Here is a 72,089-nt window from a genome sequence, read left to right as displayed (position 1 = left end):
CGATTATCGTGAGTGCTTTTTACCACGATAAACGATAAAATCGCTTATCGTCCCATCCCTACTCTATACTAGTCCTGTCCTCGCGGGTACTATGCACACTCACAGTATATGAGGGATTAAATGTAGGAGTCTCAGAAGTAATGTCGGAGAACCCAGACCGATGCCTGTTGGGCAGAAGAGTCACCATTGTCCTCCAGTTGTGCAATACCCGTTGTAGCAGTCTGTGATGTCAGTACTATGGAGTCAGACTGAGTATGACGTCAGCATGCAGACAGACAGCCATGGTGGTGACACTGTTTATTATCAATGATGTCAGCACGCTCATCTCCAAATTTGGGCATTGTTACAGCATGCGGCTGTTACCATGGTGGCGACACTGTTTAGTATCAGCGATGTTAGCAAACTCATCTCCAAATTTGGCCATTGTTTCAGCAAGCAGCTGTTACCATGGAGGTATGGTGGAAAAACTCACAAAGGACTAGACAACTCAAAACAAGTTAAAGTATCAAACAGAGAGGGCTTTAATTTCAACTGTTCAGGAACAGGGTCAGAGTATGAAAATGGCAAAGACATCTGATGCAGGGTGCAACAGCTTAATATACTTTTTCTCAGGTATGGGAATCATTGGGAGAGGAAGGGAGTCTCAGACAGCATTGACAGATTTCTGCGGGGTCGAGAAGGTTCACATGGGTACCAGCCGGGATGTGAAATTACTACATTTAATAATTAAGTTACGGTATATGACCCTGAGACAGGGCTGCCCATGTGGGGGTGTCAGGAAAGATAGTTAAGGCAGACATAGATTAGATACTGTACTACAGTGGCTCTTTGTCTTAGTCTGTGAGAAAGAGATAAGGTTTTAAATGAAAAAATATGTTTTTCTGTTTTGGAGAGAACTCAGATTGACCTATGAGAGGAAAGGACAAATAAGGCCATTTCCGTTGTCCTGTTTCTAAAGCAATGTGTCCAATGTGTCAGTCATAGGACTGTAGCTGAACCTTTTTACTGATCATTTTATATTGATGGGTATGTTCTGTGTACATGCATGACACTCAAGATTATATTTTGCAGAGGATGTCAGCATGCTGATCTCCAAATTTGGGCATTGTTTCAGCATGCAGCTGTTACCATGGTGGCGACACTGTTTAGTATCAGTGATGTCAGCATGCAGACAGACGGTCAGACGCCGGATAGACAGACATTCGCTAAATTAATTGCGACCGAGTAGTTAGATGGTTAACTTAGCGTTAACGGTTATTATGTCAACTTGGGAGTTTGGTGTGGCTTCAAAAAACCCTATAGTATGTGATCCACTTCTTTCTGTAAACTTCTACTTCCAAATTCAATCCAAAGAGCAATTCAAGTTTGTAGATCTACAGGTTTTCGCTTTTATTTCACATATGCTTAAACAAGACACTCAATTCTTACATTCTTTTTCGCCTTCACCTGTTGATTCTTCACGCTCTTCTCTGTCACATTCTCTCTTTTGCTGCACATTGCTGATCATCTTGTCTGGAGGCCCTGTCAGAAGGACAGGTCAATCCTGGGGCCCCAAGTTGTCCTGGCAGATCCCCACAACTCTCTTCTGCCCCCTGGAGGATCTGTCGGGCGGCCTGTAAGTGTCTTCGCTGGCTCTGGTGGACTATGAGAGGAGAACAACAAAGAGTAAAGTTAAAAGCAGGAGTCTCAGTAATGAAATAAATAAATACATTAATTCATTTAATTGCATTTTTTTATTTGTTTAAGTATATATTGTGTTTCTTATTTCTTTCATTGTCGATGTTATTTATTTCATTGTGGTATTTCTTCTTTACATTTTTGGAACAATGGACTGCACAACCATTCGTTATTTGAACATTCTGTGTTTTGATAATAGGATGATAATAGGTTGATAAAACAGAAATGTTGCCCAGACCTCTTTGCCTGACAGTGATCTTCTGGATTTCTGGGATCAGGAAGCTATACACCAGCTCAGACACAATCTCCTCCGACTGAAGGCTGTTGCAACTATTAAGACACACACACGCATGCACGCACGCACTCACACACAAACACGCACGCACGCGCACACACACACACACACACACACACACACACACACACACACACACACACACACACACACACACACACACACACACACACACACACACACACACACACACACACACACACACACACACACACACACACACACACACACACAAAGGGCCTTTTGGTGAAAATATCAAAAATAGCACACCTCCAAGCCACCACGTCGCAGTGCGACGTGGTGTGAGCTTGGAGGTCGGCTATTTTCGGTGCTTGATAATACACTGAACTAAGCATAATCAAGTCAATACTGGAGATGTGGCGTAACGGCATGGATTTCTACACAGAGAGGGCAAATTCTTTCAACCAAATATGCAAAGTTCAGGAGAGTTTGAACAAGGTCATTCTCTTGAACGCTGCCTTCAGGTATGGCATGGAAAGAGGGCATTTGCATTTCTTTCACCATAGTAAAAACGGCAAGGGAGCCAGATCCACAGAAAGACAGACAGAAAGACAGACAGACAGATGGATCAAACATAAAGGTGAACATGCTGGATGAGACCTGGACAGAGTGTAAAGCACCAGGGTGTCGTCTACCTTTCCTCCATGGCATATGCAACGTTGTTGACCTCTCTGGCCATCCTGCGGACCTCCTCTCTGGCCTGCTGGTCAGCTGTTTGCTCCATGGCGTCCAAGACCATGTCCTCCAGATACAGGTCCACAGTATCCTGGTGCACCTTCACCACCTGCAGCGCAGCAAGGCGTTCGTGTGGGAAATGTGACGGGAAAATATGCTATCGATAGATTTGTCATACCACAAATATGTCCAATATTGTTTTATAAAAACTGCTTCTAGAACGTTGCGTTGCATTCACCCATCCACACACCGACGCCGGTGGAGGCAACCATGCAAGGAACCACCCTTGTCAGGGAAGTTTGTTGTTCAGTGTCTTGCTCAAGGACACTTTGACAAAAAGTCAGGGAGAGCCGGGGATTACACACGCACATACGGACGGACGCCCACACACACACACACCTGTCTGAAGATCTCGTCTTCCTCCCTGCGTCGGCGCTCCTCCACCTGTCTCCTCCCGCTCTCTTCGGCCTCGCGCACGCGGCGCTCTCTCTCTGCTAGCAGCATCATTGCGTGGATCCTGCGCTCCTCCTGCAGGCGGACCAGCTCCTTGGACAGCGTGTCCAATATGTCCACTAGCTCCGCCCCCACCACACCAGCCTGGTGCGTCTCCTCCACGGCGAGCTGGGGAGTGGACCACGAGGGAGGGTCACAGTTTAGGGTCCTTTGACAGGTATGTTCGGCCCTGTAACGCGTCCACCTCAGTGCCCACCCTTTAAAGAACATTGCTTCCATCGCCTCCCGAACTTCTCTGTACACCCCCTGTGGGACTGTACCACCCCCGTTGAGAAACATTATTGTAGATCCTCTATTTTTGGCTTCAGGGTTAGGGTTAAAAATTATTTATTTTTAAACTGACACATCGCTTGAGGATGCAGGAAGAACACATGGAAAAATTGACAATACACAAGAACTCTAACAGAGACAGGGAGTGGGAAAGACACATGAAACAAGGAAAGAGCCTAGGTTGATTGCCAAGGAATGAATGTAAACTCAGAATGAACAGTTGTCTTATTGTGTTTTTTTTTTGTTTGTAAAAATGACATACATAAAATTGTCCTCCTAATACGTTGAAGTCCTCACAACACAAGTATAGAAATGCAAACGTGTGTGCACTCACTGTCTCACAGTACCTTGTGTGTGTGCTGGTCCCTCTGGTTGTGCTGGGCCTGTGTGAGCTCTGCATCAGCTCTGAGGAGCTCCTGCTCCTCCCTCTGCAGGGCGTGGGTGGTCCTCACCTCTCGGATCAGCTCCAGATGCCTCTCCTTGCCCTCAAACATCTGTCTCACACAGACACACACACACACACACACACACACACACACACACACACACACACACACACACACACACGTGCGTTCTACACTTAATTACTTTGTGTAGAACAGCATCTACAAGCTCACAACATGCTGAGCCCCAGAATAGGAATGCTTGGGTTCAATATTAACTTTCAGGATTTTACTGTGCGCTTGCAACACACACACACACACACACACACACACACACACACACACACACACACACACACACACACACACACACACACACACACACACACACACACACACACACACCTGCTTCTGAATGCTCCTTCCTCTCAGTAGTTTCTGCAGGTGAATGACTGCCAGGTCTCTCTCCTCATCCCCCTGGTGAAGGGCACATCAACATGACTAATATATCGTCACTGTCGCCGGGGCAGAAACCTTGTATCTCCAAGTTTCACATTTTAGTTTTAATAGTAAAGTAAAGCCCAGCTTCATCATACAAGCCTGTCGCCCAAGACAGGCGAATAGCAGATCTACAAGCACACAACGCCTCGCAGCACAATTTTTAAATCATTTTAAAAATGATAAATACAAAAACAAACGGTTTTGGACATACAAGGTTTCCACCCGACAACAACGAGGAGTGTATGAAGAAGCAGATCTGTGGCCACAGGCTACTACAATATCTGAAGCCACCATGTGAAACATCAGACAGGTGGGCTTACCTCCGGGGGCTCCTCCACCCTAGGTGTGAGCGGACGGGGAACAGGTTTTTCTTTCTTGACGAGGAAACGGAGAGGCTTCTCTTGCACCACTCTCTCCTTATCTTCCTTCAGGGCCTGTTGGATGTGCAGGAGATTCATCTAAGATGTAGGCGGGGTACCCAACAAAAGGAACTATATCCCACTTTCGACACGGTTGATGTTCAGTTCAGTGGACAGAAATCTTTTACACGATCTGTCTGTTTCAGAAGTTCACTGTTGATTGATGAACCATTGCACACCTTTGGTCTTTGGCCGCTGTTATGACCCTATAGACAAATCCACAGAGTGGAAATCATAATTGCTGTGTCAAGCGGCACTGACTTGCACTGCGACACCGCAACTACACGGCAGCCCTCTGTACTATATAGGGTCATATGTGTAGTTCCTTGCACGTTGTCTTCCCATGTGCATGTCCCTCGACCCCTCCTCATTGTGTGTGTGTGATTGAGTTGTGATGAATGGCTGATTGACCAGAATGACAGTTTCCAGCCCAAGCACAACTTAAAACCAGCCCAAATTGGCCAAAACCATGTGAAACTGCAAAATCGAGTTTCAAACGCAATACATAGGCCTACAGATACAATATAACAACCAGTAACCATACACGATAAAACGTTTTCCTCCCACGTTGGCATTAAGCAGGTGACAGTGACACTCTACGACGTGCAGCTATGCCCCCATTGGACACCCCGCTCCCGCTCTATATGTACTCGTACTCACAACATGGATGTTATTGGATCAAATAAATGTCCGGTCTAGAGTGGATACGGAAACAGTGCATGCATGTATGTGGGTTAAGGACTGAATACAGTGGGTAAGTGTGTTCTACGCCGGATCAGAGCACTGAACAGTAGAAAGAAACCAGGCTTTACCCAGTGTACTGCAATCTTTTCCAGCCCAATGACTTTTAAAATAGCCCAATTGGGCGGAAAACCACCCAATCTGGCAACACTGCTACCAGCTGGTGTTGAGTGGTGACTGAGTGGTGTCTGAATGTGAGTGGTTGGCTACTAGGTGGAACCTGCTGGTGATTGGCTCATAAGACCAGGCATTTTGATGGCTTCGTGCCGATCAGCCTCCAACCTCACTAGTTTTGTGTCTGGCAGCTTGGGGCCCTTCTTTTAGTTTGTTTGCTTATAGATAAGATTTTCTTTCTTGATGAGGATCCTATGTTTAGAGGTAATTTATCTATGTTTGTTAATTCTACATTAAATCACTGTATTTGGATTTTAAAACTTGTGTTGGCTGGTTGTGTTTGGGGACTGGGAAGGAGGTCCATTTTTGTGTTACACCTGGAGTGGAGACCCCCAGGCCAGATTGTAACACCACCATTACGTCAATCTGATTCATGTTTTCTGAAGTCAATATCACAATAGTACCATGATGAACACAGCTAACAATGTGAATGTGTCACTGAGGGTGGAGACTAAAAAACAGGAAGTAATGCTAGTTTCCATTTTCACAGATGTTCCAAGATAATCCCGATGTTGTCTCTAAATTAAAAAATCAGACTGTAGTCCCTTAGATTCATGTCCTACACAGATTTACGAACCCTGCTTCAGTGCTAAAATGTTTACTATTGAGCAGAGCTCAGCTAGATATCCTGGTTTGGGCAGGCTAGAAAATATTTTCCTTGAGTTTTATGCAATACCTCTTATTAACCAGTAGGTGTCCTACCAACCACAGAATTTTGTTTCAATAGAGCAGGGAGACCACAACCACAACTGATGTGCTACAACTAGTTTTATCAATATAATGGCTTTCTCTATAATAGAGATTTGTTAAAATCACAAAAAAAAGCTTTAATTTGGCTGTCTCTGTAAATACCTGGTAGGTCTTCATCAGATCCATCTCTCTGCGTTCAGAGCGCTTCATGAAGCCCTGACTGACTATGGGTTTGGGCGCCTTCACGCACGGCTCAAGAACAGAGGTGGCCAGTCCTGCCTCCAACTCCAGCAGTCCTGTGGGTTTGACCTCACCACAGTAAGGCTCAGGGGCGTCACAAGGGGGGGGGGAGTGGGACTGAGTCACTAGGGCCCAAGGTGGAGGGGTCTTAATTATTTTATGCTTTAGCTATAAAAAAAATTAGCAGATATACAAGCTCACAGGCCTACTGCAAGCTTGTAGATCTGCTATTTTTGAAAACCCATGAAAATGTGTGCAAATCTTAGAATATATGTATTCTCAAATCTTGCTTCTGGGGGTTCCCTGGAATAAAATATTTTGAGATGGGGGTCCGTGGCCAAATACATATCATTTTGGGGGTCCTTCACATGAGACAAATTTTCAAAATTTTTCAAAAATAGCAGATCTACAAGCTCGCAGCGCAGCACTCGTGCCGCGCTGTGAGCTTGTATATCTGCTATTTTTCAATAGTTAAAGCACAAAATAATGCATAATAATGCGTTCCCAGTCTAAATGGGTTAAACCCCCTCCCCCTATGAAGAACATTCATGGGGGGCCCGCAGTGAATCCTTGTACCCAGGGCCCAGAATTTGGCGCAACACCCCTGGTAAGGCTACCAAAGCAATGTTTCTGATACAAATCTGTAAAAATGCACTCGATCGTTTTTGTGCCCACAAGCATTCACAGTCAAACCTTGATGAGTGTTGAGGAAGCGGCTTTTGGCCACAGTGTTTTGTGCACTCTGGTCTGGGAAACCACCATTGCGAGTCAAAGGAGCATATATCACAGACGAGTAGTCAGCGTAGTCTTTGACAATGCTGCAGCGTTCCAGCCTGCCTTCCACTTTCCTTCTCTTATCCTCCAATTTCCTCAGTGCTACAGAGGTCGCATCATGGGAAAGAGTGAGATGCCACAAGTGAGAGACATGGGACACTCATCTGAATTTCTGAAATGAACAGATCGTAATGGAAGCACATATCTCGAAGGACTCTAGCGGATGTCTTACCTCTTATGTAGTCACTGTGAATCTTGTGCAGCCTGGTCTCCTTGTCTCTCTCAAGCTGAGAATGTTTCAGTTTTACTCTCTCTGCCATGGCCTCGTGCTGGGCTTCTTGTCTTTGTCTCAGGAGGTCCCTCAGCACAGTGAGACGGGCCTCTTTGAGCCTGGTCCCCATCCATGGTGAAAGGGAAACATAGGTACGGAGCTGGGTGTGTGTTTGTTGTGTGTGGATGTAACAAGAAGAGCCAAAGTGCTTTCCCCGTAGCTATTGTATGACCACGCTTCTTTCGACAGCTAGAAACGGCAGCACAGATGTGACTCACTTGTGGATTTCGCCCTCTCTGAAGGCCCACTCGCTGACCTCCATCTCCTCCATCATGCGTCTCCGCTTGTCCAGTTGGCTCAGGTCACTCAGAGGAGGCAGGGTGGCCTCCCAGGCACGCTTGGCACGTGCCCGCTCTATCAGTTCAACTTCTGCCAGGCCTGCAGGCAGACCATGACCTGGGTGGCACGATCACCAGGAGAAGAGAGAGGATCGGGTCAGAGTGGGAAGAGAGACAATGACGGGGCATGGAAGTTGGTTGTACTAGGCTAGGGCAGGGCTGTGTGAGGCATTGTTTTCCAAAGTGGGGTCTGTGGACCCCAGGGGTCCTTGAGGGAGTCCTCAGCTAAATTATATTTAGGAACCAAATGGACCCATATGGGTCTGTAACTCTGAGACTGAGAGTGTACAATTGGAACGGGTCCATTTAATTCCAGTTGTACACTCTGAATTAAATTTACAATATAAATTTGAGTTTCAGAGATAGAAATGCCATTAAATGGGGGTCCGGTCCATATCCTAATGCATGTCAAACTGGTGGTCCTGGAGATTAAAATGGTTGAGAATCACTGCTAGAGCCGTACAAATCTCTCATGGGGGTCATTGGCATCTTTTAAAATGGGGGTCTGAGGGCTATTAAGGGGGTCTTTGGGGGTCTTTGACACGAAAAAGTTTGAGAGCAGGCTAATCTAACCGCAGCCCTTCCTTTTGCTACAGTAGGTCAAAGATTGTATTAGTCTCCAGGGGGAGACTATAATAAGTATGACATCAGAACAAAATGTGACTATGGTCACTAAGTGTTGCTCTTTTACCCCAAGTCAGTGTTGCCAGCGTCAGGAGCTCAGAGGGGGTCGTCCCAGGTCGGACCACATAGTCAGGGCTGTAAGGGTCTGTCTGTACTTCACTGTCCCTGTAGTCTGTTTGGACTCCCACTGTGCGCTGGAATGGGGTGGGCTTTCGCTCATCCATCTTCCCACCAGTGGGGACAGCCAAGTTTCCCCTGAGAGGAGAAAAAGGGGGGCACATTTCTATTGTTGTAAACTAGTCCTTACCCGTTCAAAGATATGAGCTCTGAAATGATGTGCAGTGTGTGGGTTATGGGATGCACTGTGCACACAGTATATGAGGGATGGAAAGTAACTTTAACTGGTGCTTGCATGATAATATGTAGGAGCATCAATGTAAGAAATACCCGTTTCGGTAATGGCTATAGAGATACTGTGTACCGATCTGCATGATTTTTGGACAACATCTGTAACAGCCCCCCCCCCCCCCCCCCCCCCCCCCCCCCCCACACACACACACACACACACACACACACACACACACACACACACACACACACACACACACACACACATACACACACACACACACACACACACACACACACAGAGCTGGTTAAACATGTTGCCTCATGCTAGATGCAGATTAGATATGCCTCATGCTAGATGCAGAATAGATATAGATACACCATAAAAATGCTAATATACAGCATATGATTTGTGAAAGTGACAAACGGGCTTCACAGTTATGTCAGGTGTGTTCATATGCTAATGGTGATGCGATTTCAGATCAATTGCTCCAGCCACTGAGGAGAAACGCTGTGACAGACACTCACTCACTCACTCACTCACTCACTCACTCACTCAGACAGACATTCGGAAAATTATAGTGTAAAATGTACAGTACTACAGAAATAACAGTCAGATGTTATGTTCTGTGTTGTTGACAAAGAAAATTTACCTCTGGGGATTAAATGTATAATCACCAATTAACGTTAATTAAGGTTACCAGTTTTGAACTCACTTTGCCAAAGCGAAGACCACATCAGGGGGGACTTGCTGGGCAAAGGGACTCAGGGGACTGAAACAAAGGGGATGGCATACACAATCTGAGAATACAATAGTATGGCGATTAACAGACACTAAGGCTAAAGGGCAATTAACTTCAACTAATTTTCGATTTCAATGCAAAGGCTTGTATACAGACAATACTGGAATGTATTGGAAATGCCTCCTCTCAGCAAAATTCACAGTGCAGGCCAATCAAACCGTTTATAGAATTTCCAGCCATCAGCTCCAGTCACATGGTACTCTTTTGCTCCGTGCGATGACTGAACACCCACTCTAAAGAAGACAATTAGAGACATCAAAAAGCAGAGTAATGAATATGTAGTTGTTGGGATGTTTGCCACAATTAAGACCTGAGGCAGATGGTACAAATGCCTTCTAATAAGTCAGTAGTTCTCACTTTCAAGATTTTTCAAAAATAGCAGATGAACAAGCTCGTAGTGCAGCGAGAAGTGGTGCGCTGTGAGCTTGTAGACCTGACGTAAAAATGACAAATGCTTTGTCGTTTTTAATGGGTTAATGGGGGTGGAATTATAATTGTGTGTGTGTCTCTTACCCAGTCAGATGCTGCAGTGCCTCCTTGCGTTGCTCCATATGACCACGCCAGCGCCGGTCTATAAAGGAGGGTACTGGGTCTGTGGCCTCCAGCTTAAGGGCATACCGTGGGTAGTGTGGCAGATTACTGAACATAGACCGAAACTCTGGCACTTTCCTCTGAAGGCAGAGAGAGAGTCTCAGTGAGTGATTTCATATCAAACGCAAAATACGGTTATGGTAAGAAGGACCCAGATGGAATTGGCCTGGTGCAGTATATTGGTCCTAGGATGCTTGCTACAAGTGGAGAATCTTTCCAGATTTGTATTTGTTACATCCCTTGTACAGGTGTACAAGATTATTGAGTTTTGGCTCCTCCTCATTGCACAACACAAAATAGCAACAAATGGCAGTAGTAGTAATAATAGTAAATAGAAATAACTAAAATATAACAGGTAACAGACATATGTGTACAGACAATAATATACGCTCCTTGCCCTTTGTATCCTGTCTCTATACTGATCTATCTGAAATAACGCATCAAAATGCCAAAATCAAACACGAAACACCAACAACAACAACCAACCATATAAGAATATAATAGTTCTACGGTGTGAGGTGTAGTAACAACTACTGTGAGGGGCCTTTCCAAGGTGCTCTGTGCATGGGTCCTACCTCTAAATACTGTATATTACAAATACTGTACAAGCTGTTCCATTTAGTTTTGTCGATTCTACATTTATGCAGAGTAAACATAATTGGGTGTGTGCGTATGGTTGTCTGCCTCTTATCTGTAGATGCAGAACACCAGTCATCACTGTAACACTGCTTACTCAGTGTGATTATGACGTGTCAATGTGAGATGTTAACTGACTTGAGGCCAACGCAGGCATTTGGCATAGCGTGGGGTTTCCATTTACATGCTGTATCTAAGGAAGTGGTTGCATTAAGGCCTAATATATGTGATATATGTGATATGTGATGAACCACATCTTGCTACTTGAAAAGTACGTAAAAAGTATAATAAGTGTGTGTGTGTGTGTGTGTGTGTGTGTGTGTGTGTGTGTGTGTGTGTGTGTGTGTGTGTGTGTGTGTGTGTGTGTGTGTGTGTGTGTGTGTGTGTGTGTGTGTGTGTGTGTGTGTGTGTGTGTGTGTGCGTAGAAATGTATATATAAATAAAATATGCATATGTAATGTGTGTGTAGAATGTAGAGATATTTGACTGGCCCACCAGCTTAATGTCCTCGGAGTCACGCATCCAACAAGCTTTAAACTGAGCAGATTGGACCTTGCGTTCCAGAGATAATGGCCAAAACATCTTGAAAGCGGCCATTGAAAGTGCCAATTTTCGTGGATTTCTTTTCTTTTTTTTTACCAGTGGCTCTGCCACAATAGAGTAGCATACCCATCATTCTGTCATTGACAGAATATAAATGGAATTCCAAGCCATAAAATAATGCACATTGCACTTGTCTTAAAGGAGCTATAGTCAACTTTTTCTTGAAAAACGGATGCTAAAATAAAAATAATGTTTCGAAAATATTTTATAAAAAAATAAGCTTCATATATGTGTTTCTATTCAAAAATGACCACAAAAAGCGAAAAATAATGATAAAATAATCATTTTGGCCATTGTCAGACCGACACTTTGTTTACATTCTAGTCTATAGACTAGGATGTAAACAAAGTGTCGGCCCTACAATGAAAAAGTTGACTATAGCTCCTTTAAGTTATGTGGAAATAAAACAAATAAAAGAGATAAGTTATCAAGTAATGACATTTTATCAACTGGCCTGTGGCCCCTTGACATTTTTGTAATGTGTATCCCTGCTGTAGGCCATTGGTTCTCAAAGTGGGGTCCGGGGACCCCCAGGGGTCCTTGAGGGAGTTCCAGGGATCAGGGGGTCCTCAGCTAAATGATCGTTGGGAAGCAAATGGACCCTTATGGGTATGTAACTCAGAGAGAGTACAGGTCCTTTTGGTTCCATTTGTACACTGAGTTAAATGAACATGGATAGAAATGCAATTACATGGGGGCCCGCCGTAGCCAAATGCATGTCAAGCTGGGGGTCCTTGACATGAAAAAGTTTGAGAACCACTGCTGTAGGCTACCTGTAGGCGCTATATGAGGCTATTAAGCAAACCTACCACCCTGTCCATAGAAGCATAGGCCTTGAGTCTGGACCTGGCATGGTCCACTTCTCCTGACACCGTGTACACAGGATCTGTGAGGCATGATAAATCAAATTGTCACAACAGCAGCTGCACAATTATTGTTTTTGTTACAGTAGCAAGGCAAACTAAACATTTTAAACTCTAGCCTTATATAGCTAAGTGACATAGCCTAAATGTTACTCACCATACAAGTAGTCATGGACACGGTGTGGTCTAAAGTCTTTTTTGTTTTCATTTTGCCTCGGCCTATTTAGTGTGCGAGTGACAGATACGCTCATGTTGCCTCTCTTTTACACAAAGACAACAGTGTTAACAGCTGCTGAATCGCGTTAACAAGCTTTGAACTCCATCTTTATCAACAGCAGTCTGTCTCTGTCCTGCTGTAAGCCTGTAACCATGGAGATTGTAAACTTAAATTAAACTGCAGTTAGCATGACATCCGACAGGGGGCAGGCCAGCGCAGAATGTTCCCAGAAATAACAATTTGTTCAGCTGTCTGTAGTGTACAAGTTAAACAGTGGTTCTCAACCTGTGGGTCGGGACCCCCAGGTGGGTCCCCAGATGATTAGCTTAATGTGCAACATTGTTTTCTCACTCAACAGTAAACAAAACCAACATAATTAAAGTTTAAGTTTATAGAGGGTATGTGCACATTTCTAAAGTGACAATTTATGGACTTTTTAATACCTCAAATAAATAATAATGACAAATAAAACATTGGTCAAATTGTCAAATATTAGAGGCAGAAATTGTGAAAATAGCAGATCTACATGCTCACAACGCCTCGCAACACGAGGCGTTGTGAGCATGTAGATCTGCTAGTTTCACAATAGAACTGTGTTATACAAAATGTAATTCCTTAGTGCTTGTCAGGGTGGGGGTCCCCAATTAAGATATGATTATTTTGGGGGTCACGGTCTGAAAAGGTTGAGAACCACTGGTGTACAATAACATAATTTAGTCATCAATAATAATTTATCATCTAATTCGATTAGATGATAGAAAAATGATAGCAATAATTATATTTAATAATTAGTTGTATTTAGTATTCTTCTTTGGCAAGTTTTCACAGAAATTCGAGAGCAAACTTTTAATGACAATAGATCGACTGACTTCAACAGGAAACCTTGGCCACAACATTATCGAGGGGAAACAGTGTGGGTGGCACTGGGCTCACGCGCGCAGCCGCGCACATGCACGCACAAGCAGCAAGTACACACCACTTCAAGTGTGACTAACAATGGTGAACTAGTTTCATCATAGCCATGCAGGCCTATATTTAAGAACCGAACTTTTAACCCTTTATTTTAACCTATTCACTATAGGTTATGGCTAGGCCTACTTGTGTTTTTTGGAGCTATTTCTATGCATTTAATGTATTAATGTTTATGTATTGATATTACCATGTGCTGTCCTTATTGTAAATCAATCTGGAATATGGATTAAGAGTGTCTGTTAAATGTCTATAATTGTAAATGATATACTACTAGTGGCAGTAACAAAACTAGATAGAACTGTAGACCATGTAGGCCTATGGCCATAATGGCCTACTTGTGCACCAGCAGAGAGCGAGGTGCGCTCACCACTGGCGATGCCACTGACATCACCACTGGCATCACCAGGAATGCTGGTCCCTCTTTGGGCTTCAGGCTTAAACACCCAGCTACATACCCTATACCTACATACGCAGCCGAACGCAGTAGGCTACTTGCGCAAGTAAAAATGTTTAAAATGGGACATATCCAGACAAGTCTTCTAGCTTGCCAAAAGAAATTAGGCCTTTTTTTTGTAAATACACTTTTATTGCTCCTAGTATTGATGATCTCTGGTAGCCTATATAATATTGTATGTCTTATACACAGGACCACAATGGAAACAAGCCCCATGGGCTTTTTAGCAATATTGTATAACTGTACTGTAACACTGTAAAACATATTAGAATCGCATAACAGGTTTTGCAACACTAGCTACAGTAGTTCCTCTGTACAGAGGATGCCAGCTCACACTCAGCTGATTCAACACACACTAATATTAGACCACTGAAAAAGGAGAAGATACAAACTGATTTGTCACAATATTATTGTCAAGTATTTGCATTCTAGAAACTACACAATTCCTTATGGCTGGTAATAGCTCGACATACACACGGCCACACAGAAGTTTTAAAAGGTTTTCCTAATTTAAAACAGGCTATTTATAATTAAGCTGTGTACTGTATAGGCAAGTCTAGATCAGTGGTTGTCAAAGTGGCCAGGGGTCCTTAACTACTTTAACCTTTATACTTTGGGCTATATTAGAAAGTGGCTGATGTCACAAAATGTTGTATTGCGGTAAGTTGAGGGCTTTTAGGTCTGCTATTTTCATAATATTATTGAAAATTCACAAAAACACAAATCTTCTCTTATGCAGAACCCTGTCAAAATCCTTTCAGATGGGTATCATACATATCAATAATTTGTGAGTCCTTGACATGAAGGCCAGAGGCCTTCTACTATGCAAAATAACAGCACAATCTTACACCTTTTTTTCTGCAAGATGCAAGTTGCAAGTTGCAAGAGATGTGCTTCTATCGCATATATTAGGCTCTAATAACCACATCCTTTAAGATACAACTTGCAAATGAAAACCGCACAGTGTCAGTTAACGTCTCACATTAACACTTCATAATCACTATGTGTATGCAGTATTACAATGCATGACTGTGACACCATTTGCATCTAGGCCTACAGATAGGAGGCCACCTACGGTATGCACCATATTATGTTTAGTCAGCATATACGTAAGGCTATACTACTGTAAATCTGGGTAACTGCTCAAACAGCTATGGAACCATGTCAAGTAAGATTATGGTTTTCACATTTTCTGAATAACCTTTTGACATGGAAAGCAAAGGCCTTTTTTGTTAATGTGTAGTGCAGTGTGAAACAGACACCTGCTACATTTTGTAGTTTTGAGTTTTTGATCCTTATATGAGAGCACGATCATGTGACACACAAGAAGGGAAACTGCATGGCATCTGCGTTGTCAGACGTCATCCTGTGTGCTATTTCGTTGTGTAGGAGATAAGGCAAACGGGGGGTGGAAGTTGTTTGGAGAGGGCAAGAGAAAGACGAGGATGAGCGGAGAGTGGGAGGCATGTAGGGAGGGATTAGTTAGTCAGGCGTCTTGTATATTACTGAAACTTGAAGAGTGGCAGAATATTATTCAGCTCATCGGCAGAGGGATTTGAACACACTTTCTTCTAGAAAGAGTGCTTGCGTGTAGCCTATGTAGGTCAAGAGAAGCACCTCAGGAGAACCCGGCGAGATACAATTGTATGATTTCATTGTGGGAGTCTTAGTGAAATCAAGGACTCAGCACTCAGAAGCATGGTGCACTCAGGATTTTAGACATACTGTAAGGCTCGAGTTATTCGGTTAATTATATTTTCTTTAGTTTTGAGATTGTTTTCTGAATGTCACTGGTATTGTTCCAACTCAGTGACATTTTGGTGGAATCATGAAACAACTGGAGCTGACGGGAATCATGTGGATTTTAGGAGTGGTCACCCTCCTCATGGCATCGGAAACATGGAGTTATAATCCAGGTTTGAGCATCTTCTTCAGCATGAGCTTGAGCTTGTCCTTAAAAAATGATTTTTGCTCCCATCGTGGGAAATGACATTCCCATAATGCAGTTATGTGGCATGAATATTTTAAGGCTCTACACTTATTGTGAAAACCTCTTCAGATTTGATTTGGTTCTATGAACTGACGGAATACAGTATGTATTAACAAGTTACACAAATCCCATGCCTAGTTATCAACCCATTATTGGATTTACAGAAAATGTGGGGCACAACTGTAAATCAAAGTAGCGGGCACATTAAGATTTTCCATTATAACGTCTGAAATGATGATCATGGAGGTGGGCTTATTACTGTCCTCAGCAATGGAAGAAAAATGTACCAAAACAGATACTGTATGTGAGGTTTAATTTTCGTTATGAACAAACACACAGTCCCCATGTCTCTGCAGTGGAACTTGTGACTTCTATATTTAGGGATGACATGATGATACAGCTTTTCTCCATTGTGGGGTTGCTGAAAGGTGGAAATAACATTTGTGTCAGCTCTATATGGAGGGTCCTGTGGTTTTACTTAGCGACCACATGCTTGTTTATTAAACCTCAAAACAAACAAGCGCACAGTATACATATTCCAAATAGTACACTGTAGATACTGTAAACATCAGTTACAATAGCCTCCCATGATAACATTATTAAAATATATATATATATACACTGTATATTCCTGAGTGGAAATTCTGACATCTCAGGTGCAGATTTCATAATGATTGTACTATCAAGGTTATTTAACAGTAGATACTTATATTCTTTTTTTCCCCAACAATAATTTAATTATTAATATAAATATATACGCATAGCAAATTGGAAACAATTGCAAATAACACAATCATGTTGCTTCTGGGCAGAATTGTTTAATATTTGTGACTGATTGTTGAATTGATTTGTTCAGTTGTCATACCACTTGGAATGCTGGTCTGATTTAACATACTAACAAAATTGTTAACTGCTGTTGCTGCTACTGATAATTAATATGATATTTTGCCCACGTTCTGCTAACTTGCTCTTCCATCTCTCTCAGGTACTAACCATAACAACAATTCTAACTCTACCCCTCCTAACTCTACCCCTCCTAATGGTAAATGTATGAGATTATTTTAAATAGAAACATTAAGAAGATATACTGTAGAATAGATTAATAATTTAGAGTTAGACCAAACAAATTGAAACGGATACATCTAGGAAAAATGTAAATAATTTGCTTAAAGGCTAGAGCAATCCTATGTGGACTGATTTTGTTCTATTTTCTTTTTTGTTTTGTTTTTAACAAGTCTTAAATTAGCCCGTTTCCTGAAAATTGAAGATGTAGCTGGTGAAAATATAACAAAAGCCAAAGTTTTGTGTTAACTAGTATACTTTTGAAGAAGTCATCACCTTTTTTAATATTGAATATGTTTTTGAGCTGGCTTGTGATTAAGATGCTCAATATGCTTTGTATCAGGATATACAGTAATAATAATAATAATAATAAACCTTTATTTCTATAGCACCTTTCAAAATCAAGTTACAAAGTGCTTTACAAGAGGAACATAGAACATCAAAGGACAAAAAACAAAAAACAAAACATACACACAAGAGGTTATAAGGATTAAAAACAATGCAGAAAATTAATGCATGGAAATAATTACAAAGCTTGCGTAAGGTAGGATACAAATACATAAAAGTGGAATTAGGGATTAAAAGCTAGTCTATAAAAATGTGTTTTAAGGAGAGATTTAAAACGGGGGACTGACTCAGCGAGGCGAATCTCGAGGGGCAGGGCATTCCAAAGGGAGGGGGCTCTAAAAACAAAGGCCATATGTCCTTTGGTGGTATAATGACCTGTAGGAGTGTCCAGGAGTGCTTTATTAGCGGATCTTAGTGAACGTGAGGGCACGTAATCCGTCACAAGATCTGAAATATATGCTGGGGTAAGGCCCATCCTGGCCTTACAAGTAATAAGGAGGATTTTAAAATTGATTCTGAACTCAACTGGGAGCCAATGCAGAGATGCTAGAATGGGTGTAATGTGATCATATTTTCTGGTACCAGTTAAAAGACGGGCTGCTGCATTTTGAACTAATTGGAGACTATGGATAGATTTTTTTGAAAGACATGTATATAATGAGTTACAGTAATCGAGACGGGAGAAAATGAAGGCATGGACTACTTTTGACAGATCGGAAGGGGTTAGGCCTACCATTGTTCATATCTAATTATATTGTTTCAGTGACCTTATATTTTAAATAAATATCTTTGTGTTAACATTTTTTTTGTTGTTACACAGTCTACAGAAATGAAACCAGAAAACAGGGGAGTACTGTTGAACTGACATGCGCCAATAAGACATGGAGGGAGATGCTTTACACTATCTGGACAATAGACCTGAGGAAGAAGCAGTGTAGTATAAGCCAAAGCGATGATGGACGTAGTAACAACTCTTGCAAAGATGGGAAGACTCTCCACAACATATCTACTGGTGAATCATACTTGTTCATCCCAAACATATTAAACAGCGATGAGGGGGTCTACAAATGTGAGTCTGCATACAAAGGAGGAAGTGACATTATATTCTATACGCTATCTGTCACAGGTAAGTCCGTAATTCTCATTGGGCATAATTATGTTACTGTCAAGAACTAACTTTGCTGTCATGTGTGTGTTGGCTGACCTATTCATTGAGACTTTCTGTCCTGTCCAGTCCCTCCTGAAATGTCAGCCACGGTGAAGATGCAGGACGGCAAGAGGGTGGCTGTGTGTTTAGCTGAAAGGGGGAAACCTGCTGCCTCCATTGTCTGGAGTTACATGGGAAATTACACACCTGCAACTTCAGTGGACACCCAGCTTCAAGATGGACTCTACACGGTGAAAAGCCAGCTAGATCTCCAAGAGGGAGCAGCCACAGATAACCTGACCTGTGCTATTCACCACCCATTTTGGGTGACAGAGCAAATCTTCAAGCCAGAAGACTCCTCAGGTAGAAAATCTGTCAATTTCCAGTCTAAATGACTTTGAGTAAAAGTGCTATATATATCCTATGTATTATTATTACTAATAATTTGCAGCACCATTGGAATATCCTAAGATGGCTACATGTCATAACTCATCATTATCTGTTCTGCTTTAGCCTCCGTGTCAGATGGGTCGGTTCCCTGGGGAGAGCTTCTGATCTCTTTGCTGGCAGTCAGTATAATTGGGACTTTACTTGGACTTTTGTACTTCACACACAGACACCTAATTGTGATTAGGTATGACAAACAATTAGCAATTTCAGATAGTTATGATCATGAGCGGGAAATATTGCATGAGCGTTGGTGGCACAGTGATGGATTATGTGTCTACTGTCGTTGTCAGGCGTTGTTGGAAGTCCAATACCACTACACCATCTGAGGCCAAATCTCCACCGGTAGGGCATTCTTGCAACATATTGTACAATTAATTTGGTAGTTATGTTCACTGATCACTGTTCTCAACAAGGGTTTCAGGGACCCCTCCAGGATTCCTTCACAGGGTTCCAGAAGGTCCTCAGCTAAAAATGGTCCAAATGGTCTTTTATGGATTTGTAACAATGAAAGTGTACTGTACAGTTGTATTAAGAGCCTGTGTTCTAATAATGCACATCAAACTCGGGTTCCTTGGAATTAAAAGGGTTGAGAACCACTCATAGTTGATGTATGTATGTATGTTGGTGTGTTTTCTTTACAATCAATCTTGTGCTTTTTCAGATAGAGGAGGTGGAAGAAGTGGAGCCATATGCCAGCTACGTTCAACGTGTGAACTCTATCTACAACTCATCTGCAGATCTGTTCGCATGATAGTCTCTTTGTCTGTCTCTTCATCTCTCTCTCACACGCACACGCGCGCGCACACACACACACACACACACACACACACACACACACACACGCACACACGCACGCACACACGCACACACACACACACACACAAAAGACACTCACACGCCTCTGCTGATGAAACTGAGAGGAATGGTAGTAAAGTGGGTGGGTTTTTTATCATAAAAGACTTGAGCTGAGAGACGGAAGCTGCAGAAGGCAATTCTCACCGAATGACTCATGATGGAACAGGGATTCACCTACAGCCTACACAGCTATACACACCTACAGTAATAGCCTACTCTGTCAGACTGGCTTACCTGTGCACAGCACATGCAATCCGCATCAACTCACCATACAGACACGTGTGTGTGGTGTTGTTGTTGTTGTTCAATGAAGTCACCTGTAGGTACCTCACAGCAAGACTGATAGATTGTAATGGATTTGTGTGCACCTTATGAGCTTTTAGAAGACTCACAAGAAGATCCAAATTATCACATGGATAAAAGTGCAATTGTTACAATCTCAGATCTGAAAAATCTGTATACTTCTGTATATTGATGTTTATGCAATATGTATGTAATGTATTATGTATTTCTATAAATAATAAATGTGTATTTCTAATGATAGCTATTCAGATTTTGCTTAACATTCCCAAGAGCAGGTACAGTATTCAGCAGGAAATTCTGATGAGACAATTAAGTGGCCATCTGAGGAACTGGGAACAGGCAGATTGTGGAGTATGTTAGTATAGTGTAACGCGGGAACAACTGACAGCCTATTACCTGTCCCTGTATTACAACAGCCTATTGTGTGGGGGGTTACTCAGAGTAATGTGTCCTCATTGGCTCCCAGGTAGAGCGGGCTGTATTGTGTGTGTGTTCTCCCTCCATGAGTTCAGTTGTGTTCCGGATTCCAAAAGGTAAAGACGTCTGAGTGTATCTCCGCTTTTACCAGGGAATTACGGACAGACTCACCGACCACCAGAGACTGTATTAGAGCCAGTAAGAAACTAGATTCTAGGAGTTCGAGATCATACCTGTATGTCGTTGCTGCCTGCTGTTATTGCCTGTTGTAATCCTGACATTGTGACAAGTAAACGGAGTTCTGGAAAGTCCTTGTTGTGGCATCCTTTTACCCACTGTGCCTCCACCATATCACCAGAACGTAAGTCCACCAAGCCCACAACAATAGTTCATTGTATAAACTTATGCAGGTCTTTATTTTATTGGTTTTCTAGCAGATTATAGGAAGGTTATAGGAAGCACTGCTCTGCCATCTGCTGGTATAGTGACTGGAAGAATAGGGGCATTTTCACCTTCTTCCTCTAGTCTCAGCCAATGTTTCTCTAATTTTTCTTTTGCCCCCTATCCAATTTTTTTTCTATTTAAAAATATGTATGTATGGGGGGTGCCCGTTGGCCTGGTGGTCAAGGTGCATACCACATACTAGGCTATGATGCCTGCTGGCGTCGCCGGTTCGATTCCCAATCCGGACGACCTTTGCCACATGTCATTCCCCATCTCTCTCCCCATTTCCTGTCAGCCTACTGTCCTATCAAATAAAGGCATAAAAAAGCCCAAAAAAGAAAATCGTAAAAAAAAAAAAAAAGTGTATGTATATATGTTACAGTATGTTTGGGTAACTCAGGACGGTAAGAGTAAGAGCGCTTGTTTTGTCGTTCACCACACACTAATCACCACCAGATGGCGACGACAGCCCATAGACAGCCATTCACTAGTGCAGGCGCTGACGTCACTCGTTTGCGACTCTCTTTCTTTATTTACTAGCCTAGCTGGGCGGTGTTTAGCCATTAGCTTAGCCATTAGCTTACTATGAGCGTTTATCGTGGGCTTGCCCAGGCCTTACGGCCTGGGCATAAATATAACGATTGCATTCACCACGGCTTCGTAACTCGCGCGGCGCTCCGCCGGCCGCGCGGCCCTGGCCCGCTCTTCGCGGCCACTCGCGCCTGCGGCGCTCCGCCGGCCGCGGAGCGCCGCTTGCAATGTCGCGCCGCTTGCAATGTCGCGCCGCTTGCAATGTCGCTTGCAATGTCGTGGACAATCGAGCGGCTCTGCCTGGAGGACGTTGTTGTGGGCGACCGCTTGTTCCGCCCCGTGCGGCACCACGAGTGCTCCGTTTCTCGACCGTCCTGTTTCTCTAACAAACCGTGACATATATATATATATGTGTGTGTGTGTGTGTGTGTGTGTGTGTGTGTGTGTTTGTGTGTGTGTGTGTGTGTGTGTGTGTGTGTGCACGTGCGTTTGTGCGTGTGTGTATGTACTGTATATATACGTATACTGTATATACATTTGGTTTACCTAGGTATCGAGACACTAGCATACCGGTATACTGTCTATGCATTTGAGGTATACATGTTTGAGGTATACATACCTTGCTTACTGTGAGTCGGTCTGGATAAAGTGTCTACTAAATTACTAAATTGTAAATTGTATCATGATCAGTATCATGGTCAGCACCTGGCAGCCTGTAGTTGATACACAGTAACACAGCCCAGTCCGAAACATTATGTTTTTCCGTCTCCGTATCCACAATAAGTTATTGGCATCAACAGCTACCGGTATGAGTGTGAGGCTACACTCTTATCGTCATTAGTATCATGTTCAGTATCATGTCAGTATCATGGTCATCTGGAAACATCACTTTTTTCGTCAAGCAATACATCATACAATGAAGTATAAACTGGATCATGATCCAGTTTTCTGTGTTTTCATACGGTACACTCAGTATTAGCATCAAAGGATGGATCTTCCCTGTGAGAAATGAACACCTTCGATATGGGTGAATGATAAACCATAGTCACATTGGAAATAATGTGTCATTTAATTAAAAAAACACAACAATACAAAGGTAAAATAATCAAATAATAACACTAAAGAAACCATTAAAAAAATGTGCCAGCGCTACTGGAGGCTGAGCCTTTCGTTCTACATTTCAAGGAAAGAATATATCACCACAAGCTCCACGTTGATTCTTCTGTGTGGGGTGGGTTTCCTCTGTAAACAGGTCAGACAACATCATCTGTGTCATCTGCACAGTTTCAAGTGATGAACCACCATGGCAGCTGTGTTCTAGTCTGACTGGGGTTGCCTCAGAGTTGAAAGGAAACTGGTCGATGATAGATCAGTGGTTTTCAAACTGTTGGTGACCAAATACACCAATGGGGCAAGTCAGAATCCAAAGCTCACAATGCACCACAATATGACGCATTTGGAGCTTGTAGATTGGCTTTTTTATTTGTGAAATTTGCCCAAAATGGGGGTGGCAGGTGGCATGAAGGTGGTTAAAATATATATACAAAAAATGTATGGTATATAATTGCCTCTGTTAAGTGGACTTGTCTGAATGGACACCAGTGTGGCTCGGAGTCGGCACACAGTTTGGGAACAGATCATGTATCCTGATCCTCTATGATCCTGTATGAACTAGTACACATTCAATTTGTCAGTTTTGCCTTCAAGATTGAGATCAGATTAAATCACTAGAAAACCTTCACAAGGCTCTGTGTCACATGTATCGTGTGTAATGTATTAGCTACTTCCCCCTGTCTTGTCTGTGTCCATGGAGCCCTTTGTAACTGCATTACTCCATCAGAACATAATCATCTCCACAGTCTTCTGCGGTAGAGGTTTTGGTTTCAGAGCTGGAGTTTCGTTTGGTGGGAATAACTATTGCATAGTCACAGTCAGCCTGGGAGTCCCTGATGACTGCTGGTGCGTTGCTGTTGCCGTGGTCGATGGTGGTGTACGTCACATCCTCTGCAGACGACCTTTCGTCCTGTCACAAAATGGGAATCGACATTTGAGCTGGTCTTGCAAGTTGCAACTAGTCCTAAGCACATCCATGTCTCTCTCATTTATATTTAGTGCCATTGCACGTGTGCACACGCACACACACACGCGCGCACACACACACACACACACACACACACACACACATACACACACACACACACACACACACACACACACACACACACACACACACACACACACACACACACACACACACACACACAGAATGCAAATCTAGAACATCAGTTATCACAACCTTACTATATATAGCTCTGTACAATGTTTCCATATTCCTGTCATGGCTGACTAAACTAAATGCTTGTCTATCTGTCGTCCAGGAACAGTACTTACAGTATAGGCCACTTGAGTAAAAGTATCAGTACCAAAATGTATAAATACTCTGTTACAAGTAAATGTCTGGTATTCAGAATAGAATAGAAGAGTAAAAGTACAAAAGCATTGGCATCAAAATATACTTAAAGTACTCATTATGCAAAATGTCCCATTTCAAGTATTCAAAATGTATATAAACTCTTTTGAAAATTGCCAAAATATGTATAGAACACACACACACACACACACACACACGCACACGCACACGCACACACGGACGGACGGACGGACGGACGGACGGACGGACGGACGGACGGACCCTTAAAGAACCCTTAACATCTAAAATGTAGATAGCCAGGATCCGTCTGTCAGTCCATCAGCACGACATTAGTATTTAGATTCTAAATGTTTTGCTGACTGTGTTCAAAAGCAGACTCTATGCTTTGAGGACAGAGGTTTGACTGACAGGTCTATATACTCTTATATACTGTACCTTCTCATCTATGTCATTTTCAGCTTGCCCCTTATTCCCTGCATGGAGGAAAAATAACAACTAAATTAATAAATGATATCAAGCAACGTATAAATATCCAGGCTAATAATAGCTTACATAATGCAACATACCTTGAACTTTTGTCTTTTTCCTATAAAAAGCCAAAGGGGAAAATCACAATGATGAGATCATAGCATCAGTATTCATCCAGTCCAAATAACATAGCATTGCTGTCTGGCAGAAAACTTGGATCTCCACATTTCAACGTATTTGTTTTTTGTAAAAGAAACACTACCAACACGCCATGATGTTTAGGGTGAAGTGGTTAAGCGTGTCTGTGCATGGGTTTTATTAATATTTAACCACTGAAAAGTAAATTGAAAAAAATGAAATAATAACCGTTACATGTTGATCTTTCCATTTCCTGAAGAAAAAGGGGGGTTTGGGCAAAGAGGGTTTCTGTCTGACAGCAACTGTAGGCATTGAAAGGCATGGTCTTACTATTTCCATTATTCATAGTAGCATGGTTAATCATTAAAGTGATGTCTTCTGCATAGGAAATGAACATAAAGGTGTGATTTAGATGTGATGCATCCTACATCCCCCACGGCTGTGTTTCCTCCACAACCCACCAAGAGGACGTTGTTCTGCTGCTACCGGAAGGTATTTAGATATGCATAAAACCACTACTTCTCTGTGCCTAAACAGCAGTGATGGCACAGTTCAAATGAGGAACCACAATTCCTGTACAGTAATAGTGCTGCAAAGGCAGTAAATGTGGCCCCAAAACACAACATCCAAGAACCAAAGATGTATGGGAACACTCACCAGCTTGAAAAATTAAAGGCAGGGACAGTGCCTCAATTTCACCAATTTGTTTAGCCCCTTGTGCATGGCTTTTGAAACGAATTAATTGGGCATTAGAATAGTAGCCATATTCTCACTTTGTAGCTGGCTGTACAGTACACATCAGCCTCACATCATATCCACACTGTTGATATTCTGCACATACTGTATATATATCCATTTTCTAGTTTTAGATTGTCCATGATACTCATGCCTATGTTTATATTTATGACATGATACTATGTACTAAGATATACTGTGCCTATATTCACGTCTATAAATGGTTCATCCTTTTGCTATGCCTACTGCTTTGACACCTGAATTTCACTCAGGGGGATCAATAAACGTGTGTGTACGTACACATACACAGTAAATGTTGATGATGACTTACCATGCTCCTGAAATGCAGTTTCCCATGGTGTTGCAGGCGGCTCTGGATGACTCAGTTTGCAGGCGTGTATGTCAGACAGTGCCAGGTAGCACCAGTTGGCAGAGCCCAGTGCTCGGGTGGTGTTGCCGACCCCAGAGGCAGAGTTTCAGAGCCACTGTCTGCCTGACACTGTTCTCTGAGCTGTCTCTAGAAACATGCTATAGTGTTAGAAACAGGACACATCTGACTGTGACCAGTGAGAGGGTGAGAGAGAGAGAGAGAGAGAGAGAGAGGTGGGGTGGGGGGGACACAACGGTCTGTTTGTGTGATGTTTGATTTCCTGAGCAGTTCATGCTCTGCTCTGCTCACATACAAACACAAATGCATACAAGCAAACAAACCTGTCATGTAAACAGGCATTTGTTATTTTCACTACCGTCTGATTTGCATGACGTGCAGTGATGAGGAAGTAAATTGCATTTAAATGTCCCCCCCACAGATGATTACTTCACTCTTCACCTTCAGTGGAAATTCTAAAGTATTTCATTAACTTTTTTGTGTCAAGCATAAAGGTCAGCTGTGGTTGGTTGACCATAGTATAATAAGGCATTGCATTAATGTTGCAAGCACATGAACAGGCACAAACCGTAAGGTGTTTTCCAACCTTTTTTCTGCCAGGGCACACGTTTCATAACTACTTTCAAAATGTTTGCCTCTTTCTTATATTATTTTACAATTTGGCCAATGTTTTACCAGTTTTTAAATAGTTTGTTGATTACTTTTCTAACGCGCCCAGTGAACATCTGCCCTTTTCTTTAAGTTCCTGCCTTATTTCCAGTTGTACATTAACACACACATGAATACACCACACCCCACTCGTCCATACACTGCAGACACTACTGACCCTTAACATTTAAACCACACAGCATTGTTGTTTATATTCATTCCTATTTAGTTTATTGGATTTCAGTTTTAATATATTTTTTGCCATTTTACATATGTGTGGAGTCTAAGACTAAGCTCAAGTATACAGGAAAGAAAGAGGGGAACCAGGAACAGAGTCAGCTGTTTAATATGCAGGGTCTTAGAAGGATAGAGTATATTATGCCTACACCTGACTGAATCTATCAGCCAGGACTCTCACAAACTCTGTGCCTATGGAAACCCCTAGAGATAATGTGGCCGTGACTGAGAACTAGAGTTCTCAACGGGCCTGAAAATTAAGGCCCGGCTAACTGGCCCGACTAATTATCAGATATTTTAGGCCCTACTCTGCCCGAAAACATCATGGAGTGTCGGGTTCGGGAAGAATTTGAGAACGCTATCACAGAGTAAAAGTAATTCTGTTTTCATTCAGCCCGAGGCCCGGCCCAGCCCTAATTAGAATACATTTTAGGCCCTAGCCTACTCTAAATGTCGGGTCGGGTTTGTGTAGGGTCGGGTTCGGGCAGAATTTGAGAACTCTACTGAGAACTTAGCTGAGTGCAATACAAGCATGTAACTGCATTAAAATGCTGACACTAAAGGAACTTGGTTCATTCAAATATATTTTAAACACCAGGGGGTACTGTTATCACAGTTACTGAACTTAAACCATTTTCAACCTAGCTTTCCTCCTTGGTAGAAAGTCTGGTGATGCGAGGTACTTTTCAACCTATTACCTTCAAATGCCTCCTTGCTTGGTATGGTTCTCAGCATCAAAGGTTGGCTGTCAAGTCCCTGTGACATACTGTACATACAGTACAGCATCATGTCCAGGGGGTGTACTTAAACTCTGCATCAAGCCAAGGTGCCTCATGCTCTGGTAACAGGAGTCCATCAGTCACATGGCCCGTGGACCGCTGCTTCCGGCTAAGTATGTACATGGCCTACTAGACCAATAACATGGAATTAAAGCTGAGCTTTAAGCTTGAAATCGATCACCTCTACAGTGACATTCAATGTCATTAAATATCACAGTACCATTCTTGGCCTGTGGCGATCTTGAGTGACATTGAATGTGAAGTTGATGCCGTGTTGAACCGGCAGCTTGTGAAGAGCCGGCTGCTTGTGAAGAGCTGTGAGGAAGGTGTGGCCCATACCATTGCAACGCTATGAATTCTTCTGACAAGAAGACCACTCAGGCTCCTCAGATCATGCAGGTGTAGAATGTACCTTTTCTACTTTGTGACACTTCTGTTTTGACAACTATTATCACATTCACAACATGCAAACAACACGTGTTCATTATTTTGTTCGAGGTAAGGCCAAAGTTTGCATATGTATATGAAACTGTTATTTCAACATCAGTAAAGTAAAAGAAGAAGAACCGTCAGGCTGGTCTGTGGTTGGTACAGTATGTGGGAGGACAGGATGTGGAAACCATGCAGCGAGTAGCAGAGTGGGGTGCAGGTGGGGGGTTATTGTACAAGTGTCACATGCAGTAAGTACAGTATGAGCTGATGTGTAAGGTGTCACTCACATGTGCTACAGCACAGTACAGTATGTCCACCCTGATGGATACATCGTTGTCTGGCTGTGTCATCCTCGCACTATGGATCCTGTCACCTGTGTTTATCCATGGAAAACATCATGGTAAGAACTCTACAGTCTAGACCAGACCCTGGCCTATAGGAAATTATATTGTGTAAAAATCAGTTTAAATTTTGTGTGTTAAATTATACAAATATTGATAACAATTGTGTATAGATTAATTAGCATTCCATATTCTTTTTAATAATAAATGTGAATCATACTCCATACTGTTATTTACCTCGGAGAGTGTACAAAATGGAACCACATGAACCATTTAAGCGGTTCCATTTGTACACGTTGAGTTAAATGAACACATATGATTTAATTGTGACGTAAAAATGTTTTGACTAAACACTGTCAATTTTCTCTGATGTTTTAATAGTGTTTACATCATTATTCCCAATCGGTATTTCAAGACAACATTCACTTTGTCATTAGACCATAATTGAGATGCTCTTGATTCACAGGCCCCATCCCATGTGAAGTTGACGTTATAAATGTCAGGAGAGGCACGCTGTTGAAAGCTGTCCCACAACATCACCTGACTGTCAACTGCACTGTGAAAACCTGTGGGGATTCTTTAAAAATCACCTGGTGTAAGGTCCTGGACCACCTGCATTTATGTAAACAGATTAATAATACTGAGAACATAAAAATGAAACAAGTCCACGGCGCTTTAACAGGCACACTGACTTCATTGTTAGAATTCAAATGGATTTCCATGCGTGACGATGGCCTGTACAGATGTAAATCAACAGGATCCAAAAATAATACTTCAGTCATCAGCCATTCAGTCAATATTTCTGTGTCAGGTGGGTAGCTTTGCATTGTAAGACTTATTTAATTTTCTTTAAATTAAAAGAATACAAGGTTGAAAATGTGGTTATTACCTCTGCATGATGTGTCCTATATCATTCTATATAGACAAATACCAGCTTGAAAACACCAACACAAGTAAGAGCACATTTTTTTTAAAGATAAATGCCATTATAACTTGCTATACAGTATACTTTTACAGTTTAATTTTATTTTCATGGACACAAAGTGGTACATTTTATTTCTTTATTAATTCACAGGCGATTCTCCAAACAATGAGGAACCTGCAACTCTGCCCTGGTTACCCTACATGTCCATCTGCATTAGCATTGTTCTTCTGGTCTTCACAGTGACAATGCTCACCCTGTTGAGTTTTAAACATTGTAAAGGTAGGTTGTTATGGTATCTCATATTAATTCACAAGCTGGACCAGTATAATAGAATGTCTAGTTCTTATTAACTAAATCCTGAATCATTTTAAGGATTTACTCATACGTGGCGATGATGCAATGTGAGCCTGTAAATCTGCTACAAGTATTTTTGGCAAGTGACAACGTCATAAATCAGAGCATAAAATGTAATATTAATGTTATGTGCTCCTTTTTCACCCTCCACAGGATTAACAAGTAACAACAAATCCCTGGGACAGGTAAGGGATGGAGCACTTATTCGTCTTATTGGTAAATTGGTGTTAAGTAGTTCTCAATGGACTTCCCTAAGCTAAATAGCAAAAATAAATAAAACAACAACTTTCATGCAGCTGTTTTTCCTTGTGTGATCTCATAGGAGATGTCCACCCTGATGCTGCCGGACCTGCCTAAGAACATCACATGTCCTTCTGCTCCGCCTTTGCACCAGGCCTGCTCCAATCTGTACGACAACTACATTCACAGTCACACTGGAACAGTGCATGCAGGTCAGCATGAAGACAACAGAGTGAGAAGTGGTCCAGGGTCAGGCCATGATGTAGTATATGCTGCCATCCATCATCTGCCCTCTGATACCCCCAGCAGAGCCCAGCATACTACCACCTTACAGGAGGAACATTCAGAGTATGCCTCCATTAAAGTCTCTTGAGCTTCAATACATTCTTTTACAAGCGATTCCTTTTCATTTTAAATTGGTTGAATATATGACTTTTTGCATATTGTTTTAAAGCTGACATTTTTTTAAATTTAAACTGTCCAAATTTGTATCTGACAATTGGCAAAAAAGGTCCGAATTATGTTTTTAAGACTACTAGTATTTATATTTGACAGTTTTAAGACTATGGTTAAGAAATTGGAATGTTTTACTGCTAAATGAAGTTTTGTGACTATAATTTTTCTACATGAGGGAAATGCTAGAACGAGAACTTCCTGTATGTGTGGAAATGGTGAAAATGTTAACGGCTATATGACCACGTGGCTGTGGTTATGTGAGGGTACTGTGAACTGCTTTCTTGAAAACCTGTATGGCTTTCTTCTTTTGAATGTCTTTTTAGCTGGTGGGTTTCTTTTGCTTCAAATGGAACTAATCTACTAGTCACTTTGCTGATTAAGCCTACATGCGCTTAAGACTGTGATGATGTGACAGGTAGTGAATGGGCTTAAGGATATGGGAAGTAATATGTTTGGGGGGCCATCAAATGTGCTAAATAAAACTAAATAAAAATGTGCTAAATAAAATACATTTATGGGGGTATATTATATGGATATAATGTATGTATTGTGCATGTACAGTATGCACATGAATGCTCCTGCCAATAAAAACTTGATGATGACTTGTATTCCGTTTCTTTCTTGATTTCTTTATTCTTAAGCCCTTTCTTGAAACTGTAAATGTTGGGAGCTTGTACAATAAAGAATTTTACCATTTAACTTTTTTGCGCCTGTATACCTCCACTAACGTGGCCGTGAAGTTATATCTGATGATGTTGAATAACAGATAACAGCTATAATTTTGTGGGACATAATATGCTATAAACTGTAGTTGTTAAAAAGTTACATAGTGCTGCTTTAAAACCTATGACTTAGAAAACACCTCATGTTGCATTTTCTCTTTTAAATGTTAGCAAGTGACATCATCATGCACCAAACTATAAATGTAGATGCTTTAGATGGCTTGCCAACATACTGTCTTGTAACTAATGTAAACTACTAATAGTGCAGGCAATAATCACACTGTCAGGACCATGATACATTGTGGTGTCATAATTACAGGTCACAATCACACTGACCTGTAGAGGTGATACAAGAAACTGTATGTACTGTAGATGTATATGTTTACATGCACCTCTAGTGAGAGAATCTCCCCACTCCGTCCAGTGTACAAAATAAAATAAAAATGTGTTATTCATATTTATAAATTATTTGTTATGACTACTAACTATGTACCGTATGTGTTTTACAGACAAACAATTACTACATCAGGTTCTTAATGCCCCTGATTGTCTGAATTTCTATTTGATCGACTCCTGTAAGAAAGTAATGCCAGATTTGTACTACTTGGCTGTGTGCCATGTTGCGAACTGAAAATAAACGATCGAGTAGATTGTCTACTGACACTGGTGCAAAGTATAAACCACCCTTAAGGAACAACACAATTCCCCATTCAACCCTCACATTACTGTGGGGTTTCAATTATTCTAAAAGGGCATCCACTGGAAAGGGCCTCCCTTCCTGTCTTCCATAAGATCATATCATCCAGTAGATCACGCAACCGAGAAAAGCTTAATATTTGCTTTATTGTTGCAAAATCAGCTCTTAGACAAGGGACAAAAGCTCATATTGATTGTTGGCACAGCATCCAGCAGTGAAATACACAATGAGCCAGCTGAGCTTTTAATTTCAGATACATTCAGATGCATTTACAGATGCAAACAACTCTTCCTTTCATTGAGTAGTGACATTCAGTAACGTCACTGCTGCTAATATAATGCAACATATTGTGATGATCCTGAATACTGTGGTTTTTATAATATGATAATTGCATCACACAATATATGCATTGGAATGCATAAATACAAGGTTATTAGTCACAGTGTTGGCTGTACAAAGGCACAATGTTTGTGGAGAGAACCACACGCCTTTCATCCTCTTATGCTTTTTCAGAAATTAATGTCCTATATTATAATTTGCCCTATCATGTGACAGTATCACGCAAAAGTTGTGAAAATAGCAGCTCTTCAGGCTCACAATACATCTCGATGCAATCGTGGAACACATTGTAAATATGTGGGTCTGTTTCGCATAATGACAAGGCGAAAATAGGGACACCAGGTTGAAAGTTATAAATATTTGGATTCGTAACACAGGTTCCTTTTTCCCTTTCCTGGACAGTAACCTGGGATGATATTGATGACATCAGGGTACTCCGTATGGGCATAAAAGGGACAAGGACGGAATTAATTTGAAACATCATTGTGATGTCAGAACAGGTCAGCTATATCCTTCTGCTGAGCTGGGATGAAGTGTCACGCACTGTGACGCATGCACGCACAGGATCTGGAGGGTTTTAGAGTAATAATAAATCTTTCTGTGCCTCAAGAACTGCTGGACCTATGTAAATTGGTATTATTGGAACACAGATGGTCCAAATTGAGGAGGTGCTTCATATAACAACAGTGATTGGACACCTTGTAAATAAACAATCCACAATTCTTTATTTTTGACCAAAATATGCAATATATAAGTGCTGAGTAAAAACACACAGATATGTACAGTGGAAGAGTGGAATGTAGCAGAGAGCTACTAGAGCTAATAAACACTGTATGGGAACTCAGAGCTTATGAATACATCAACTCATCGTCCGTGTGCACTCATTGTGTGTGTGTTTGTGTGTGTGTGTGTGTGTGTGTGTGTGTGTGTGTGTGTGTGTGTGTGTCCGTGAGTGTGTGCGTGTCCGTGAGTGTTCTTGTTCTGCACAGTCCACTATACAGCCCTGCTGGCTGGACATAAAAGGGTAAAACAATGGACATCTGGCAGCCAGGTCCAGCATTTCTGTTACCAGAATCCACTAGAGCAGCGATTCCCAACCTGTAGGCTAGGGCCCACTTGTGGGCTGTCAGGATATTGCAGAAGATATTATCGATAATACAATTTTTAATATTACAAAAAATGTCAAATGTCAAAAATCTGTTTAAACATGCACTGAAAATGCACACGGCCACAGTGGTCAGATGGGTGTGCTGCCAACACTTTTTGGCAGATTTTCAAGTGGGCCATCGTGCAGAAATGGTTTAGAATCGCTACACTTCTCATCCCCTGTCCTGAAGAAGTTAGAACATTTAAAGTCACATAGGTTGCATTAAATAGAAAGAATCTGAATAATAAAGCATTTTAACACAGTTTTGTCACACAAACACATCCATAGGTGTGCTAGCCATCTCCCTCCTCTCACTCACACACACACACACACACACACACACACACACACACACACACACACACACACACACACACACACACACACACACACACACACACACACACACACACACACACACACATCCAGTTCCTACTTTGAGGACTATCAACCAGGCCAAGCATGCATTCCTCTGAGCGGCGCAAACCAGGTTTCACCATAGCATCTTCAAGGGAATTGATTCAAGCCATCTGACTATGGAATTTTACGTCCTCCCAACGCAGGCACGCACTCACGCGCATAGACACACAGACAAATAAATCACACATGCACTGCAGAGAAAAAACAACATATATTATACAAGATGTAAGTCCTTAGGCCCTTCAGTTACAGTATCTACAGTATTTGATACACTGTAGGTTGCCCTTCACCCTCACCCAGAAGTATACATTAGTGAGGTAAACCCTCCATCAGAACAGGTGCCACAATAAGTAAATTGGTAAAGACTAACCCACACTGTAAAATCTTCCATGTTAATTTAACTTGAGAGTGTACAAATGTATCCAACTTTTGTACACTCTCAGTGTTATATTATCAGTCAGGATTTCATTGCGAGCTATTCGGCTGTGCCGTTATTTAGGAAGTAGGTTGAGGAAGGAAACATGCAGAACAAATGTTTCCATACCAACGAGATGCAACACAGAAACTAGGACCATGTACTTTATATATTCCATACAGCCACTCTACTGTTCACCGAGGAATGTGCAAAAATACACACAAGTCCACAATTAATAAGAACCAAGTCAGAAGACCACTCACTGTTTTCTCGCAGATATCATGGGAGTCAGTGTAGCCGAACAATTAGATAAAAGTCATAGATGCATAGGAGACATAATAAGCTTGAATGTCGCTGTACAGTTGGTCGATTGTGTCGGAGGTCCTCTCCCTGGGAGGTGTGTCAACACCACACCATGGCGTCTGTCCCAGTGGTGAGGCAGTGAAACGGCCCCAGTCAAGTGTTGATTGGCACTAAAAATAAAACAAAAATAATGCTTCCTATATTTTCAGGTTTCCTCATCTCCCCTGAAAGATTAATCAGCTGAAAAGAGATGCAGAGAAACACAAAGTAAGATGAGAGACGAGAGAGTGAAACAGTCCAATATTATAATACACATAGCTGAGACCAACTTTGGTTTTCTCTCTCAATGTAATGGTGAGCTGCATATCTGGGTTTCAGACCACGGCAATGGGTTTGATTCAAATATTTAAATTCTGGCTTCATGCCAAACCTATAACTGCTCAATCTGGGGAAGTCTGGAGACACGCGCACACGCACACGCACACGCACGCACACACACACACACACACACACACACACACACACACACACACACACACACACACACACACACATATGCACGGACAAAATGATAATTCTCTTGGCAGTGTGAAATATGAAATGAATCCTTTTTTGTGCTAATTCTGAGGAGTAGAAAGGCTTTAAAACTCCAGGGCTGTGTATCTAGATTGAAATCCAACCTGATAGATAAGCTTTAACTGCATGAGCTATAACATTTTACAGTAAATCCTTGATTAGCGTTATTGCCCAGATCAATTTCTGAATTATTTCATGCACAGAAAAAGCATTTTCAGAACCATGCAAGTAAAGTGCAGATGGAGTGCAGGTACAGTAGTATCAGAACCTCTTCAAAATGAGGTCAGAGATTCTCTCATGTTTCAGGCCATAAAAATATTTCCCAAACACATGTAAAGGAGCTGAAACAGTTGGCAATTGTCTTGTCCCTGTAAAACAATGGAGACATACGGTACAGATAGTACTCCACAGTTACAGTGGTCAACAAGCCTACTCTGAACAATACTGAGGATTAATCTACATATTAGCTTGGCACATCGCATATATACAGTATGTAACATAAACAGACCCATCTCCCGCACTGTTACACTATAATCTTTCCACACACACGCACGCACGCACACACACACACACACGCACCCACACACACTGTTGCAAAACCTCAACACAATGAGGAGTGCTATATGGATGCCTTTCATTTTTCTAATGGCTGAACTGGGAGGAATAATGTGTCTCTCCACATGCATTAGGTTCTCGAGGTGAAAAGAACTGGCTAGCGACTTCTCGTGTATCGGAGGGAACACGTCACACTGCTCATCTACGTCCTCCCTAAGGAACCAACCAGTAGGGGTCAGCAGCAACAAGGGGGTACAGTACACTGTTAAGGGGGAATTGTCAGAACGGCTAGACTGAGAGAAAAAGGGGTCTGACAATTGACAAAATAAATAGGTGGGGTGACCAACCTCCTCTGGACCTCAAGATCAACACCAATTAGCCAGGAGGATGTAGACATGTCCCATATCAGGCATACATCATGAATGAAGAATTGCTTCTTGGGACATGCAGTTTTATCTTATAGGCCTATCTTATAATGGGCTGGTATGGAACGGAACTGCCATGGTTTGATGACACACACATGCCCAACGATAAATGCCCACACATACTCACCATCTTTGCGCAGGAAACACTTCCATAGACAGAAGCAGAGAGACATGACCAGCAGAGCTGCCACCGTGGTCACTGAGATCAGGATGGTGAGAGCAGTCCCAACTAGAGAGAGAGAGAGAGAGAGAGAGAGAGAGAGAGATAGAGAGAGACAGACAGAGAGAGATAGAGAGAGACAGAGAGAGACAGAGAGAGACAGACATAGAGACAGAGACACAAACACGCACGCACGCACGCACGCACGCACGCACACACACACACACACACACACACACACACACACACACACACACACACACACACACACACACACACACACACACACACACAGAGAGAGAGAGAGAGAGATGATTAGCCATCTGCATTTCTTCCTATCGCCAAAATAAAAGTCTGGGTTTCCGAGGCTAGCATTTGGTAAACATGTACTGTAATTTTGTATATCCATGCGGTGGGTCTGAACACGCTGTCTCTTGTATGAACCATGTCTGATTCAATTTGAGTAGATTTGATTTGCGGTATTATGGACCAACGCTGTATGACTGGTGACTGTCCAGCATTCACACTCCTGACCATGTGAAAACAAGGTAAACTGAGGTTTCCTGCTGTTCACCCTCATGACACGCACATGCCCACGATGAACCCAGTTACCTGTGGCACAGTATTAGCAACAATATCAACAAGATGTTCTGCTGTGTTTTCAGACTTGCATTAGGTTCACTCACTGTATGAGCAGAAAATGGAAAGGGGCTCAGTTGAGGTATGAGCCAGCGTCAGAACTCCTTTATACTTATTTAGCTAACAATCTCCAGGCTTTGCACTCTAGCTGTTCGGTTGTCTTGGCTGCAGCATGGCTTGGTCAGGCTGCTTTCACAAAAAACATTCCCATGTGTAGATAATACGGGCGGTTGGGCCAGAGAAAATAAAGATATGATGTTATGATGTTCAATAATTTTGAGCAAGAAAGCCATATCCAGTGGTGTAACGTACCGTAAGTAAGTACATTTACTTAACTACTGTACTAAGTAAAAAAATTAAAATAAATAAACATTTCCAACTTTCAATACTTTTACTTCTGCTCCACTACATCTCAGAGGCGAATATTTAAATACTTTTACTCGACTACAATTATTTGAAAACCTTTGTTACTAGTTACTTTTTTGTTTTTAATCATTATTACAAAACATATATTAACCACTTCAACCCTATACACTTAGGCCATTCGAGAATAGCCGATCTACAAGCTCTGCTATTTTCAAAAGATTTGAATACATTTGAAAATGTACTCATATGTAATAATGCGTACTTTCTACTTTTGGTACTATACGTACATTTTAATGCATTTACTCAAGTAGGCTACATTTTGAATTACGGACTTTAACTTGTAAGGCTGAAGCCACACCAAAGAACCTAAGAGAGTGGAATCCCCATTCCGCCAAGAGCTCTGCAATGGGAAGGGGGGCGGTTTCATGCCAGTACAGGATTTCTGCGTGCCGCGCCGACCTTGCGTTTATTCTGGAGCAGATACATCCCCCGGTTTTCCCTCTCTGTCCAATTGGGTGAGTCAAAGGCGGAATGGGGAGGGTTCTGGAAGTGACTGACAGGCACGGCACAGGCTTTGGGACAGAATGCGCTCTCTGCGTTTTTAGTCAGCCGCGCACAAATATAGTTTATCCGCTGGCGACCATACTTGGGTGTGGGAGCACCCTGACAGAGTATTTCTACATGGCAGTATTGATACTTGTGAGGAAAATATTGTGAGTACTATTTCCACCACTGTCCATATCAAGACAAAGACGTACTGATGTTGACTCACTCTTAGTGTTCATGGACACTGAGATGGGCGTCTCCAGCCCTTTATGGTGGACCATGCATTTAATGGAGACGTCCTTCAGGAGCCCTGATTGGACCGTGAGGGTGCTGATAACCAGCGTGGTCCCGTCTTTCTGGGGGATCTGGGTTGTCGTGGGGGGTCCCATGGTTCGGTTGTCCCTTTCCACGTTCCACACGATCTCTGTAGGGGGGCGTGACACTGAGGTGCAGTTGGCCTCGATCACACCTGGGGACGTGGTCTTGTAACTCACCTGAGGTTTGGGCAGCACTGGAAAAAAGAAGAGTGAAATAGTAAATGGTGCATTTATATTGTGCCTTTCTCCAATATGCTTTACACTGTGCATTACATTCACACACTTTTTAGGGGTTCATTTAGGAGTGTTGGACCCTTCGACAGGCAAAGGTGACCACTCAGTAATTTTGAGATACAGTGCAGGTATCCTTTCCTCAAATGTGAAATGTCTATGACCTATGTGATATAGTCACTGATGAGATGTGTTCCGAACAGTGGATAACTTCACAATCAAAGTGGGTGACAAGGTCAAAACACGAAAAAACGAAATCTCCTACTTGGTACTAGGATGTATCCTTGAAACTAATCTTTCCAGCGAAAAGATGACCTCTAAGGTAATAAATAAAATCAACCAACAAACTCGTTTCCTACAGAGGATCGCCCCGATGGTCAATTGCAACACACTGAAGACCATAGCTGGTGCAATAATCCAGCCCCTCTTTGACTACGGAGTACACGTATGGTATTGTGACGCCCCACAAGCCCTAAAAACTAAACTCCAAACAGCCCAAAACAAACTAATTAGGGTCCTGCTTAACCTTCCCTATCAGACTCACCTCTACTCACCAGTTAAGAGTGGGGTGGCTCAGAGTAGATGACAGAGTACAGCAACTTGCAATGGGCCTGGTGTACAAGATACACTACACCACTATGATACCCATGCACCTCTCAAAATACTTTATAAACGTTAAGGATGTCCATAATTACAACACCAGAGGCAGCGCCACAGATCACGTTCAACCCAGAGTCAAATCCAACAAAGGGTCAAACTCGTTCTTCTGCTATACCACCAAAATGTGGAACGCCTTACCGAAGGCCATAAAGGAGTGTGGATCCCTAGCATCCTTTAAAATCGCCCTGAAAAATCACTTACAGGCGGCAGCCGTTCGCAACTGGTAAAATCAAACCTAGCCCAGCCCTACCCTTCCCTGACCATTCTTTGTATATACTTACTGTTTGTATAGACTTACTGTTTATTGTTTATTCTTTCTTTTTTTCCTGACTATATCTACTGCATAGTACTGTGTTCTATTCGTCTGTCATTCAATGTTATATGAGATACTTAAATGGTTTCCTGTGGAAATAAGCTTAGTCTTTTCTAGGAACTCCTTTTAGTTGACCTTGTACCAGTACACTGTACCGTCATGAAACTGTACCTTTTCCTATGCAAACTTCTAATAAAGTCTTCAATCAATCAATCAAAGACCCTGAGACACTTAATAACGTGAACAATTTAGATTTTTATCTGGAACCTCAAATGTGTTAGGGCTACTAATGGAAAATTAGTAGATTCTGGGTTGTGTACTTGTCTACTGTATTATAATATTATTAGATATATGTTATATAGATACTTGTATAGTATATATAAGTAACAAATACCCTTTGAGGTTTTTCCAGGGTGCAACACCGGCAGGAAAATAGATATAAATCACACTTTAGATTGTTGACACCTGAGGCAAATACTTTGGACTTTTGGATCAGCCATGACATATGAATTCTTGCATTCTTGAGATCCATAAGTAAAGCCATGGCTGTTTTTAATTCTCTGCTCTCAGGCTGAAGAAGGAATGTTACTCGTTGGAATTGAGAACATTTGTGTTGGCGGGCGCCTATTTAGCCACAGATATTTGGCCCTGATTGCAGCAGCGTCTTCACATGATGATTATGGAGTGAACTTACAGTCAATCTTATTTATATCAGTTGCAGACGCCGAACATATTGAACCAGTGAAAAAACTCATGGTCTGGTAAACAGGAAAACAATTTCACAGCAAATTTACCAAAATTACCAGACATTTTGTTGATCAACTAAAACATAACCCAAGCCTAATTAAAACAATTTTAACGGTGTGACTATTTTGGGAAAAATAACCGAACCAAAAGAAAAATGTGCTGGTGTATTGATATAATGGACATACTGTAATGACACAGATTTTACCATTTTACATGGTGGAGGAGAAGTTGACAGAAGCAGGACAAGCATGCGTGGGGTAAGAGAAGCAAGCTATTGGCAGCAATGAATTGAAAGAAAAATAAACATTATTAAAGCGTTATCCACAATTCCACTTCTCTTCTTTTCTATCTGGAAACGCCTACTGTATAGTTCGATGTCAGACAAAAGCTCTGCTGTTTGTTCAGATAATTGAGAGAGGGGACGGAGAACATGAGAAAGGGAGAGCGAGTGAACAGAAACCAAGAGATGGAGGGCGTCAGAGGCATGGGGACAGAAGGAATCACTGTCTGTGACAAACAGTGACACACAGTCCCTGACCCGAGCATTTCATTCTGGCCTCTCACCCACATCCCTCCCTGCCTCCACCATTCCACCTCGTTCTCACTTCGCTTTCAAATGGCCCATTCTTTGGACTGAGACACTGGCCTGTGCTTAATGTGAGTCAAGTCAGACACACCAATAACAGCAACTAGTGCAACTACGGTACCTCCTTGCTGGTCTACCGGCACGCTCACTCAAGCCCCTTCAACTGATGCACAGGGGCACGTCTGGTCTTCAACCTCCCAAAATGGATCAAGTCTCCCCCCCTCTTTTGTGTTTCCTTCACTAGGCTGCTGCCTGCATCCAATTCAAAACCGGTGTTCACCTACAACGCGATCCAGGGCATGGCACCCTGCACACTCACACAGAACACAGAACATCTGTTCCTCCCTTCCTTAAGACACCCTGGCCAACGATCCAAGCACCCTAGACTCTTCTCCCTCCTGACGCAAGCTGTGGAATCTACACAGACTCCACCTCAGACTCTGGCACTCTTCGTTCCTTGTATTCCTTCTTTTTAATGATAGAAGATGCTAGTTATACTATGCAGAATCAAATGTTATACTGTGCTTAAGTTATTTTAATAGCATGTTAATTAGACAGATGCTATGTTTGATGTTTACCTCTACCCTGCAATAGTTACTTGGTAGCACTGTATCTTCTTTGCTCTCTACTGTTGACTTAAGTTCATGTAATTTACTCCGATCTTGCACTTGTAAAGAACTCTGGCTTGGATTGTCTGGTAAATGCCTAAATGATGAATTATAAACATAACCCTGCCACAAAAGACTGCAACAACGCTACATCAGGAAAGCGGGAAAAGACCCACATTCCTAACCTGATCCCAGACATAGCCTACTTTATCTAGCTTTATCTCTGGACAGCCTGTCTGTGAGTTTAGCCTGTCTGTAGTCATTACTTACCCCGACCACTTCTCCGCCTTCCACTCTTGAACTACAGGTGTTCTTCTAACAACACTGAGGACTGATGCACCATTCTCACTCAGACTTTGCACTGTGCAGCTCATATTATGAATTTACTAAAGATGGTTCCTAAGTTTTACAGTACATCATTGCTCTACTATCAGACCAACGTGTGTTCTCAAAGTGAGCCAGCCAAGACTTTTAGTTCTTTCATCATTGAACATTGTTGCACAGCTGTTTCTCTGTTACTGTATTCTTAAAACAAGCTGAATAGAAATGCTTCCGTTCAACGAGAAGAAATAAATATTAAAAACAGTCAAAAAAAAACACTATCCATAAACCAATATATTTCTCATGCCCCAAATTTCTTATTTAATTTCTGTGTGGGATTGCACAAATATTTAATTACAATTGCTGGCTTGTCGTGGAAATGTGAATTACCAAAAACAGAGAGGCAGACGGTGGAAGTCTTGGGTCCGCCGGGCTGGGTGTTGTAGAGGCAGGTGTAGCAGCCCTCGTCCTTGATGGTGACTGGCTGGATGGTGAGCTGGGTGTGGGACAGGGAGGCACTGAGCCACACCCTGCCCTGGTAGGGAGGCTCGATCATGGGGTCGCTCCGCTTGGCGTAGGAAGCCACCTCGCCGGGTTCTCCGTGCTCAGGCGTGTGCTTCCACAATACCTGCTCCACCTTTTCAGGTAGACCGTAGGTGCAGGAAAGGGAGACCTTCCTGCCACTTAGCGCTGTCTTGTTGCTGTCGACGGCGATATGTGCTGGAAACAGGAGAGACCAAGATTGTGGGATTGGGAGGATTGGGGGGGCTGAAGTGCAAAAAGAGCAATGCTAATATTCTGAAAAAATGAGACACTCAAAAGCTATGCAGTTACCGGTATCCACAACATCTGTTTCTGGTTAGAGGAATAAGGCTACCTCCCCGCTATTACGCCTAAATGAATGTTACTGTTACTGGCCATGTTCCCACAGCATCATCAACCATTCTCATGGTGTGACAAGGCATGGAGAGCACATCCCCACATCCCCACTGATTTACTGTTTGTCAGAACTAGTACTTTTCCCAAGTGTCCAATGCAATGGGTGGTTCTTTTTTTTTTAAACTAAATTTTTATTCGCGCAATGGATGGTTCTGATTAGCTGTACTGTCTGTATTCCAATGGGCTGGGGAGCAATTTAAATTAAATACACAAAACAGCAGACTTTCTTTTTTTTAAATGAATCTCATGTGAGTGCTCATACTGAGTTGAGTAGAAGAATGTAGACAGCAATTCACTGACTTACTGTAGCTAGTGATAAACACTAGTGTCCTATTTGTGGCCCAAGGTTTTAATGCAGACAAAAAAAGGATACCGCAAATAATATCAATAATTAATACAATTATAAATACACAACACACTAGCTGTCAATGACAATCTTGAATTTAAGCTTCTAGTCTATGGATTCTCTAATTCAGTATAGTCCCAAACGGTGGGCCATCATTGGGATTTTGTGACAACCACACATCAAAATCACTTATATTTACTTTACAAAAAGTTGTTGTTTAAATTTAAACAGAGGCAATATCCTAAAATATATATTTTAACCACTTTCAACATGTTGTCCCTATTTTGGCCTATGATTATAGATGAACATTTAAAATGATTATGATTTTTATTACTATCATGATCATCATCGTCATCATCATTGTTATTCATAAGCTACCGGTGTGCCTTGACATTTTGACTTGCCCACTGGTGTGCCTTGGCCACACACAGCTTGAAAAACACTCCTCTGATTAGACAGTATGATATGCATACTGCATATACATATATACAGACTATACTCACAGTTAACAGTGAGGCATGTTTGTGCTTGCTGTGAGCCAGAGGGAAGCAGGTCAAAGATGCAGGTGTAGCACCCCTCGTCGCGGAAGCCCACCCTGCGGATGGTGATGGCTGAGGTGTCCTTTGGAGACTGGGCTAGCTCCACATGATGCTGGCCACTGATGCTGTCCTTCTGGCCAGGCTCGTATGTCAGCAGGCTCTTGTTCTGGACGTCCATCCAGCGCACCTGCCTCAGGAACTCCACCTTGTCCTTGGACAGAGTGCAGCTCAGAGTGAAGGGCCGCTCCAAGGGAGCTTCCAGGTGCTCGGGTGCTGTCACCTTACCTGGGAGATACAACAATGTGGTGTCATCACATCACAATGGGCCCGATTCAGCACTTTACGGCCAAATTACGTCCATACTTTCATTTTAGGACAATTCCCAAGTTAGGGTCTGATTCAGCAATGTTTTTAGTTTCGGATTTTTGAAGGTAAAACAGAAATATAAGCCAGATTTAGTCACTTTATTTACACCATATTTACGACCAGTTGGTGAATCAGCCCAGTGTTTCTCAAAGTGGGGTTCCGGGGACTCCAGGGGTCCTTGAAGGACTAGGTGGTTCCCAGCTAAATGTGTTAATGGCATCACAATCAATGTAACCATTTTGCTCTGTTTTATACGTCGGCTTTAAAATAAATAGGCATCGCTATGCATTGTGACTTGTGAGCCTGTAGATCTGCTATTTTTGACCCTTTTAACTTCTGTGGGTCCCTGCCACCGAAATACATATTAATTTGGGCTTCCTTAAAATGTTTGAGAACAACTGGTCTACGCCTGTATGCCAAATATGTCAAACTAATGCAGTGCTGCTTAAGTGACATCATGTGTCAGACTATTATCTTCATTACATAAATAAAGCCTACTTACCCTCCAGTCTTGCCACCATTAGGATGGACAAACACAGCTGCAGACCTCGCTTGAAGCAAGCCTCAGTCATTATCACCTGCAGTCAATTCAGTGAGAGGTTTAACCACTTAAACTCCAGCATCCTTATTGTGGGGAAGACAGCATCATCTGCAAATAGCAGATGATCGGCTATTTTCAGCGAAAGCTTTCCCCACAATAACATTAAACAGAACATTCACTAGTATAGAGCCCTGAGGGACTCCAGTCAACCATATGAGGTTTAAGTTGTTAAAATCATGGAGACTTTTCAACTGCACATTTTTGATCTCTGATCTGAAGTGGATATTTTTGAAAATCACCCCAAACATTCTCTTGGATTAAAATGCCAGACAAACAAGAATTTATGTTTCGGAGGAATAAACATCTATTGTCATTTTACAAACTATGTATATCTCTCTCAACAAAGAGATAACTTTCTGAACAGATGGTGTTGTTGTCGGTTTTATTTTATTTTAATTGTCATATTGCATCGAATTCTGGAAATCAATTGAACAATGCAGGCCTAATTTGAATTCTAACTGACAGTCTAAATGCCATAACATACCAAAGCTCTTAATAAGCCCTTCTACTGAAAACTGAACAATATGAATTACATTGGCTCTTTTGAAAGAAAAAGAAAATGCAACAATCAAAAGCTTGCTCGTTCAAGTAAAGGGATAGCCTACTGACAGATACAAATAAATAAATAACAATTCCCCAAAAGGTAAAACAAAAAACATCAGCAAACAAGAAGATGAATTCCTTGTTCCAGTTAATTGTGAAATCACATGCAGGCTTACCTATTTACGTCCTTAAATTCATGTAATGAAATAAAATAAGCAGAAAAGGTAACTATTTTTTTTAGGATATTCTATTCCAGTAAAATCCGGTCCATGCTCAGGATGCTATAAATCGCTTATAGGCAAACATCCTCTCAAGTCCAAATGAGAAGCAGTAGTTTTCACCAGGGAGCTCAGCTCCGTGCGGTACCAGTTCCATGTATGACTGGTTTATTAATAGTGCTAGTGCACAACTTCATTCACAGAGTGAGAATCGACCTCAACAGCGCCCTCTGTCGTTATAATAGCATGCTGCACGTTTGTATTCTGGTGTAAGACAGTAATAGTACACTTAATGTTACTTACATGTACTGTGTACAATTTTGAGGGATTTGTACTTTACTTGAGTATTAGTAGTAGAACATTTCCAATTTCCAATACATTTACTTCTACTCCACTACATCTTAGTTCCAAATATTGTACTTTTACTTACATTTATTTTAGTAACAAGTAACTTTAGTTACGAGTTACTTTTGTAGATTTTGATTATTATTACAAAACATATATTTACCACTTGAATGCTATTTAAACCCATACACACTTTTCATATCTCATTATTTTTGTCTTTATTTGTTATTGTTTGCCCCTACGTTTAATGTCTGCAACGGAACTAGACGCCGTCGGCTCACTTTGATGACGTAGGGGAGTGAAATGCAAACGCTGGTGACAGTCGTGACAGCGGCAGATCAACCAATGTTCACAAGATGCACTTCACTTAAACTGTCTTATAAATGCCTGTGTTTTAGTCCGAATAAGCTTATGAATACCACGTCAGCATGAACAGACTCTAGATTGGAGTTTATCAGTTAGATATTGGTAGGTATACAGGCTAACAACATGTCGTTTCTCGTGGATTCAGTGATCATGTTCACCTCACAGGTACGTTTAAGTTAACGACAACGTTACTTTAGTTTGCATTTGCAACATAAACAAGTGCAGCTGAGATATGATGTCAAGCTAATAGACCACCTGACGTGGTGGTTTATGATGTCAGGTGGTTGTTGCCTTTTAGCACCTTCATATTCAGATGTGATATTTTCTTTTAACTTCTAGTAGTTACTATTGCACAACATAGCTTATTGTAATGGCAGTGTAAAGTGTATGGTCCATAAATAAATGGTCAGATGTGATATTTTCTCACCTCTTAGTAAACTCTAAACTCCTTGGTAGTTACTATTGCACAAAATAGCTTTTGGTTATGGCAGTGCATGGTCCATAAACCATAATACACTAACTAATATGACATTCATTTCTTACTAAACCTCCCCTACTCCCCATTCTGTTCAACTACCCACTCAGGTCCTGTTCTTTGGATTTGGATGGTTGTTCTTTATGAGACAGCTGTTCAAAGACTATGAGGTAGGCTATGCCGTCATCTCCTTATGCTATTCATTTCAACATGGTGACAGATGTATTATGCATGTAATGTCTGGACCACCCCACTAACCCATTGAATATGGATTCCAACTAACCATACTTGAATACATAATTACTGATTAATCATCACATCTGCAATCTAATGCCTTATACATGTAGTCCATTAGTAGGGCTGGGACGATATGACAAATCAATATCACAATTTACTTAAATAATTTTCCTCAATTGCGAGTAATAAACGAGTATTTAAATGAAAATATACAGAAAATAGTATCTAAGCTCAGAAGTTGCGATGCAAAGTGTTGTGAGTTTGTAAATCAGCAATTTTTAATATTTTTGTACGCCATCATTGTACGATGACGGGCAATACAGGGTTAAGTGGAGGGCGGCATAGCTCAGGGGTAGAGAAACCATTATTAGAGCACGAAGGGTTCCCAGTTCGAATCCGGGCTCCCCCTGAGTGAATGTCAAAGGGTCCTTGGGCAAGACTCTGAACCCCTAGTTGCTCCCGGTGAGTAGGTTGGCGCATGGTTTCCTCCGCCACCGGTGTATGAATGTGTGCGTGAATGGGTGAAAGTAATGCACAATCTCTGTAAAGCGCTTTGGATAAAAACGCTATATAAATGCACCATTTACCATTTATTAAGACAAATCGATTTAGTAGATGATGAAAATCTATTAATTTTTTTGTTGATCTGTGAATATTCAATTTATGTCGATTCTTGAATACCGGTATTCCATTAATTAACATACATGAGCAATATTAAGTTGGTTAACCTATTATTGGCTCTAAATATCTTTTTTCCTTTTTTTTTCTTTATATATTTTCAGTTAATTGCCCAGCCCTAGTCCATAGTGGCAGTGGTTATAATAATCTGTCCTAACTTGGTGGTGATAAAGTATGTTCATGTTTGTTGACAGGTGCGTCAGTATATTGTTCAGGTGGTTTTCTCTGTCACCTTTGCATTCTCATGCACCATGTTTGAACTTATCATCTTTGAGATTCTGGGTGCCTTAAGCAGTAGGTACGTACAACAATGTTTTCATCTGTGGAAATGTATTATTTCTTATTGTTTATGTGATACAATTGTAGCCCTTGTTTATTCTTAATACTCAGTTCATGTCTCTTGTTCTGCAGCTCCAGGTACTTCCATTGGAAGTTGAACCTGTACGTGATACTGCTAGTGCTTATCTTTGTGGTGCCTTTCTACATTGGCTACTTTGTGGTCAGCAACATACGTCTGTGTGAGTGCACCTCATTTGTTCTCTTGTAAGAAAACAAAAGCAACAACAATAAAATAAAAATCTCCCTGCAGCTTTCATTGAGTGATATATTCGGCTTTGTTTGACACATGTTCTCACAGCGTTTTTTTGTTTGTGTGCAGTGCAGAGACAAAAGTTGCTTTTTGCCTGTGTGGTGTGGTTTACCTTCATGTACTTCTTCTGGAAGTTGGGAGACCCATTTCCTATCCTCAGTCCAAAACATGGTAAGTAGAGATGCTCCATTTATATATTTAATGATTCTTCTTACAAAACATTGACATTGTATATTAAATATAAACATTAGGAGATTGCAGGCTGAGGTCCTTTAGTATCAAATTCAATTTGTAGGAGTTGAAAATGAGGTTACATTCAGTCCCACAGATGAATATTGTGAAAATAGCTGATCTAGCTTGTAGATCGGCAAAGCTCATAGAGGCAAAGCCGATAACCAACAAAGCCGATAGAGGCATTATCGGCCGATCGCGATCACTCACCGATCAATCGGCACATCTCTAATGGTAAGCATAATACCTCTTGGTAGTGTACACATTCAGCCTTTCCCATTAGCCATATAGATCGTTTATTGTTCAAGAGTGACATAAATATAACAAATTAGGTGTCATGCCTCTTATCATGCTTCTTCAATCCTTTATCTCCATGGAGCACCAAAAGTAAAGTGATATGATGAATAATATTCTCTCTGTTTCCTAGGCATCCTGTCCATTGAGCAGCTCATCAGTCGTGTTGGAGTGATAGGGGTCACACTCATGGCTCTGCTGTCTGGCTTTGGTGCTGTCAACTGTCCTTACACATACATGTCGTATTTCCTCCGGTGAGCTGCAAATACTGATGTTATGTACCGTATATCAACAATGAGTAAATTGTATTATGTGCATTCAATGCATATTATGTATGAATACATGTATCCTAACAAACATATGTCAACATGTGTCAAGGAAGACACACAAGAGAGTATACTTACTACTTAGTTTGTATAATGCCCAATAACCCTATATACTTTGTTTGCTACATTATCCTTTCTGCAGAAATGTGACAGACAGTGACATCCTTGCTCTGGAAAGAAGGCTGCTTCAGACTATGGATATGATTGTCAGCAAGAAGAAACGGTGAGGAAATCAGTCATTAGACCCCTCTCCCTTTATTCGCTTTCTTTTTTTAATTTGTAAAACATATATTGCCCTCAGCTTCTTGGACCGTATTCACAATGTATTTTATTATAGCATTAAGAGTTCTCCTAAATGACTCTTTGGGGGGAGTAGCATTAGCATAACATACATTTACAGTATGTACACACGTCATCACAGATCATATTACCATGTAATTATAATTTAAATATCAAGTGGACCCAAGGTGCTAACCTATTGCTTCAGTGGAGAACAGTGAAGTACTGTACAGTTCTCATGGGTTGGTTTCTCTCGGAAACCAATAAGAAATTTGTTTTGTGTGGTGTTTTTGAAATGTTCTTCGTGACTATATTGAGCTATATTTTAGCCTCATGTATATGTATTGTGAATAATGGTCCCTGATGTGGTTGTTGTGTCATGACCTACCATGTGTTCTATGTGTCATTTTTGTTTTGTGTAGGATTGCCATGACCCGGAGGCAGATGTACCAGCGCGGGGAAGACCAGAACAAGCCGACAGGATTCTGGGGCATGATCAAGAGTGTCACCTCCTCACCAGCGGGCACTGAGAGTATCCTTCACACAAACAATGACTATGAAGATGAATAGTCAGGATTTCATTTTAAACCTGGCCCACGTGCATGTATTGCATGTACAAATTTATGAGCATAATGACTCTTACACACCGGGACGTTGTATTAATGAAAACAAAAACAAAAAAGAGTGTAATGCAATGGTTCACAAACTGGGATTAGCTGAATATGCAACATTGTACATCTGCATATTTTTAAAGTGACAATGTATGGACCTTTAAGACCTTTTTTATACAAATTGGTCAAATTGTCAAATATTACGCATTAAAGAGGCAAATCTTCGCAATATTTATTTGTGGAATCGAGTCAAACTGAATGTAATGCCTACAATTCCAAGTGCTTGTCAGGGTGGGTGGTCCCCAGTTCAAATGTTATTATTTTGGGGGGTCGCAGTAGGGCCTCTGCCACCCATCATGATGCCCGACGCACAACTAGCCGTCGGGTACCCCCCCGCACACGCAGGTTTTCCGGTCGGGTGTCTTTATGCGATTCTAACTCAGTTGAATGCAGATTGCTTATGCACGCTGTAACAGCAACCATGAGCCATAAGTTATATAACAACAGCATATAATAGATCTAATAGCACAGCACCATAACAGCACTGCCAAAGTTGATATTTCAAAGTTGTTTTCCAACTAAGAGATCTGGGCATGGATAAGTTAACATGAGGTGGAAAAACGTTTGATTCTTACTTTTGCAATGCATCAGGTCAATCTATGACCGTTGATGAATCTCTCCACTGTGTCAGTGTGTGAGTGAGTGAGCCACATAATGAGGCCCCACCCCAGTTCAAATGGATGAAACCATTGAGCAGGATACAGTATATGGGGCCAAGGGTGATCAGGCATCACGCACGCTCGCATGCATGCCATGATAATTTATGTGGAGCAAATACATATTAGTTATTATGATTATGATCGGCGTGGTGTGTTGTGTGCGTCATGTTATCAGCAGCACTGGGACACAGCCTGAAAGGTTTGGGTACCATGGGTGTAATGGATGGTGGTTCCTTGACTCCATCCTTCCAGACCTCTCGTTGATTCAGCAGGAAGTTGATGCGCTGGAGGAGCTGAGCCGACAGCTATTCCTAGAGACTGTGGACTTGCAGGCCACCAAGGTCACACACACACACACACACACACACACACACACACACACACACACACACACACTGTTTACACATTCCATAGAATGAACCCAAATTCACCTTTACATTAACAGTGGATCCTTGATCCTTTTGTTATATTGTTGATGATGTACTGACATATTATCTTGTTTATTATTGTGATGTTATCTGCTTATTGTAAGTCGCTTTGGATTAAAAGCGTCTGCTAAATGCCTAAACTGTTAACTGTAAACTGTAAACTTGATGTCTGTATAACTAATTACTTCATCCTATCTTTCCTTTTTAGGAGCGTATTGAGTACTCCACGACATTCCAAGGGAAATACTTTAACTTCCTGGGCTATTTCTTTTCTATCTACTGTGTGTGGAAAATTTTCATGGTGAGAGTGAGAGAGAATTGCAGTCATGTGTCATTTGTGTCACACACACGCATAATGGCTCCATTTGTAACGCTCAGCGTAAGCACTTCGTGTCTGTGGTTTATCAAGTGGGGTTTAAGCGTATGCGGTTTAAAAATGTTGGACGCTGCAGATCTTCAGCCTTATTCAGACTTGTTATTCTGTTTCTCCAAACTAGGCCACAATAAACATTGTGTTTGACCGTGTTGGAAAGACTGATCCAGTGACAAGGGGTATTGAGATTACAGTGAACTACCTCGGTATCGATTTTGATGTAAGTTCTCTCTCTCTCACACACACACACACACACACACACACACACACACACACACACACACACACACACACACACTACTCAGAATGTTTCTGTGATGCCAGCCCATTAAATTCAGGTTCTGCAGTAAAAACAACTATTTTTTCCATGCAAACACTAACTTGATCTGAGTGTAACAGAAAACATGCTCTGAAAAACATGATGTTATCCTGCATAGTGGGAATAGAATTATTTGTCTCCTTCTTTGCTGAAATTGAATAATAACATTACTAAATTGGGATTTTATGTGTGTTGGGGTGTCTGGATTTGTTCAGAACCAATCTGGGAACCCATCTGCAAAGAAATGTGTCTTGAGAGATTAGTTCAGAGCAGACTGCTGACATGTAAGTCTGTACTTGTGTAGTACAACTACACGAGTGTCAACAAACTTTAAGATCACAAAGGCTGAGCAGGTAGAACACATGACATGCCCTTAAAATTGACTGATTAAATTGTATAAACAAAAATCACAAAACATCTCCCTTTTTTTGCATCTGCCACTTGAATTAAGGTGACTTGATTGATTGACGTCAAGAAGGGCCTGTCAGCTCCCTTAATTGCTTTATAGGCAAACCCACAATGCAACGCTTCATTTTCAAATGTTGAGCACAGACGTCAGTACCATTACAAAGTTATCTATCTATAAATGCGAGAAGTCTCTGCGTGTCTGTCTGTCTGTCTGTCTGTCTGTCTGTGTGTGTGTCTGTAATCCGCGTATCTCGAGAACCGTTCGTCCCACCGGCTTCAGATTCGGCACGCGCGTTCCCCGCCGCGGCACGGAGTGCAGTGCCGGGTCTCGACCCGACCCGACGCGCGGTTTTCCCGAACCGGCGCGAAACGTTCGGAATCTCCTTATGCGGGGTTGATTGTTGACATCAGGCTGTTCCGGAGGAAAACGGCGAAAGCTCTGACTCATTGTGACATCACTTCATAAAAGGCTCTGACATCACGTACGCCACATGAGTCAACAAAAAATCTCTGTGATTGTGTATGTATGTATGTAATCCGCGTATCTCGAGAACCGTTCGTCCCACGGGCACGCGCGTTCTCCATATATGGGCATAAAATGAATGCCCCCATATATGGGCATAAAATGGATTGCAGACAGACAGATACAGATATCTCCATATATGGACATAAATGGACAGAGGCAAACAGATGGTCAAAGATCTCCATATATGGGCATAAAATGGACGCAGACAGACAGATACAGATATCTCCATATATGGGCATAAATGGACACAGGCAAACAGATGTTCAAAACGGGTCCTATGACAACAGGTATAATGAGGTTTGCATTAAAGGGGGAACCGGCACTGTGTCTGCAACACAGTTGGAGGCACAGACAGATACTCCATATATGGGCATAAAATGGACGCAGATAGACAGATATCTCCATATATGGGCATAAAATGGACCCAGAACTATAACTGCAGTGATCTCCATATATGGACATAAAATGGACGCCGGCAGACAGACAGACAGATACAGATATCTCCATATATGGGCATAAATGGACACAGGCAGACAGATGGTCAAAACGGGTCCTATGAAAACAGGTATAATGGGGTTTGCATTAAAGGGCGGGGCATTCATTCCCTATTTACATTGTTCCGAGTTGGCCAGGTCGCCGACTAGACGCTGGGCCGCCCGAGCTTCTAGTATATAAAAATGTGCATGGTAGTGATGCGCGCGTCAGCTTTTTTTCATAGCCCGCGTCACCCAGAGCCTGCACGGAACATAACCCGCCCGCCCACCCCGCAGAACAATGTACAAATCAACTTAGCCGCCCGCCCCGCAACCCGCGTTTAAAAAAAAGATGGTATATCATCTCCACAATAGCTCATCTTTATATACGGCTCTTCTAAGTACCCAAAGTCACTTTACAGAAAGGTCTACAGTAGCACAATATTGTCATAGGCTAAATAAACAAACGTGTTGTTCAAATTGGGGTTTAGCCTATTTGCCAGCAAAAAGACATTCATTCAAAGACGTTCATTCTCTAAATCGCGGGGGCATCGTCGGGGTAAGAATGGTGTTTCAGGTTTTATGTCAATCATATTTATACAGCGCCTCGCACTTCAAACAGACAGCAAAAGACGGACAATATTAAATCCAGTTGGTTATTGATTTATCACCAGATTGGAGAGATGGGAGCGACTCGAGGTGAGCGTGGTTCATTCAGTAAAGAAATCCGTCTCACTAGCGAAAGTTGTGTTTCAAATCATATCCATTGACTGGCTGGTTATATAACTTAACCGACACAAAGTATTTATAAACAGACTTGTGTGGATGACAGAGACATTTAAGTGAAATCCTGATCAGCGACACGCGCTGAATTGTTTGTGAATTCCTAATCTCTGCTGTGCTCACGTTGTGTGTCTGATAGTGTGAGCGCAAATGTTGGCACATGTGGTTCGCGGCCCCAACAGGAGCGGAATTGGGACGGTCCTCGCACCAAGGAGCGCTCCAAGCCTCTCTGGCGCATTTTAAAACTCACTCGCTCATGCTCAATTCAAGTGTATTCAAAACGTTGTATTCTTCTTATTATAGGCCTACTCTTATTAAGATATAAAAGGCAAAACAAGAGCAGGTGATTTATATATATATATTTTTAAACATGATAGTGGTGATAACCCGCCCGCCCGCCGCCCGAGTCTGAAACCTTGACCCACCCACCCTTATCGCGGGCGGGTTGGCGGGCGCCGGGTCGGCCCGCGCATCACTAGTGCATTGCAAAGAACCCGAAAACCTACTTAAGGCTACCACTTCCATATTGAATGGGTGGAAGACTTTTTTCTCCCCACTGTTGCCCATTCTAAATGTGTTTGTCTTATACTCTAACTATGAAACGCCAGCGCCACTATTACATCTTTTAAGTATTTTCAGCAAAGGATAATATCTTTTTTTGGTGGGTAGATCTTGTTGAGCTCGTTATTTTAAAAGTAGATCTCAAGTAAAAAAGGTGGGCACCCCTGCTTTAAAACAATGCATCTGGTTCGTCCAATGTGATTGTGATGTCCATGTCAAAATAAACATAACATGACCTTAACATTCATATATTGACCTTCCTTTCCCCTTCATTTTTCTCCCCTCAGGTGAAGTTCTGGTCCCAGCACATTTCCTTTATACTAGTAGGAATAATCATTGTCACGTCTATACGAGGTCTGCTCATCACCCTCACTAAGGTGCGATACACACAGTTATCACTGACGCTTTACATCACTATTTTCAAAAGGTTGAAAAAACGGAATGTTTTTTAAATATTATTTCAAAACATTGCAAAACGAACAGATCTACAAGCTCCCAGTGCTTTGCGGTGTGACACATTGTGCGCTTGTAGATCAGCTATTTTAGCTACTGTATGTGTCATAAGACAACGTATACCGCATAGTAGTTCAAGATGCTTCTTTTTTGGTGTAGCAAATCCTTGCTACTGTACATTTCTTTCTTTCTTTTTTTCTTTCTTTTTATTTATTTCGAACATCATGCAATACAAAATCACAATAAAAACAATAGTAAAAATATAATAAAAAATATATTATATATTATTGTTTATATTAAAAAATATAAACAATTACCATCATCTCAAACAATAAATCATAAATGTGTTCGAAAGGGAGTAGGAAGAAGCTGATGTTTATAATATCCTACCCCTTCATATCAATTTAATACAGTGTTAACACAAATCTTGTGAGAAATATATATACACATATTAAAACAAAAAGAATTATAATAGATGAACACACACACATTTGAACTTCACATACAGTACCATACTCTATACTGAATATATGTATTTTACATTGTTCATCACATATTCTGCTTAGCTCTTTCCTTTTTATCTTCACGTTTCTAGTTCTTCTATGCTATATCCAGCAGCAAATCCTCCAATGTCATTGTGCTCGTCCTCGCTCAAATCATGGTGAGTAAGCAAGCTTGCTTTATTATGGTCCTGTATAGATTAGTGGTTTCCAACCTTTTGCAGCTCAGAAGAGGTGAATTAATTCCAGTGTATGACTTTGACAATATATTAAATCTCCGCGATACGATTATTGTGAGTGTTTAAAAAAAAAATCACGATAAACGATAACGATTATCGTCCAATCCTACTCCCCGCTCACCCCTTCCGTTTTCTGTCTCACAGGGGATGTACTTTGTGTCATCTGTACTGTTGATGCGTATGAGCATGCCTCTGGAGTATCGTTCCATTGTGACGGAGGTCCTGGGAGAGCTGCAGTTTAACTTCTATCACCGCTGGTTTGACGTCATCTTCCTGGTCAGTGCCCTGTCCAGCATCCTTTTCCTCTATCTGGCTCACAAGCAGTCACCAGAGAAGCACATGGCCCTCTGATCGTCTCACAGCCTCCTACTTGGAGGTGACTCCTAAACCTCTGTGACTTTGAAGCTGAAATTTAGAGGAGTCAAGAACTCGCTCCCTTTTATTTTTTATATAAGAAATCATTATATGGTTCGTCTGTGCTTGGCCTTGTACTTCCTGAATCAGGAAGGGCTGACTGTTGGATAAGGAATGCTTATAAATGGGAACAATGGGAATGTGGAATTTGGACGCCGGTTCGGTTTAGGTGAGAAAATTGACAAAACAATGTTGTTGTTTTAGTTAGTTTGGATTTAATTTTAACTTTAAAAATGCAAATGCTTGAAATCTCTGCCAGTCAGTGTGCCCATAAATTCATACTCCTTTGACCAAAATCAATCTTGCTCTCAGTTGGACAATTGAGCTCCCAGCTTGACTCCGATCTAGGCAGCCCGGCCCATATGAAGGGATGAGGAACACATTGAGTGCACTGACAAACTCTGTCCTATGGTAGTTCTGATAGTCAATGTCTGAAACCCAAGCACTATTGTTTGTTGTTTGTTGCGATCAACCAGTACATGTTAACAGTTTGACAGTAGCTTCCATCTAGCGCTGATGGTAAGTGTTTGTGCGTATCTACTGTTTTTACACCAGAGAGACGGACTTTGGAATAAATCGGATGTGGCCGTTGACATTACTTTGTGTGTCTGTAATATTTGTTACTAATATTGGGAGGAATGCAATTCCAGTGGGAACACAGAGAGGTACCTGCAATATAATAACCAAACATTTTAGGCAGGAGAATTTGAAAATATACTGCACATTTATTTCACAGATAGAAATAACAATGTTTAAACTTTATCTAGCATTACAAAATGTCAGCAATTTGTGATTAACGTAAATATCATCCATGACAGACAGCAGTAGGTTTATTATTGACTGTGCTGTTACTACTGCGAGCTTAACCTCCTCAGTGTATTTATTTAATCTTGGGAATTTGGCTAATATTCAGTGTGAGAAAGAATTGCAAGGGCAATGAATCGCGGGTGGTAAAGACAGACAGGCAGAGCAAGGAAATAAATGTTAAGACATGTTTACACACTGTGCTGTTTCATACAGACAGTTGACAACTATGTTGGTATCTAGGGCAGTGTTCATACTGCAGGCAAATCTCATTTGTTTCTCATCCAATCTTTCTCAGGTCTAAGTTTCCACAATCTCCACATCGGTTCGTGATCAGATCGGATTTGTGTTGTTTGTTGCTGTGGTAACTATATAACGGCAGCAGTGAGTTATTCTTGTTCTCAAACTTTCAAATTTCAAGGTCTCCCCTTAACTCTGACAGTGTACAAATGGAACCAAATTAACTCATCAGGGTTCATGTTGGCTTTGAGAAACACTGATCTGTAGCATAACAGTGCCAAAAATAGCCAATCTACAAGCTCACAACGATGCAACACGTTCTAAGCCCATACAATAGATCAGCAATTTTTTGCAAGCCACAACATTTTAGATTTCAGTTTTCAGACTTCTGTCCACACTCAGACGCATTAAAAGAAATCAGATTTTGATCACATTTCAATCCACCTAGGAATGTGGTTAAAATTTGATTCACAAAACTCTGCTTCCACATGCATAGACCAAACTAATTGTACTTGGGCTGTGAGTCTGAACATAGCCTAGGACTGGCCAGGAATGGGATGGTCATGGTTGGCAGGTCAGAGTCTCTCATCAATACTTCCTTCAGATGAAGCTGATGACACAGATGGGGTCTGAGAAATAAAGAGAAGAAATACTGTAAATCCTTGATTCAAAGCCAACATTTCAAACATTCTTTTTATTTTTATTTTTTGTGTTATTCATTTAACCACATGAACCCTTGTGCCTATTCTGGCTATAGCTATGTCATAATAGGTGGTAATAGACAAACTTTCTGTGAATTTGAATATTTGGCAACAATAGGCAAACATTTGGTAGATAGCAGATCTACGAGCTCACAATGTGAATGAAGTGCGCATAGGGTTTATCTGCGACGCGACGTGAGCTTGTATTTCAGCTGTCCTCCGGACAGTAAATTCCCGCGGAAACAGGTGGATAGCTCAGTGGCCTTGTGGTTAGAGTGTCCGCCCTGAGACTGGGAGGTCGGGGGTTCAATTCCCCGGCCGGGTCATACCAAAAGACTATAAAAATGGGACCCAATGCCTCCCTGCTTGGCACTCAGCATCAAGGGTTGGATTGGGGGGGTTGATCACCACCACCAATGGGGATCCTGTCTGTCTGTCTGTCTGTCTGTCTGTCTGTCTGTCTGTCTGTCTGTCTGTCTGTCTGTCTGTCTGTCTGACCAGCTCAGTGGCCTTGTGGTTAGAGTGTCCGCCCTGAGACTGGGAGGTCGGGGGTTCAATTCCCCGGCCGGGTCATACCAAAGACTATAAAAATGGGACCCAATGCCTCCCTGCTTGGCACTCAGCATCAAGGGTTGGATTGGGGGGGTTGATCACCACCAATGGGGGTCCAGGGACTACAGATGAAAATTAGCCCACGGCGGGCTAACTCTGGCTCATTTACATTGAAGTGAAAACTGACATGTCCATTAATGAGCACGGTCCCTGTCAAATAAACAGATCTTAACTCTTAACTATATGGTATTCAAGCCCTTCGGGGATGCAGGATATCCTCCCTACGACTCCAGAAAACCTCACTCACCTTCTCACGTGCCGGTGCAGGAGGGGTCTCTGGCCTCGCTTCTTTCTCCTCCTTGTCCTCTCCGGTTACCTCCTCCAAGGTGGCTGGAGTTTCCTTTGTCTCCTCCAAGGTGGCTGGAGTTTCCTTCGTCTCCTCCAAGGTGGCTGGAGTTTCCTTCGTCTCCTCCAAGGCGTCTAGGCTTCCCTTCGTCTCCTCCAAGGTGGCCGGCACGTGGACCTGTGCCGAGGACGTGTGGCCGAGGAGCGCCGCCGTGATGGCCACCCGCTCGGCTTTGAGCTGGTCATAGACGCTCTTTGTGGCCACCAGCATTTCCAGACAGCCGCTGTTCCTGCGGATAAGCTCCACCACCTCTTCATGAGTGCTCTTCTCCACGTTCACGCCGTTCACCTCCACCACGATGTCGTCGTCCTCCAGACCAGCCCTGTCTGCCGTCCCACCTTTCACCACCTGGGCATAGGAAGCAGACTCAGGATCAGTCCATTGTTGCCAACAGATATGATTGCAATGAGGTAGGAAAATAGTATTTCAGCAGCAAGTTGACCATATTTAAGCCTAGAATAATTTAATGCTATTGAGAAATAGCAGATATACAATCTTTTTAAAAGCCAACATTTGTAACTCAAATGTTTGCTTCTGGGGGGTCCCTGGAACGACATATTTTGAGATGGGGGTCCGCGGCCAAATACGTGTAATTTTGGGGGTCCTTGACATGGAAAAGTTTGAGAACCACAGATTTAGAAGAAGGGTTTAGAGACATTTATAGAATCGGGTCAAAAATATTCAAAGCCTTCACAAAAATAGCAGATCTACTGTACAAGCTTCCACTGTGAGCTTGTATATCTGCTACTTTTCAATAGTTAAAGCATAAAATAATGGTTAAAGTGGTTCAAATCTAAAGTGACGCCAATTTGCGCTCAGGGCCAGGCCTAAAATGGCTTAACATGGCGGCTCAAGGGCTGGGATACATCACCCCACCAGAGTTAGCTGGTCTTTTATATCTTACCTCTTTGATGTACTGGCCACTTACTCCCTGGATGCCGTTGAGGTGGAATCCGTAGCCAGCTGGAGTCTTCTCCATAGTGCACAGCTTTGGCTTGAGCTCCTGGTCCTTCACCTTCACAGGTGTGTCCTTCTCCTTCAAAGGCGGAGGCGTGGGTGGTCTGACCACAGTGGGCAAGCTGACCGCCTCTGGGTAACTGGGCGGAAGGTCCTTCTCCTCCAAGAAGAGCATGGGAGAGACTCCACCCTGTGAAGAAGGGGACACAATTAGAAAACAATTAGTAGAAAACAACAGGTATTGACCATATTCACCTGGCGGCCATGTTTGAAATTTGCATTGAAAACTGTACCTACATAGGGTGGCAGTTCACTGTCTTAATGGCAAGATGGCCGCTGTGTGAATAATATGGTCAATATCTGCAGGGCTGACAAATAGTGACTATTGCTGTTGGCTCACCATTTTGTACATAGTGTCAGTGTCTGAGTCCACCACCAGGAGGCAGCATTTGACACCACTCTGTTTGATCCTGTCTACCACCTGCTCATGGCTGCAGTCCTCCACCTCTTGGCCATTCACAGCCACCAGCCTGTCCATGTCCTTCAGTCCCACCTTCTCTGCCGGGCTCCCCCTGTCTATGTCTTTGATAAAGTGGCCTGTGTGGTGGCAATATTTACACTGTCAGGAGGGCACAGATGACTGTCTCTGTAAATGATAACGATTCAAAAGTATGTTGCTATGCAATATCATTATGTGTAGATAGATGGACATGCCTGTCTTGTTTGGCTCCACCCTAAGGAAGAAGCCATAGCCGTCGGATCCTTTGGTCAAGTCAGCGATGCGTGGCGCACGCGGGAGGTGCTTGACCGAAGCCAGCGCCGGTACGATCCTGATCCGCTTGTTCTTGTAGTAGTTGTCCGCTTCCTCGTCGACCAGTAGGAGCATGATGCCGTTGCTGCCGCCCGCTGCTTTGACCTTGTCCACTATAATGTCGTGTGCGGCGGCCTCGATGTTCTCCCCGTTGACCTCCAGGAGGCGGTCGTTGTTTTTGACCCCGGCCTTCTCCGCCACGCCCCCGGGAGCCACCTGTGTCATGAACACACCCTGTTGTCCTGGAGCAGGGATGGGACCATGTTAACATGTCATGTCACCAATATTGTGACCAAAAGACATTATTAGTTTTTGGGCTTTTATGGGGGGAGAGACGAGGAGCGACACGCGGCAAAGGACGTCCGGACTGGGAACCGAACCAGCGACACTGCCAGGCATCCATGCCCACGTGGCAACGCCCAAGCGGTACGCGCCCAGGCCAGCAGGCGCCCCAATGAATGTTCTTCATGGGGGGGCCCTAGTAACTCAGTCCACCATTTCCCCTCCTTTTGACGCCCCTGTCTGGGGGCGAAACATTTGCCAAAAAATAGTAGATCTACAAGCTCACAATGCATCGCAACGTGACGCGTTGTGAGCTCGGCAATGTTTTGGCAAAGAGATTTGGTAGAGAGTGAAAAAAAAGGCTGTATCAAATATGTTATTTCCAGGTCTCTTCCAGGGTGTTTAGCCAAATTTAGGTAATGTTTGAATGACTTTTTAAAAACAAACAAACGACAAAAAGGCATTAATGACAAAGTTGTCTTTGTTTAATTTATGTATGATATAAAAGTTATGAATAGACAATGACATGTAGTGATGCCGGTATGGTCATTTAACATCACTCACCTGCGAGGGAGCGCAGGGAAAATCCATAGCCTGAGATAGTCTTGGCCATGTAACAGAGTTTAGGTTTTGCTGCCTGTCCAGCAACTCCGTTGACCACTGGTCTGGCCTGGGGTTCAGAAAGGTCCACTTTCTCTGCGATGGCTTTCTTATAGGAGGCTTCATCCATAATGTGGAATGTGACTGATGCACCACCGTCTCTTACCATGTCTACCACCTGCCCCGGGAAACACACAGGGAATACATTTTGGAAACACACTAATCCTATAAATTGCGCAAATCTCTGCATGCGTAACTGTTGTTCTTGAGAACCGTCTGACTGAAAATCAATCTCTTGTCTGTCTGCGTCCCATTATTTCCCATATATGCTGTAACCCTTTTTTTTGTATTATAATTTTTTTCTTTTTTTTTTATCCCACGATTTTTGTAAACCATTTTTTTCACCCAGTGGCAATTGTCTAATGTAATCCTGCACTCCCTCTGCCAACCTGGGGAGAGCAACGGACTGACCTCATGCTTCCTTCTATGCATGAGGAGTCCAAGCTGCTCGCTTCTTTTCACCAGACGGGGGGAGTTTCTCCGGTTGGACGTAGCATGTGGAAGGAACACGTTATTCCAACCAGTTCCTTTCCCCTCCATCAGGCACCTCGGCTGGCAGTACTGAGACCAGGATTACTGCATGCTTTTTATGAGGGTACCTCCATATGGAACACTGGGAGAACATGCAAACTCCACACAGAAAGGCCCTTTCGCCAACCCCACCTAGGGTATGGGCACTGATGACGCGGAGGAGAGAACACGCCCTCAGCGAGCTTAGCCTTCTAGCTGTGAGGCGACAGCGCTACAGACTGCGCCACCATCCCCCTTATTTCCCATATTCTGGTTGAAGATATCTGTATTTGTCTCTCTGTCTGCTGTGTCCCTTGTATGCCCAGTGCCCACGTATGGAGTTCCCTGATGTCATCGATATGTCGTCATAGTACTACTTCTTCTTCACTACTGACTGACTATTGACTCCAGGTACAATGATAATGAGTACTGCAGGAACAATGACAGGTATTCCTAATGGGCATCATTCTCAACGGGCAGGGCATCAGCCTAGTAATAACTATAACGAATATTCCTTGATTTATGGAAGATTGGGGACATGGATCTGCCCGTTATCAACAAAATACAGTCAATTACACTGAAAATGATTTACAGTGAATTTTACATTTGGGTCTGAGAAATAGGTTTCGATTACATCATCAACCGAGCCCATAAAATGATACAGTGCCTGCAAGCTTAATTTGTAGCTGCCTGATTTGAGGAATTTTCTGCTGTCCGTCTACTCCCTGTTTACCTTTGAATGAGACATTCCATCAACATAGGTTCCATTTACTCTGAGGATGCGGTCCCCATCCTTCAGGCCTGCCAGCTCGGCTGGACCTCCCATCTCCAGGCACCGGATCAGGTGGCCGTCCTCTCCACGCTCCACCCTCAGGAAGAAGCCAAACGTTTGGCCTGGCCTCTTGGTCAGGGCAATCACCCTTGACTTATATCCAGCCATGTCTTAGCACAGAGGAGAGGGTAGGTCTTTAACACACACACACACACACACACACGCACACGCACACCGGCACACACCCACTATCATACATTTTCTTCCATCTTCCAAAGTCCTTTCTAAGACATGGAAAGTCCTCCTTTTTATAGAGCGCAGGAGTATCTTATCTGCTGTAAATATGGCCTACTACTGTGAATAATCAAATTACACAATCTAAATAACCTTCATGATGCTTTCCAGGTGAACTCAAATATCAGTTTAAAGATACTGTAGGCAATATTGCCAAAAGATACCAGTCGTAGGCATTGTGCAATAAAACTACGATGTATATACAGATAATCATGAGGGATAGTTTGCAACTGTAACACCCAGGAATTCACAGAAGTGCTGATCACTCCAGAAAAAGTGTATTCCTCATATTCCTGCCAGCTCACAGTTGTTAATAGTTAACAACAGACACATATGAAGGTGCCAAGGACTCATTTAACAAGAAAGTTTGTACTTTGACTCTATTGTAAACAACAGGAATATAATTTTTATATTGGAGTGTTATCACTTTGAAGGCAACGGGTTCCAGGTGTGAGTACGAATATGAAAATATCATAACCCAATTTCAAATTTGTCAGTTGGATTAGGATTTAATATAGAATCTTGATCTCAAAGCTTTAGATAAATCAAATCTCCATCAGTTTGTTGAGGAATCAGGAATAAAAGTGGAACAAAATGTTTTAAGTACTATCATTCACAACCCTAGCTTTCCTCAATAACAATAGAATACACACAACATAATCCCAAACATTAATTGTTCTACAAAGCAACTACCGGTATTAATGTTAATTCATGTACTGTACCTACTACTGTACATAATGACATAGAGGTCCAAACCCACAATCAATGATGTGCAATTGCTCTAGTTTACAGGTGTAAAAAACAGTGGGTGAAATTAGTTTTTTTTTGCAAGCTCCATAAACTATTTCCATAAGAGAAAGGGAAGAAGGCGCATAATGTAGTGCATTATGCTAAAGAATTTACTGAGAAACTATTAGAATGTAAGTTCTATTATCTAAATTATCATTATTATTAAGCCTTTGAACTAGTCTTGATATTTAACTTTATGTTGTTCACAACATCACAACAGTTTGGAGCATGGAATATCAATCCATACATTTTTAAGGAAACCTATTAAAATATAAAATGGAATATATTAGAACTGAAACTGTCATCTGGATAATTACTCACCAGCTCTGCTTTGCTCACTATCCCTGTCCAAAGGAGGAGTTCACCTGGCTGTCAGCGCTTAGTTGTTATCTCTATCTTCAACCTGTCCTCTTTCTCTGCTCTCCGCCCCTTCCACATTACTTCTCCCATATTTCTAATGGAACTGCCTCCCTCCCTCCACCCCTCTCACTCTGTAGGACTTTGCCAGGGCAAAGGTTGGCGTAAAGGCTGAGTTATTTAACAGTGTCTCGTGTTTGGAATGTCTCAGCCCTGTCCAACTTGCCCTTGGAAAGTTAGATGGGATGACGAAACAATCATCTGTTTGGTGGCCAAAGGTACAGGAGAAGGCAACAACCGCCAGAGCCAAGATTCAGTTGAGTATATCAACATCAAGCCACCCTAAATTCATTTATGGATATTATGTCCAATGGTCCTGGACACAGCAATTCTTTTGTGAATCCCCATAGTATTAAAGGACAACTTTGTTTTTTTTAGAACAAGGGTTCATATTTTAGATTGTAATTAGAGAAAAGAAAAGATTTTTAGCTATTGTGATTTCAGTGGGTGGGGGCATGCATACAAGTGGCTAAATATGCCTTTCTAGACAAAATAAGCTGGCGATTTCCTTATTACTATTTACAGTAACACTACTAGCCCCCATAAGTCACATCTGCTCATGAAAGATTGTGGTGCATCTTGGGGCTAGTTGTGTCTAAAAAGACATATTTAGCTACTTGTACGCATGCCCCCACCCACATCTTTTCTTTTCTCTAATTACAATCTAAAATATGAACCCTTTGTAAAAAAAAACAAAGTTGTCCTTTAAAGCAGCACTATGTAGCCTATGTATGCAGCACTTTCCTCTTCCACCCCAGATTTGAACCTGATTTCCTGCTTAAGTGCTGACATTTTTACCATTGAGCTAATAGATTCGGCCTGCTTGCTCTGGGGATAAATTGAATGTTGACCATCTGGTATAAATGTGTGTCAGTCAGATCCTGTGACCTTTGACACTATCTCTCAATAGAAGAGCAGGGAGACAAAATACAACCACCCCAATTGTATAAGTTATTTTGTATTAACATACTCTGAGTCTACCATACACATTTTAAATGTATTAATGTTTACCCTTTTAATGTCCTTCCTGTGGATGGATGAAGTTACATGTGTGATGTGTGAAATCAATTCCTCATCCAGGAAAGTTGGAGGTGTAATAGGAGGCAAGTCCGATCTCACCACTATAGGGACCTAATGTTGTTCGTCTAAAAATAATTTATGCTTGGGCTTTAAATGTGAAATAGCCCTCCACCCTCCCTCCCTCCCTCTGTCATCCCCTCTCCCTCTGTGCGCCTTCAGCATTTTCATGTTCTCTGCCACCTTGTTCCTTCCAAACACTCCTGTGTGCCAAAACCTTGTGTGTGCAATGTGCAACCTCCTGTGTGCAAGTCAACCATACTGTACATGATCACTCACCAAAAAAAGAAAAAAAAAATGCAAGCATTAGGGCAGGGTCACACATCCACATCTGAAGGGGAGTATGCAACACATGCCAAGGTGTCGAACACGGCATTTAGCCTTGTTGTCTTGCGGATTGTGGGCCATGCAGGAGTGATGCACATGGAAATCAATTTGCTGGTGTGTAGATTGTTTGCTAATTAACCCCAGCACAGCAGAGCCCAAATGTCACCCTGAATGTCACCCTGACAACCGACCAACAAACCATAGCCGTCCTTGATGACCGAGAGAGTGTGTGTGTGTGTCTGTGTGTGTGTGTGTGCGGTTCCATAGGTGTTCCACAGTATATGGTTGCTGTTATCTGTGGGAGAGTCCTTTGGTGAGATAGGGCTTATCTTTTCATTGACCTGGGCTGGAAGTGACCAAAAAACTCAAGAGAACAACCCAAAACACCTAGTAATGGTTCATTCATTATTGTACTGCGCTCACCGTTCACAGGCAAAGTTAATTGATAATAAAGACCTGGTATGGTCCTGCTGGATTAAGGTATTTTTTAACTCAATCCACAGGATTCAAGTATCACTTAGTTCTCAATGGTAGATTTGACGTAACATACTCCGTTGTCATCCATTTAAGAACATTTGGGAAATCAATAACGAATTCCCCTCTTTTTCATCCACTCTCTCATTCGCCCACGTGTGCTTCCAGATGTCATTTGAGAGTGATGTAATTTACGTATTTGAGATTGGGAGGAGGGGGCAGTATGAACAACGTTAAAGGATAACATTTCTGGGGATTGACGAGAGAGAGAGAGAGAGAGATTGCCGCCCTAGTTTGTGTTTGGAATTTGGTGACCATCTGAGGTTGTCCAGTGATCTGCTGAACACACTACTGCCATCTACTGTTATTATGAGGAAATTAGCTCCTAGTAAACAGTATGTGAAGCTTCAGCATTAGTTTATGCAGGACACAAGAGTCTTGCCCCGCCCAGCTGTAGTCAGCTGTCAGTCAGCTCTTTTCCCATTACTCATTCACATATCAGCTGGTCATTAAATCACACTGTCAGACTCCAGGCAAAGCTCTCATTCAGTAGGGAAGGCTCCTTTAAATACGGCTTGCTTTCTCTACCTATGCTTGGTTATCCGAAGCCTCGGATAGTCGCTCCTTCACCCCAGCCTCCACCTTTGATCAGTCGGGCTAAGCTCAAATAATGATTATGTAGTGATTAATAGTGATTATGTCTGATTAAGTTACGTGTCATGTATTGTGGAGTATTGTGTTATGCTATTGTCCCACCCCCTGTATCCCGTTACCGTTCCCTGATTTTGCTTAGCATGCTCAAAAAGCATGCACAAAATTCAGTGAACATCTCTGAACGTGGAGCCCTTCAAGCGGCAAAATAAACTGTATTCCATTTATGCAATAAATGGTTAAACCTACTTTGACGTGAGTGTTCCTGACTAAAGTAACCTTTCTAGTGTTAATAGATCGTAAAAGTAACGGATGGTGCCTGTGGAGTATAATTCTTTTAATAAAGATCATCCTAAATTCAAACCATCTAACTATCCTACTATATTCCTACTGTAAAATAAAGACAACACATTCAATTACGTCTCTGTCAGTCCTCAATCATTTACATTCATTTTTATCTAGGGTTTTACCAATCGATCTGAAAACACTTGGTCATTGGCTGTTGGCATAAGCAGGGAGTGTACAGACGATTATCCCTGGCAAGGACCGAAGAAAAATAATGTTTACTTTTTGACCCAATTTTTTGCTCTCATGCATGTCTCAGTGGGTTGCCCAATCGATCTAAAATGTACTATTGGCATATTCAGTGACTGATTGAGTAGATTTGCACTTTTCCCAAACCAAAGCTGTTTATTAGCATTTTCTTTTGCCACAGGGTATGGGTTGTAGTTGTGGTCCCGTAGCCCAGAAGGACGGCCATGCCGTGGTTTCATTGGTTGTTGGTTGTCAGGGTGACTGTGGTAACAATGTGTGATTTGGGCTCTGGTGTGCTCAGGGTTAATTAACAAACTACACACCAGCAAATTGATTTCCATGTGCATCACTCCTGCACTGCCCACAATCCGTAAGACAGCATGGGTAATTGGCACGTTCGACACCTCTACAAGCGTCGGCTGCTCCCCTCCAGATGTGGATGAGTGACCGTGCCCTGATGCTTTTATTTTTTACCGTTGTGTTTGTGCGTTGTGGTGTTTTGATCATGTATGGTTCACTTAGATTTTGCTCATTGCACAGGAGGTTTTGGAGTGTGGAAGGAACAAGGTTGTAGAGGCCGGAGGACCAACATGAACATTACTGTTGACTCATGTCCCAATATCCAACACAAGTTGTGTCTTGTGTGCAGTAGATGATGTCAGACCCAGCAGTGTTTTCCACAGGGCAAACATTCATAAATGCTGAACTGCGAACATTCCCTCATCTCCTCTCCCTCCAGCCTCCTGGCGACGTAAGGGCCTGGAGCCATGTATGTTTGAACAATCGATCCCGGGTACAGAAGCCACCGCCAGAGGAGAGATGGAGTGCGTGGAAGGAGACAGAAATCCTCTTCGGCTTGACTTAACACTCGTGCATTTCACTATCCATTACCCTCGGTCATCACCTTTCATGTTTACCAGAGAAAGAGCTGTACTCAAGCGATGCTGCTGGTCCCGGCAACAATAAATGAATTATTTATTTGTTTCATACTTTAATCTCTGTGGTGTAGTGGCGTAAGGCATCAGACCTACACAAAGGTACCTGCGCCTACATGTTCTGTAAAGTTCCACATGGCGATGATTACCTGTAACTTGCCATCATCAGCAACGGTGCACCTGTAATCAACATGTCATGCCAGGTTGTCATTATAGTCTCTCTGCAGGGAGCACGAAGCTCTCTGTGTCTCTTGATTGGCATCCCAATATGGCTTGTTTAGCTGGGGTAATTGGTCCTGTTCATTGACTGCCTTATACCCAGATGTAATTAAACTAACAGAAAGATTAGACCCGGCCCTCTAAAAAAAATAATGGTGTCTTTTCTCTCTGAGGGAGAGTCATTTTAACGTTCAACGGCCTGGCTGGCAGGCAGGGCCCCACTGTCCACAGTAATAACACACCTCAGCAAGCAGCTACGGGTCCATGTCATGATTGCACAGGTGGCATGGAATACGCAAGGAGAAAGAAATGAACATGCAGGGGGTAAGCTGTATAATTACACTAGTTCATGGCTCATTTGTTTCTTCTTGTGTAGGGGGTTGATGAAGTGATTTGTGATTAAGATGAGTGTGTTCAAAGACCTTTTACAATCCAGTACTTTACCGATTTAATGACTCCCGCGCCAGCCAGAAGCTTTCGGCTGCTACAGCATTGGGGATCTTGTGACGGATGAGAGTTTACAGAATTTAAAACATGGTGATATATTCCATACAATCCCAGAATTGAGCAATGTGTGCACTTACCCACCCAGCATCTGAAATACTGTACTATACCACTTGAGGGCGTCACCGTGGTTACAGGTCCACATGTAGCTGATCACCTTTAAAGCCTCTGCCTGACGACCAAACGCCTAATATCTCCCCCGGGCAAGGGGTAATCCCCCTTTAGGCTAGTGGATAAGAAGATGTTGGAGTTCCACGCGGGAGACCTGAGTTAGATTCCCAGGCGTTACACACATGTATCCATCCACAATTCCATCTGAGTGGACCTTATATGCCGCACCCCACCCGGCCCAATGCAGGGGTCTTCAACAGGGGGACCGGGACCCCTAGGGGTCCTCAGAGTTACTATAGGGGGTCCTTCAAATCTTTGTGTGATAGAAACCTTTTTTCTCCTTTTTTATATATTATCCAAAAATAGCAGATCTACAAGCTCACAACGCCTCGCGCTGCGAGGCGTTGTGAGCTTGTAGATCAGCTATTTTCGGCAAAGAGGTTTGGTGTAGAGGCGAAAAAAGGACACATTAAGTACAGAGTGAAAGGTCAAGTTTAATAAGTATTGACGGTTCAAGTGGTTACATAGCCTATCTGATAACACAAATTGACATTGGTTAGGTTTAGGAATTATTTAGGCAACCACGTTTTGGCCAATTGTAAATAGAGATCCACAAAACTCACAATGCCTCACGATGCCACACAATGAGCTTGTAGATCTGCTATTTTCAAAATATTTGTAGGCTATACATTTTGAACTTCTGCACAATGACTACTTTGTTTTACTTTTGATAGCCTACTTAAACATTAAGAGGTCTTAAAGTAGGCTACATTTTGATACCAATACTGTAGACTACTTTTAGCCTACTCAATCAAGTGGGCTACATTTTGAATTCCAGACTTTTGCTTTTGACAGAGTATTTCTACGTTGCAGTATTGATACTTTTACAGTAGCCTACTTAAGTAATGTCAATAGTTTTTCTACCACTGATCGAATCTACAAACAGGTCCGCGCTCAACACCTCCGCCCCCTTGTGCGCATCACCCTCCCTCATATTCGCCTGCTCCACTTGGCTCTCTCTGGCTCAGAGCATGCGGTGCTCTGGCAGAGGGCAGAGCTCTAAAGAAGCCTTATGAGCTCCGTGTGAGGATTCACACTAACTGATCATCCATAGAAGTTAAACGGGGCACGGGAAAAATACAAAAAAAGAAAAGAAAAGAAGATGACAGTTGTTAATTGCGGCAGAGCGTTGCCCTTAATTGCCCCTAATTGATTAACAGATTAGTGGGCTTTTGATGCAGACCAGTTAGCCTATTGCTTCCAGTTATTACCAACCAGAAGCACGCCTGGAAAGTCATAGAATGCTATTTTTTTTTTTTGACTTTTTTTTGTAACTTTTTACCGCTAACCCACGAAATGGATTTCTATTCTCTGAATGAAACAGACTGTGCGCTCCAGAATGGAACCGTTTTGGGGAGCCTGGACCCCGAAAACATCACCTGTGGAAACACTGTGTTCACCGTCCGCGTTCCAGAACGCAAACAGAAAGGTGAGCGGTATATAGGCCTACACTCTAAAAACTGCTGGGTCAAAAACAACTCAACTTGAGTTATTTTTGATCCAACTCACGGGTCAAATAGGGACCAATGCCAGGTTTGGTTATTTTAACGCAAGAAATTTGGTTATGAATGTTGACCCATAATTTGGGTCAAATAAATAACCAAATTATTTGTTTAAAATGACCCACGATTGTAGTCAATATGACCCAGGTTTTGGGTTGAGTGGGCTTAAATGAATACAACCTACATGTGCATAGTCTGGAGAATGACAATGACGATATTATCTGACATTAACATAAAATCAGAACTGTTTCAGGGTTTCTTCTCAGATGATTTATTCAAAGTTTAGTAAAATCAACATAAAAGTGCATAATTAAATATATATGCAACGATGTTGATAATACTCTAATCAGAATAGTTTAGAGAAGATAAACAAAATAATCTCAAAATTACCATGAGTTCTTCTCTTTCAGGCCAGATGGGGGAGGGAGCTCAACCCTAAGCTAGCAGCCAAGCACTTACGGTTAGGGTTTAGGCTCAAATAGTGACAAATCAAATTCAGACATTATGACAGTCAGCTTGCCAAGACAGACACATGGATATGCCATATTTAGCATTTTTAGCTCCCAACAGCTTAGAAAATGTCTCTGGAAATCTAGACAAATGCTTTTCCCAGCATGCTTTGCAAACAGGTTCATGGTGCCTGTCCCCTGATTGGCCCAAAGCTAGACCACTGACCCAAGTATATGAGTTACCACTAACCCCAAAATGGGTCACCCCCAGATAAATATTACCTAACTCGAACAACCCTGGAATTGGGTCAAAATAATATCCCAATAACTCAAGGAAGGGTTGTGGCTCTGAGAAATGACCCCGAAATTTGACCTAACACAAATGACCCATGATTTGGGTCAATAAATGACCCATGAGTTTTTAGTGTGTAGTGCAGTGGGTTTCAACCCTTTTCATTTCAAGGTGGTACGTTATTTATTCAGCATTTGAGCCACGGACCACCATTTGATGAGATGTAGCCTCATCAGACCCAAAACATAATTGTAATTGTGTAGACTTCTTGTAAATTAAGTAGCATAATTCAGATGTTTAACCATAATTTAACTCTTGAGAGCGGAGTATAAGGGTCCATTTGGTTCTCTCCATCATTTAGCTGGGGACATTAGCCTACGCACATTTTTACATTGATGGCAAAGTAGGCTATGATTGAATAAAAGCACTGGACAATTTTTATTTTCGCAAATTTTGTCACCTAAAAAACATAACTACAGCCTACCTTTGATCAGTATTGTCTGTGGGCATTTTCATGCGTAAAACTAAAATCTTATCCTTCTAAATTAATCTGGATGGAAAAGCATTTGCCTATTTTATGTCATATGTTTTATATCTTTAATTTATTTAACAATGGAACTGCAGATAAAGAAACATTTCAGCCCAGAACAAAACCCCACAGCATCTTAAACATGACAGTTGTCTTGTCTGTGGCCATGCAGTGCAAGGGCTTGGAGGGGGCGTAAGTGACATGTTCATTATTTTAACAGGACAGCTTTTCATTGATTTTAATAATTTGATTAAAAACATTAAACAAGTACATTAAAAAAGTATATTTTAAAATACAGCCTAACCCGTATTAAAGTATAGATTGTTTAAACATTGTTTTAATTAAATAATTACAATCAATGCTGTGCACGCATCTGCCTGGGTGACAGCAGACTGCTGGGCGAGCGCTGTTGCTTTTGCATGGGATCAACCAAAAACATGCACAGACCTGCATGGTTGGTTGTTTAAGTTGGACAAAATGTGGCCATATTTTCCCAAATATGGAGATGACTGACGTCTGACATCATAGATGTTTGACGTCATAGACCACATGAGACTGACACGATGTCCATCTATCGGCATTCCCAGCTATGTCCATATATGGGCATTCCCAGATATGGGCTTAATATTGATGACATCAGGGATCTCCATATATGGGCATATAAGGGAATGTATTTGTGTGGTTGC

General features: G+C 42.1%; 6 protein-coding genes across 6 annotated transcripts; 2 read left to right on the top strand and 4 right to left on the bottom strand.

Annotated features, from left to right (window-relative positions):
• Positions 1-1,472: 1,472 nt before the first annotated feature.
• Positions 1,473-12,761, bottom strand: cfap91 (cilia and flagella associated protein 91; the record flags this gene model as incomplete). Its single annotated transcript, XM_080753580.1, has 16 exons — positions 1,473-1,642; positions 1,916-2,007; positions 2,629-2,777; positions 3,068-3,289; positions 3,799-3,945; positions 4,240-4,311; positions 4,656-4,769; positions 6,522-6,655; positions 7,293-7,475; positions 7,606-7,763; positions 7,923-8,100; positions 8,734-8,921; positions 9,731-9,787; positions 10,331-10,488; positions 12,457-12,533; positions 12,668-12,761. 16 exons carry the CDS (start codon positions 12,759-12,761, stop codon positions 1,473-1,475), a joined length of 2,193 nt encoding a protein of 730 aa, XP_080609706.1.
• Positions 12,762-18,444: 5,683 nt separating this feature from the next.
• On the top strand, positions 18,445-19,901 carry LOC308308215 (cell surface glycoprotein CD200 receptor 1; the record flags this gene model as incomplete). The annotated part of the gene is made up of 5 exons (XM_080753579.1): positions 18,445-18,679; positions 18,788-19,063; positions 19,214-19,334; positions 19,441-19,492; positions 19,812-19,901. The coding sequence occupies 5 exons, from the start codon at positions 18,445-18,447 to the stop codon at positions 19,899-19,901; spliced, it is 774 nt and encodes a 257-aa protein (XP_080609705.1).
• Positions 19,902-22,890: 2,989 nt separating this feature from the next.
• Positions 22,891-25,937, bottom strand: LOC308307766 (uncharacterized protein). The gene is made up of 4 exons (XM_080753046.1): positions 25,804-25,937; positions 24,698-24,717; positions 24,567-24,604; positions 22,891-23,723 (listed from the first exon to the last, which is right to left on the bottom strand). The coding sequence occupies exons 1-4, from the start codon at positions 25,827-25,829 to the stop codon at positions 23,529-23,531; spliced, it is 279 nt and encodes a 92-aa protein (XP_080609172.1). The 5' UTR covers positions 25,830-25,937; the 3' UTR covers positions 22,891-23,528.
• An 8,614-nt stretch (positions 25,938-34,551) lies between these two features.
• LOC308308214 (OX-2 membrane glycoprotein) lies at positions 34,552-44,127 on the bottom strand (the record flags this gene model as incomplete). Its single annotated transcript, XM_080753578.1, has 6 exons — positions 34,552-34,555; positions 35,989-36,100; positions 37,809-38,093; positions 41,756-42,085; positions 43,154-43,474; positions 44,058-44,127. The coding sequence occupies 6 exons, from the start codon at positions 44,125-44,127 to the stop codon at positions 34,552-34,554; spliced, it is 1,122 nt and encodes a 373-aa protein (XP_080609704.1).
• Positions 44,128-45,562: 1,435 nt separating this feature from the next.
• Positions 45,563-56,142, top strand: LOC308307760 (Golgi pH regulator). The gene is made up of 14 exons (XM_080753037.1): positions 45,563-45,793; positions 46,214-46,273; positions 47,213-47,316; positions 47,430-47,536; positions 47,677-47,778; positions 48,266-48,386; positions 48,601-48,681; positions 49,160-49,269; positions 50,320-50,408; positions 50,704-50,796; positions 50,993-51,088; positions 54,226-54,315; positions 54,987-55,052; positions 55,275-56,142. Exons 1-14 carry the CDS (start codon positions 45,752-45,754, stop codon positions 55,479-55,481), a joined length of 1,368 nt encoding a protein of 455 aa, XP_080609163.1. The 5' UTR covers positions 45,563-45,751; the 3' UTR covers positions 55,482-56,142.
• Positions 56,143-57,090: 948 nt separating this feature from the next.
• On the bottom strand, positions 57,091-62,407 carry pdzk1 (PDZ domain containing 1; the record flags this gene model as incomplete). Its single annotated transcript, XM_080753577.1, has 7 exons — positions 57,091-57,198; positions 58,149-58,595; positions 59,152-59,394; positions 59,605-59,801; positions 59,919-60,257; positions 60,862-61,075; positions 62,201-62,407. The coding sequence occupies 7 exons, from the start codon at positions 62,405-62,407 to the stop codon at positions 57,091-57,093; spliced, it is 1,755 nt and encodes a 584-aa protein (XP_080609703.1).
• Between the last annotated feature and the right edge of the window lie 9,682 nt (positions 62,408-72,089).

Source organism: Nannobrachium achirus (assembly GCF_963921795.1).
Source record: "Nannobrachium achirus genome assembly, chromosome: 22".
Lineage (NCBI taxonomy): Eukaryota > Metazoa > Chordata > Actinopteri > Myctophiformes > Myctophidae > Nannobrachium > Nannobrachium achirus.
This window is presented reverse-complemented; position numbering and strand designations above follow the sequence as displayed.

Bases quoted from the DNA above. Each gene is read 5' to 3' on its own strand.
- LOC308307766 (XM_080753046.1), bottom strand. From the start codon at position 25,829: ATGGGAAACTGCATTTCAGGAGCATG. The intron at 24,718-25,803 runs GTAAGTCATCAT...GGCTTTTTATAG, and splicing joins AACTGCATTTCAGGAGCATG to GAAAAAGACAAAAGTTCAAG. The intron at 24,605-24,697 runs GTATGTTGCATT...TCCTCCATGCAG, and splicing joins GAAAAAGACAAAAGTTCAAG to GGAATAAGGGGCAAGCTGAA.
- LOC308307760 (XM_080753037.1), top strand. From the start codon at position 45,752: ATGTCGTTTCTCGTGGATTCAGTGATCATGTTCACCTCACAG. The intron at 50,409-50,703 runs GTCACACACACA...TTTCCTTTTTAG, and splicing joins TGGACTTGCAGGCCACCAAG to GAGCGTATTGAGTACTCCAC. The intron at 50,797-50,992 runs GTGAGAGTGAGA...TCTCCAAACTAG, and splicing joins GTGTGTGGAAAATTTTCATG to GCCACAATAAACATTGTGTT.